The 72,089-nt window shown below is 47.5% G+C and overlaps 1 pseudogene across 1 annotated transcript; it reads right to left on the bottom strand.

Moving 5' to 3' along the window:
• Positions 1-6,580: 6,580 nt before the first annotated feature.
• On the bottom strand, positions 6,581-49,117 carry LOC310824016 (NLR family CARD domain-containing protein 3-like; annotated as a pseudogene). Its single transcript has 7 exons — positions 48,848-49,117; positions 48,690-48,792; positions 21,463-23,219; positions 20,099-20,272; positions 7,936-8,109; positions 6,953-7,126; positions 6,581-6,761 (listed from the first exon to the last, which is right to left on the bottom strand). The product of its transcript is annotated as an NLR family CARD domain-containing protein 3-like (transcript).
• Positions 49,118-72,089: the final 22,972 nt, after the last annotated feature.

The raw sequence follows: 72,089 nt of genomic DNA on the forward strand, positions 1-72,089 counted from the left end.
GGAATCAATTACACACTGTGTAGATTAGGATGTTCCGAAGACACTGTCCATGTTGTACTGACAGAGAAGGAGAGCTGTAATCACATCCACTCCCTGCTATCTTACACACAGCAACGTAATACAGCATCACAACTCAAACACCCAATCTAACCAACTCTTATATACATACACTCTCTCCTGTGTTATTCTCAGAGTTCATCATCAGTCTGATTTGATCATCTAATCATTCATCTGGATTGTTTCACTGTCAGTTGAATTTCAATAAAAAACAAACAAACATATAACCCTGTACAGAAAATTCCAAGCTTCTGTTTTGTCACTCTATTGCAGTCTATTTCACTATCAGTTGCATTTTTAAATTATATTGTGGGGGGACATGCAGCGTTCGGCCTGTAGAGGGAGCTACAGGACCGTGGCCGGGGTTGTGTCGGCGAGACTTTGTTGCACACCTGCTGCAAATGAAGTCTCGTTGGCGAATGTTTAAGATGTGTGTGCTTCTGCCAGTTCAGTAGGCGAGGAGAGCTGGGAATGGCGAGACGAGAGAGAGAGACTTTCTGACGAGGCTGGAAAGCCCAAACAGTGTGACGATTAACTTTATGAATAAATGGGAGAGATTCCCTTACCGTAACGCTGCGTCTGCCTCTGTGTATAAACGGACATTGCTACATTGGCGCCCAACGTGGTGCACAGAGTGAAGGCGGAGAATGGAGACGCTAGCAGCAGCGGTCTCGAGGATATCGCTCATCCACGAGCAGCAGACGATCTTGCAGCAGACCCAGCAGGCTGCGCTGGGAGAGCTGACGGCGGCGAGGACCGCGGACCGTGCCCTCCTCCAGGACCTCACCAGGGTCATCGGGCCGGCGCCGGGGACCGGGTCGGCACCAGGTCCCCCCAAGGTCCAGCTACAGAAGATGGGGGACCTGGACGACCCAGAAGCGTTCCTCGCGGTGTTCGAGGGGACGGCAAGGATCTCGGGGTGGCCGGTCCGAGAGTGGGCCTACCATCTACTGCCCCTCCTGTCAGGGGAGGCGCAGCTCGCGGCCCACAGTTTGCCGGCGGCCGCCCAACGGGATTACACGTCCCTGGCCCGGGCAATTCGGGACCGCCTGGGCCTTACACCGGAGGAACACCGGCGCCGGCTTCGGGCCCTGGCAATGGAGGAGGGGTGCCGGCCCTTCGCCTACGCCCAGCGGCTGCAGGACAGCGCATGGCGGTGGCTGGACCCCGAGAACAACTCGGCGGTGGAGGTCGGGTACCGGGTAGTCATGGAACAGTTTCTCGCGGGGCTCCCGGCCCGTACCGCCGCCTGGGTCCAGTACCACCGCCCCAAGGACCTCAAGACCGCCGTGGGGCTGGCGGAGGACCATCTCTCCCTCCCACCGCGGGGGCCACAACGACCAACCCCGGCCCCGCGGCAGGGCGGGGGGGGGGGGGGGGGCGACGCCCAGGAGGAGCCGAGGGACCAGAAGGAGAGAGGCCGGCGCCCGCCCCAAGGTCGAGATGGCAGGGGCGCACCCATCCAGAGCCGACCCCGGCCCCACAGGTAGCACCTCGAGCGACAGGGGGGGTGTGTTGGCGGTGCGGACGGCCGGGCCACGTGCAGGCCGAGTGCCAGGCGATGGAGGTGGGGCAGGTCGTCCGCATCGGCGACATACCGGGCCCTCCCCCCGGACCAGGAGCGGCGTATCGTGTTCCGGTAAGGAAACAGCATGATACGCACCAGGCATTCTTGGATTCGGGCTGCATGCAGTCCATGATCCAGGAGCGCCTGGTTCGGCCGGGGGCATTGTTGAAGGCATCGAGGGTGCGGGTGAGGTGTGTGCATGGGGACATTCACGAATATCCGGTGGTCGCTATCGAAATTCATTTTGAGGGGAAAAAACATAGTGTACAGGCGGCGGTTAGCCCACGCCTCACGCATCCCCTGATTCTAGGTGTGGATTGGGAGGGGTTTCCTCAAGCGGTAAAGAGGGCGACCGGGATGCGTGCACGACAGCTAGGGAGGGGTGAGGCGTGTAATGTGCTCTGTGCCGAGGCGGCGCCTCGCGACACTGCCGGGGAGCCGGAGCCGGCGGGGGCGCCTCACCCCGAGATTTCCCCGCCGAACTATCCGCTGCTAGGCAACTTCCCCCTCGAGCAGTCTCGTGACGAGACCCTAAGATCAGCCTTTGACCAAGTGATAGCAATTGATGGTACTTTGATACGGCCAGACACAGTGCGCGCCCACCCCTATTTTGCGATTATCAGCGACAGGTTATATATAGAGTAAGTCGTGACTCACATAGTCAGGAGGAAGTAACCCAGTTTTTGGTTCCCCGCAGCCGCCGCGAAATGGTCTTCCAGGCGGCTCATTTCAACCTCATGGCGGGCCATTTAGGGTATGACAAAACACTGAACCGTATAATGGCTCGATTTTATTGGCCGGGGATTCGGGCAGAGGTGCGTAGGTGGTGCGCTTCCTGTCGGGAATGTCAGTTGGTAAATTCCCCGGCCATTCCACGGGCCCCCTTGCGGCCCTTACCATTGGTCGAGAACCCGTTCGACCGCATTGCGATGGATATTATCGGGCCATTTGACCGGAGTACACAGGGTTATCGATTTGTGTTGGTCTTGATAGATTACGCCACCCGATACCCCGAGGCAATACCACTGCGCAATATCTCTGCCAGGAGTGTGGCGCAGGCATTGTTTCAAGTCATCTCCCGCGTGGGAATCCCGAAAGAGATTCTCACCGATCAGGGCACTAATTTTATGTCACGCACCCTCAAGGAACTGTATGGCTTGTTGAACATCAAGGCGATTCGAACCAGTGTTTACCACCCGGCCACTGATGGCCTTTGTGAGCGGTTCAATCGGACCTTGAAGTCAATGATCTGGAAGTTTGTACACGAGGATAGTCGGAATTGGCATAAATGGCTAGATCCCCTGTTGTTTGCGGTGCGGGAAGTTCCCCAAGCTTCCACCGGGTTTTCCCCGTTTGAATTACTCTACGGGCGTAAGCCCCGGGGTGTCCGAGACCTGCTTAAAGAAAATTGGGAGGAAGGGTCTAGCGACAGTAAAAGTGAGATCCAGTACGTCCTCGACTTGCGCACAAAGCTCCACGCCCTAGGGGCTATCTCACGTGAGCATTTGCTGCAAGCCCAGGAGCGTCAGAAACGCCTGTATGACAGGGGGACTACCCTACGAGAGTTTACACCGGGAGACAAGGTGCTCGTACTGTTACCCACCTCCAGCACGAAATTACTCGCAAAGTGGCAAGGGCCGTTTGTGGTCACACGTCGCATGGGGGACGTGGATTATGAGGTTGTACGCTCGGACCGGGGGGATAGCTTGCAGGTGTATCACGTCAATCTCCTAAAAAAATGGTCCCAAAATCGAAAGTTAGCACTCCGGTCGATATTGATAACCATCTCTCTGCTAGCCAGGCCGCGGACGTTGCAGATTTGCAGGTTAAGTTCGCCGACGTGTTTTCTCCCCTGCCCGGTCGGACTACGCTCATCGACCACCATATAGAAACGCAGCCGGGTTTAACGGTGCGCACGCGTCCCTATAGGTTGCCGGTGCACAAACGAGACATTGTGTGCAGGGAGTTGGAAGCCATGCTGGAGCTGGGTGTGGTCGAGGAGTCCCGCAGTGATTGGTGTAGCCCCATCGTGCTTGTCAACAAGCCAGATGGGGCTATCCGGTTCTGTGTGGATTATAGACGGGTTAATGCGGTCTCCAAGTTCGATGCGTATCCGATGCCCCGGGTTGACGAGCTCTTGGACCGGCTTGGTACGGCCAGGTACTTCACGACATTGGATTGCACGAAGGGATACTGGCAGATTCCACTCTCGCCGGTGTCCCGGGAGAAAACGGCATTCTCCACTCCGCTCGGGTTATTCCAGTTCACCGTGCTCCCTTTCGGGTTGTTCGGAGCCCCAGCCACTTTTCAGCGCCTCATGGACCGTATTCTGCGGCCGCACTCTGCCTATGCTGCGGCCTACCTAGATGACATTGTCATTCACAGTGACACCTGGCCGCAGCATGTGCGGAGTGTGGCTGCTGTTCTGCGGTCCCTGAGGCAGGCGGGGCTGACGGCCAACCCGAAAAAGTGCGTGATCGGGCGGAGGGAGATCCGGTATCTGGGGTACCACTTGGGACGGGGGGAGGTGCGACCGCAGATTGAAAAGACTGCGGCCATCGCCGCCTCTCCCCGGCCCAAGACGAAGAAGGAGGTGAGGGCCTTCCTGGGGCTGGCTGGATATTACCGGCAGTTCGTGCCAGGGTTTTCAGAGCTGGCCAGTCCCTTGACGGACCTCACCCGGAAGGGTGCCCCGGATCCGGTCCAATGGTCGGGCCAGTGCCAGGGGTCGTTCGAGGGCCTTAAGGGAGCTCTTTGTGGAGAAACGGTCCTGTATGCGCCTCATTTTAACCTCCCTTTCTCCCTACAGACGGACGCGTCGGATAGAGGGCTGGGAGCAGTGCTGACCCAGCGCGTGGAGGGGGCGATCAAGTGGGCGGTCGGCACCCTCCTCTACTACCTGCTGGGTCGCGCTTTCACCCTCTACTCCAACCATGCCCCCCTCCAGTGGCTCCACCGCATGAAGGATGTGAACGCGAGGATCACCCGGTGGTACCTCGCGTTGCAGCCCTTCAACTTTTCCGTCGTGCACAGACCGGGGGCGCAGATGGTCGTGGCAGACTTCCTCTCCCGTGCAGGGGGGGGGGAGTAGGTCGTCGGCCGTCGGGTCGTCGGCCTGTGTCGGGTGGTGGGGGTATGTGGGGGGACATGCAGCGTTCGGTCTGTAGAGGGAGCTACAGGACCGTGGCCGGGGTTGTGTTGGCGAGACTTTGTTGCACACCTGCTGCAAATGAAGTCTCGTTGGCGAATGTTTAAGATGTGTGTGCTTCTGCCATTTCAGTAGGCGAGGAGAGCTGGGAACGGCGAGACGAGAGAGAGAGACTTTCTGACGAGGCTGGAAAGCCCAAACAGTGTGACGATTAACTTTATGAATAAACGGGAGAGATTCCCTTACCGTAACGCTGCGTCTGCCTCTGTGTATAAACGGACATTGCTACATATATATATTATATATATACACACATACAGTAAAAAATAATATAACTCTGTACTGAAAATGTCAAGCTCCTGCTTTGTCAGTCTATTGCCCTCTAGTGGTCAGAGTGGGACTGATGGAACCAGCAGGGCTCAAACTGGGGACCTCTCCCCTGGACGACCCAAGATTCTACCATTAAACCAAGAGGACATCCTTGTGGTCCGAGGAAGACATTTGGGCTGACAGGTCTCAGGCAGGGCTACTCATCACAAGAGCTACACTGACACTACACACTACACACTACACACTACACCCTAAACACTACACCCTACACACTACACACTGTACCCTACACCCTACACACTATACACTACACCCTACACATTACACACTATACACTGCACACTGGGAGAGGGAACATCTGTACATCCAACATCTCAGTGAAAACACACCACTATCCAACTGCATGTGTGTAGGTTTGACCTGAGTGGAAAAACACAACCTTTTAGTTTGAGTGTATGAAGCTTGATGTGATTGTAAAACTACATCATGACATCATGTTATGATCCATCATCTTTGAGCCTTTGGTGTTCAGTGTGATCTCCCTGAGACTAGTTTACACAGGGTCACTGAACAGCCATTGCCCCAAAGATAAAACCCTGGGTAGAGGGGCTCAGCGAATGTGGAGTGGAATGTGTGCAGGAGGGTCTGTGTGTCAGAGGAGACCCTGTAGAAGGACAGAGTGCCGGCCAGCCAGTCCAGATACACTCCTACTCTGTGGGAGCCAGAGGAGGGGACAGGTATGTCAGTCTTCTTATATTTGTGCCAGGCGAAGTAACTGTTACCAGAGCAGAACAGACTCCAGGACTTGTCATTGTTTCCCAACACACCTTCATAACCCCTCCTTCTCCTGCTGATTCCTTTATATGTCACTCCTATATAAGCCACTCCCCAGCTCCACTCTACCTCCCAGTAACGGCGCCCAGTCCGACCCTCTCTCCACAGCACCTGTGACCAGTCCTCAAATCTCTCTCGGTGATCAGGATACGGATGCTCCTGTCTTCCCAGTGTCACCTTTCTGTTCTCCTTTGACAGAAAGTGGTATCTGTGTGCTGTGTTTGGGTCCAGTGTAAGCTCACGGGCATCTGATTGAGAGGGCAAAAATAATCATCAAATCAATACAATTGAATAACTTGTTATGGTAACATTCTTTTTTTCACAAAATATTACTTATTAACTTAAAATGTTTTACAAGGGATACAACTAATTCACATTTACTAATATTTTAGATTTACATATGAATACAACACTGGTGCTCTGTTTGAACTCTGCTGTACCCTGGTTCTTGAGTAATATCACAGTCCTATTCTCTACAGCGTTGGTGACTTACATTTGATCAGCCCAGGTTTGAGCCTGCACTCTCCAACATGGTCCACACTATATCAACCACAGAAGAACCCACAGTGGTTGAATGACACACTCACAATCATGTGGAAAACAGATACTGTGCATTCATCTCATTGATACGTCCAGCCACATATTCAGCCTTTACCTGAGTGTAGTTTACAGAGTGTATCTTTCTGTACAGCAGAGAGCAGCGCCAGTCCTGACTCTCCTGGGTGATTGTAGCTGAGGTCCAGCTCTCTCAGGTGGGAGGGCTTAGACCTCAGAGCTGAAGCCAGAGAAACACAGCCTTCCTCTGGGACTCGACAGAATGACAACCTGGGGAAATAGTGTCACTCCATCTGATATCAAGAATCTGATTATTCCTCTCTAATGTACATCTACAGCTTTAAATCCTCTTCATTTAGCAGTTGAAAGGCTAGACACATTCTATTTAAGTAAAGAACATTCAAACTAGTGTGTTATAATGTCCCGTGATACTCATGCTTCTGCACCCCAAAAGACCTCACCTCAGTGTCTGTAGTTGACAGTGTGGACTCCCCAGTCCAGCAGAGAGTAGCTTCACCCCCCCGTCACCGAGATCATTATTACTGAGGTCCAGCTCTCTCAGGTGGCAGGAGTCTGAGCTGAGAGTTGAGGCCAACGCTTCACAGCATCTCTCTGTGAGGTGACATCCATTCAGCCTGAATGAGGAATACAAATAAATACATAAATACAGCCAAATAATCACTGTGGTGCATTATGATAAGAATTCAAGATTCAAGCCAATTGCAGGCAGGTTTGTCATCATTGCATTTCCAAGTGTGGTATATTTGCTAGCTATTGGGTTAGTGCAGTATTGTGTGGCCCCCTCAGCTGATCTAAGGCCAGATTGTTCAAGAATTGAGGAGAGTAACGGTATTCAGAGAGTGCCCCCCCCATTGATTCCTTTATGATCAGTATTGTACTCGTTTATGATTTTATGTAGTAATGGTACGAATCAAGACAGCCAGTCAGGTTGACAGTGGTAATATCTTTTCCCTGGGTTATATCTGTTGGGAGGGATGTGCTGAGTCAGTTGAAAGGCCATCCTGACCTAAAGGTCGGCCTCTTGTTATTGAACTGTGCATGTGTTGCTGTCCCTATGAAATGGTTATTCAAAAGCACCTCATCTGAGATAGGTAAGACGGTATCCTTCATCGGTTTTTCTTAAATTATGAAGACCGCTCATATTGTGGAGCTTATACTCATTTATTTATCATTTTGGAGGGGAAAGTAGTCCTAGGTTAAGGGAGCATGCACAGGATGACGGTCTGGGAGCTGACAAAAGACAAAGGTGGAATACAAATAAAGTGGTAGGCCTAGTGTTGTCACAGTGAAGAGTTTAGGAATTGATTGGAAGATCATGTAAATGTTCTGTCTCCGTCATTGAGCTTTGCAGAGCAAGTATCATTGACAATGTAATACACTTAGGAATGATGTGTCTGACAACAAGAATAGTCTCAGACCTCACCTCAGTGTCTGTAGTTGACAGTGTGGACTCCCCAGTCCAGCAGAGAGCAGCTTCACCCCCCCGTCACCTAGATTATTATGACTGAGGTCCAGCTCTCTCAGGTGGCAGGAGTCTGAGCTGAGAGCTGAGGCCGACGCTTCACAGCATCTCTCTATGAGGTGACATCCATTCAGCCTGAATGAGGAATACAAATAAATACATGAAGCCAAACGATCACTGTGGTGCAAGAATTCATGTGTGAGAGTTATAGTTGCTCTCAACAGGGGAGCAATTAACCATGGATACATTTGTAGTCACTCGATTTCTACGTCTGGTATAATGTATTTGCTTGCTATTGGGTTAGTGCAGTATTGTGTAGTCCCATGAGCTGATCTAAGGCCAGGTTGGTCAGGATTTGATGAAAGTAAAGTTATTCAGAGAGTGAAGATAGAGCAGCCCCCCCTGCCACCGCCCACACACACACACACACACACACACACACATACATTATATAGTAATTGATTGGAAGATAATGTACATTGTCTGTCTCAATCATTGAGCCTTTCTGTGCAAGTATCAATGATTCCATCGAATTCAAATGTAACAGACACTTAGGAATGATGCGTCTGGCAACAAGAATAGTCTCACCTCAGACGCTTCACAGCATCTCTCTGTGAGGTGACATCCATTCATCCTGAATGAGGAATACAAATATATACAGTACATGCAGCCAAACGATCACTGTGGTGCATTATGATAAGAATTCATGATTCAAGCCAATCACAGGCAGGTTTGTAGTCAATGTATTTCTAAGTGTGGTATATTTGCTAGCTATTGGGTTAGTGAAGTATTGTGGAGCCCCATCAGCTGATCTAAGGCCAGATTGTTCAGGAATTGAGGAGAGTAACGGTATTCAGAGAGTGCCCCCCCCCCCCCCCCACACACACACACACACACACTCTTTGAAATTCAGCCTTCAATGATAAATAGAGCTGAAGATTATGTGATTAGAAGCTGTACAATAAATTATTGTTGCATTGTGTGCCTTATTCCCATGCTCCCTCCTTGATAGTGTGAGGGGGGACGGATTTCTCATCTGTCATTTATGATTCTTATTATCAATAAAGAAAAACAATAATCTGTTTCCATCAGTATGACCATGTCATGATGATTATATTTTGTTCAGTCATACACTGTTCATTGATTCCTTTACGATCAGTATTATACTTGTTTATAATTTTATGTAGTAACGGTATGAATCAAGACAGCCAGTCAGGTTGACAGCGGTTATATCTGTCCCCTGGGTTATATTAGATTAGATTAGATTAGATTCAACTTTATTGTCATTGTGCAGAGTACAAGTACAGAGACAACGAAATGCAGTTAGCGTCTAACCAGAAGTGCAAAAAAGCAGAAAGTGCAGTGTGAACAGTATATACAGTGTGGCGCCCGGCCCGTGCCTAAGCCCATGCGCGAGTGTGGGACGGTGGTAAATGGAGTATATATCTCGCCTCGCTTTGTCTCTGCTGTTTCTGCTGTCCCTCTCTTGCCCCGTGTTGTCTTTGGCAGGACCATGTATGGAGTTCCTGCGCCCCAAGGGGCCACAGCTGCAACCCGTGGAGATAATCACCGTATGCCCATACATGGAGTTCCTGCCCATCAAGGCACAGGTGAAGGGCATCAGCAGGAGCAGCAGAGACGGTACAAAAGTAGCCCACGGAGCACCCAGTGGGGAGGAGTTGCTACGGCGAACCAAGGAGCAGTTGATGAGAGAGAGAATAAGCCAAGTCACCATTGTCCAGTGTATGACCCCTGACCATAGGAGAGCCCGCTACGTTGCCAACCTTCGCCTGTCTGACTACCCCGCTGCCGCCCCGACCTGGAACGTAAGAGGACCACCCACCGTGTACCGAACCCCCCTGCTATCTTCACGACACGACGCCTTCTCACCCCCACCCTCTCTCTATCATTTCCCTCTCCCCGCTAACCGAATAAATATCTTTGATTATAATTCTGGTGTGGACCTCTCTGCTTACACTGTGTTTGGGTCCGTGACGCGCCCGCACACCCCGGCGGCCGTCACAACAGGTAGTGCAGTATATGAGCAGTATAGTAGTGCAGTATAGTATAAGTAGTGCAGTGTAAGCAGTATCTGAATTAGTAGTAGCATTATAAGCAGAATAAATAGGATGCAGTATGAACAGTGTAAGCAGCATATGAGCTGTATAGGCAATGCAGTCTAGCAGTATATATGTATGTATATATATATGCTCATTGACCAAGATGGCGGCGCGCATGCATCGCGACGCTCAGTGTCTCTCCAGAGTTTGCGAACTAGTCGTTATTTGCTTGTTTATCTTAAGTATTCTCGCTAAAAACAGTTTAGCGTACATATCGTACAGCCGACAAGAACTTCTGGACATCGGTTCCGGCACTCCAGTCATCTTTATCGACGATATACCCGAGATTAGCAAAACAGCGGGTCCAGCTAACTCCGCTACACCGACCGGAAGAGGCCCCAGACCGGCTCGGAAACGAAAACACAGGCGAGGGAGCTGAGGTGGGCTGAGAGCTAGGCTAAAGCTAACTCCACACCGACTCTCATTACCTAGCCTTTTCCTTGCAAATGTTCGTTCCCTGGCAAACAAGATGGATGAACTGCGGCTGCGGATTACCACCCACAAATGGATTAAGGAATGTAACATCATGGTTTTCACTGAAACCTGGCTCAACAGCGAGGTTCCCGACAACGCTATCGAGCTAGCAGGGCGCTGCGTTCTCCGAGCAGACAGAACAGCAGGCGACTCCGGTAAGACCAGAGGTGGAGGTTTGTGCATTTATGTGAATAAGACGTGGTGCACGGACACTACCATCACCGAGAGTCACTGCTCAGCTAACCTGGAGTTTCTCATGGTTAAGTGTAGACCTTTCTATCTGCCCAGAGAGTTCACGTCTACTGTTATCACGGAAGCCTATATCCCCCCGGATGCTAATGCTAAGATTGCTATGAAAGAACTGTATGCTGCCATTAGCAAACAACAGACTCTGCATCCCGAGGCAGCCTTCATTGTCGCGGGTGACTTCAATCACTCCAACTTAAAGACTGTACTGCCCAAATTCCACCGAAATGTCTCTTGCCCCACCAGAGGAGACAGGACATTGGACCAAGTATACACCAGCATGGCTGATGCGTACAAAGCCGTTCCCCTCCCCCACCTTGGTCAATCAGACCACCTCTCATTGTTCCTACTGCCCAAGTACTCAGCACTCATCAAACGAGTGAAACCTACAGTGAGGACAGTCAAGGTCTGGCCAGAGGGAGCTGACTCAGCGCTCCAGCAGCGTTTTGGAAACACTGACTGGGGTGTGTTTGCCACTCAGGCCACCCATGACTCCCACACGGACATTAATTCATATGCCTCATCTGTTTTGGACTACATCAATTCCAACATCAGCAGTGTCACCACACTCAAGCGGATCACCACTTTCCCTAATCAGAAGCCATGGATGAACAGTGAGGTCCGACTCCTGCTGAAGGCACGCGACATTGCCTTCAGATCAGGGGATGCTCGGGCCTATAGCTCATCCAGGGCTAATCTGCAGAGGGGCATCAAAAAGGCCAAGCACAACCACAAGCTGAGGATAGAGGATCACTTCAGAAACAACTCTGACCCCCGACGCATGTGGCAGGGCATCCAGGCCATCACTGACTACAAACCATCTAACACCTCACCCCTCTCCGCTGACGCCTCCCTCCCTGATGAGCTGAACCACTTCTACGGCCGCTTTGACAGGGACAACAAGGAGGTGGCCATCAAGGCTGTGCTCCCTGCGGATCACCAGCCCCTCACTCTATCCCCCACCGACGTGTGTGCGGCACTGAGCAGGACTAACGCACGCAAGGCTGCTGGTCCTGATGGGATCCCCGGACGCGTCCTCAGGGCCTGCGCTGTGCAGCTGACTAAGGTTTGGACTGACATATTCAACCTGTCCCTAGCCCAAGCAACTGTCCCCGCGTGCTTCAAAACCACCTCCATCGTGCCGGTGCCAAAACACTCCACTGCAACGAGCTTAAATGACTTCCGACCAGTGGCACTCACGCCCATCATCATGAAGTGCTTCGAGAGGCTGGTCTTAGCTCAACTCAAGACCTGCCTACCACCCACACTGGACCCCTTTCAATTCGCCTACCGGCAGAACAGGAGTACAGAGGATGCCATTTCAACGGCACTTCACTCCGCCCTGTCCCACCTCGACAAGACTAACTCTTATGTGAGAATGCTGTTTATTGACTTCAGCTCAGCATTCAACACCATCATCCCCTCCAAACTGATCTCCAAACTCAGGCAACTGGGCATCAACCCCTCCCTCTGCAACTGGATTCTAGACTTCCTGACCAACAGGCCGCAGTCTGTTAGGCTTCACAACCACACCTCCTCAACCCTCACCCTGAACACCGGCGTTCCACAAGGCTGTGTGCTGAGCCCCCTCCTTTACTCCCTCTTCACCTACGACTGCACACCTGTACATGGCTCAAACACCATTGTTAAGTTTGCAGACGACACAACGGTGATCGGTCTCATCAGCAACAACGATGAGTCGGCCTACAGGGAGGAGGTCCAGCACCTAACAGTGTGGTGCAACGACAATAACCTGGCTCTCAACACCAAGAAGACCAAAGAACTCATTGTGGACTTCAGGAAGTCTAAAGCTGGCGCACACACCCCCACCCTCATCAACGGGACTGAGGTGGAGCGAGTCACCAGCTTCAAGTTTCTGGGTGTCCACATCTCTGAGGACCTCTCCTGGACCCTCAACACCTCCACCCTGATAAAGAAGGCTCACCAGCGTCTCTTCTTCCTGAGGAGACTAAAGAAGGTCCATCTATCTCCTCAGATCCTGGTGAACTTCTACCGCTGCACCATCGAGAGTATCCTTACCAACTGTGTCACAGTATGGTATGGCAACTGCTCGGCATCGGACCGGAAAGCACTGCAGAGGGTGGTGAAAACTGCCCAACGCATCACCGGTTCCTCACTCCCCCCCATCGAGGCTGTCCAGGGCAAACGATGCTTGCGTAAGGCACGCAGCATCGTCAAGGACATCTCTCACCCCAACCATAGACTTTTCACCCCACTCCCCTCCGGGAGGCGCTACAGGTCTCTCCGCACCCGAACCAGTAGGTTCAGAGGCAGCTTCTTCCCTGCGGCTGTCACCCTGCTGAACTCGAACACTACACCTACCTGACAACCTACTACCCCTGCAACCCCCACCCGGACAATTGCACTATTGCACTATTACTCCCCTCCCCTGCTCTTACTCAATACCACTGCTCTTCTGTACATACCTGTCCATACTGTTCATACTGTTCATAATGCACATAATGCACATATCCTATATTTTCTTTAATACTACTGCACATACTGTACATACTTGTTTATACTGTTTATACGGCATTCCATATTTATATTTATTCTGCATCTACCTCATGTTACTGTTAATACATATATACTGCTAGACTGCATTACACATACAGCTCATATGCTGCTACACTGCTCATACTGTAACTATTTATTCTGCTATAATGCTACTGCTACTCATATACTGCTATACTGCACTGCTATATTATACTGCTTATATTATACTATATTATACTGCACTACCACTGATCATATATTGCACTACCTGTAAATACTGTTCATTGCACTTTCTGCTATTTTGCACTTCTGGTTAGACGCTAACTGCATTTCGTTGTCTCTGTACTTGTACTCTGCACAATGACAAAGTTGAATCTAATCTAATCTAAAATTAACAGTAACATTAGAGTAAATAGCAGAATAAATATGGAATGCCGTATGAACAGTATAAACAGGTATGTACAGTATGTACAGATATGTGCAGTGTATTAACAGTAGTATTAAAAGAAAAATATAAGGATATGTGCATTATGAACAGTATAGACAGATTATGAACAGTATAGACAGTATAGACAGATATGAACAGAAGAGCAGTGGTATGGAGTAAGAGCAGTGTGTACAAGTGAGGATACAGTATGTACAGTTTATAGGAATACTGTAAGAGTAGTGCAATTGTCCGGGGGGGGGGGGGGGGTGCAGGGGTTGGTAGGTTGTCACCTAGGTGCAGAATTGGAGTTCAGTAGGGTGACAGCCGCAGGGAAGAAGCCACCTCTGAACCTGCTGGTTCGGGTGCGGAGAGACCTGTAGCGCCTCCCGGAGGGGAGTGGGGTGAACAGTCTATGATTGGGGTCAGAAATGTCCTTGACGATACTGCGTGCCTTACGCAAGCATCGTTTGCCCTGGACAGCCTCAATGGAGGGGAGTGAGGAACCGGTGATGCGTTGGGCAGTTTTCACCACCCTCTGCAGTGCTTTCCGGTCAGATGCAGAGCAGTTGCCATACCATACTGTGACACAGTTGGTGAGGATGCTCTCGATGGTGCAGCGGTAGAAGTTCACCAGGATCTGAGGAGACAGATGGACCTTCTTTAGTCTCCTCAGGAAGAAGAGACGCTGGTGAGCCTTCTTGATCAGGGTAGAGGTGTTGAGGGTCCAGGAGAGGTCCTCAGAGATGTGGACACCCAGAAACTTGAAGCTGGTGACTCGCTCCACCTCAGTCCCGTTGATGAGGATGGGGGTGTGTGTGCCAGCTTTTGACTTCCTGAAGTCCACAATGAGCTCTTTGGTCTTCCTGGTGTTGAGAGCCAGGTTGTTGTCGTTGCACCACATTGTTAGGTGCTGGACCTCCTCCCTGTAGGCCGACTCATCATTGTTGCTGATGAGACCAATCACCGTTGTGTCGTCTGCAAACTTAATAATGGCGTTTGAGCCATGTACAGGTGTGCAGTCGTAGGTGAAGAGGGAGTAAAGGAGGGGGCTCAGCACACAGCCTTGTGGAACGCCGGTGTTCAGGGTGAGGGTTGAGGAGGTGTGGTTGTGTAGCCTAACAGACTGCGGCCTGTTGGTTAGGAAGTCCAGAATCCAGTTGCAAAGGGAGGAGTTGATGCCGAGTTGACTGAGTTTGGAGATCAGTTTGGAGGGGATGATGGAGTTGAAAGCTGAACTGAAGTCAATGAACAGCATTCTCACATAAGTGCTGTTATGTGAGAATGTTGCTATTGTAGAGGTGGGACAGGGCGGAGTGAAGTGCCGTTGAGATGGCATCCTCTGTACTCCTGTTCTGCCGGTAGGCGAATTGGAAGGGGTCCAGTGTGGGTGGTAAACAGGTCTTGAGTTGAGCTAAGACCAGCCTCTCGAAGCACTTCATGATGATGGGCGTGAGTGCAACTGGGCGGAAATCATTTAGGCTCGTTGCAGTGGAGTGTTTTGGCACCGGCACGATGGAGGTGGTTTTGAAGCACGCGGGGACAGCTGCTTGGGCTAAGGACAGGTTGAATATGTCAGTCCAAACCTCAGTCAGCTGCACAGCACAGGCCCTGAGGACGCGTCCGGGAATGCCATCAGGACCAGCAGCCTTGCGTGCATTAGTCCTGCTCAGTGCCGCACACACGTCGGTGGGAGATAGAGTGAGGGGCTGGTGATTCAAGAGATTCAAGATTCAAGATTCTTTATTTGTCACGTGCATACAAGTATACAGTGAAATGCAAAAGTGACAGTGCCACAGAGTAGTGCAACAATACAATAAGTTTTAAAATAGAATAAAATAAAAATAGAAGTACTAAAAAATATACAGTATGGACAGTATAAACAGTATAAACAATATGAACAGTATAAGCAGTAAGCAATATAAACAGCAGATGGATGATTATGTGTGTGCATATGTATTATGATGTTATGATGCACTGGTGGGGTCATCGTTGATGATTCTGATGGCGTGGGGGAAGAAACTCAGCCTTAGCCTCTCTGTTCTTGCTGCATGACAGCGGAGACGTTTGCCTGACCGCAGCGGCTGGAACAGTCCGTTTTTCGGGTGGTGAGGGTCCTTCATAATCCTGTAGGCTCTGGTCCTACACCTCCTGGTGTACAGGACATGGAGAGGGGGGGTTGGAGCTCCCATGGTCTTTTCTGCCAGGCGTACCACCCTTTGCAGAGCTCGCCTGTCCTGGGCCGTGCTGTTACCGTACCAGACGGTGATGTTGCCAGCCAGGATGCTCTCCACAGCTCCAGAGTAGAAGGACTGAAGGATCCTCCAGGAGACTTTGAATTTCCTCAGCTGCCTGAGATGGAACAGGCGCTGCCTTGCCTTTCCCACCAGAGAACTGATGTGGGTCGTCCAGGTCAGGTCTTCTGAGATGTGGACTCCCAGGTATTTAAAACTGCTCACCCTGTCCACAGCAGTCCCACCGATGTCCAGCGGTGTGTAGGCCCTTAGTTGTGGTGCTCTCCCGAAGTCCACAATCAGCTCTTTTGTCTTGGAGACATTCAGGATGAGGTTATTCTCCTGACACCAGAGTGACAGGTCCGCCACCTCGTCCAGGTAGCCTTTCTCATTGTTGTCTGAGATCAGCCCCACCACGACTGTGTCGTCCGCAAACTTAATGATGGAGTTTTCGCTGGACTTAGCCACACAGTCGTGGGTGTACAGGGAGTAGAGGAGGGGACTAAGGACGCAGCCCTGGGGGGACCCAGGGCTCAGTGTGAGTGAGCTGGAGGTGTGTCTACCCACCCTGACCACCTGTGGATTGGCCGTCAGAAAGTCCAGGATCCAAGCACACGGGGGAATGTTCAGTCCTAAACCAATCATCTTATCAGCCAGTCTGGTGGGGACTATGGTATTGAACGCTGAGCTGTAGTCTATAAACAGCATTCTCACATAGCCCCCCTTCTGACTGTCAAGATGAGAGAGAGTGGTGTGGAGGACCTGGGAAACTGCATCGTCCGTAGATCTGTTTGGTCTATATGCGAACTGCAGTGGGTCCAGGGTCGGAGGGAGGGAGGAGCAGATGTATTCCTTAATCAGCCTCTCAAAGCACTTCATGACCACTGAGGTTAGAGCCACCGGTCTGTCGTCATTTAAGCAGGCTGGGGAGGTGATCTTGGGCACAGGGACGATGGAGGATCTTTTAAAACAGGTGGGAACTACTGAATTTGCCAATGATAAGTTGAATATGGTAGTGAACACAGGAGCTAGCTGGTTAGCACAGGTCTTGAGTACTCTCCCCGGAATGCCATCCGGGCCAGCAGCTTTCCTAGTGTTCACCTTCAGCAGTTCCGGTTGAGGGGGGTGTGTGCCGGTAATCCGTAATAGATCCTAGTCCTCGCCATAGGCCCCTGGTGTCGTTGTTCTCCATCTGCGCCTGCATTCTGTCTGCATATCTCCTCTTGGCGGCTTTCACCGCCCTCCGCAGTTTGTAGGACTCCGCTTTATACTCCTCCATGCTGCCGGATGCCAGCCCGGAGTTGTAAGCGGCGGTGCGAGCCCTCAGAGCGGCATGGATGGAACTGTCAACCCAGGGTTTCTGGTTGGGGTAGATCTTTACCGTTGTAGTAGGTACGATGTTATCGGCTAATGTAGAGATGAAGTCCAAGACAGTCTCTGTAAACTCGCTGACATCGCTGGAACTTGATTGAAACATATCCCAGTCGACGTCGCTCAGCGCGTCTTGTAACGTGGCCTCTGATTGGTCGGACCACCGCTTTCCCTCCCTCTTCACAACCGCTACCTGTTGGATCCTCTGTTTGTAAACAGGCATCAACAGAATGGCGCAGTGGTCTGATTTCCCAAAGGGAGGGTGGGAAACAGCTTTGTACCCATTCTTAAACTGAGTATAACAATGGTCCAAAGTTCTATCTCCCCTGGTGGCACACTTGATGTGTTGACGGAAGTTAGGCATAACTTCTTTAAGGTTAGCCCGATTGAAATCACCTGTTACTGTCATCGCCGCCTCAGGGTGGTTGCTCTGATGCTGGCACAGCGTATCATGTAGGGTCGATAGCGCTGCCTCGGTGTTGGCCTGTGGTGGAATGTAGACGGCTGTGATGATGATTGAGCTGAACTCCCGGGGAAGGTAGAATGGGCGGCATGAGATGGTCCAGATGCTCCAGGTCCACCGAGCAGGTCTGAGAAAGAGTCGTTACGTTGATAGGGTTACACCAGTTGTTGTTGGTCATGAAACAAACTCCACCACCCTTGGATTTGCCGCACTCCTCCGTTCTATCCGCCCGGAAAACAGAGAAGGACTCGGAAGGGCAGATGACTCGGTCCGGTACCAACGAGGTAAGCCATGTCTCTGTTAGACAAAGGATGTTACAGTCTCTTACGTCTCGCTGGAAAGTAATCCTCGCCCTGAGATCATCCATCTTGTTCTCCAGAGAATGGACATTAGCAAGAAGTATGCTAGGCAGAGGTGGACGGTGGGCCTGAGCTCTTAGCCGATTCCGAATGCCTGCCCGCCTTCCCCGTTGTTTCCTCCTCTTTTTTGGCGCGCTCCCATTGTTGTTATCGTGGGGGGTCCTTCTGATCTCCGCCGGCCACGCCGTGTCGATAGAATAATTATCCAAAATACTTGGTCTTAAGTTGTAATTTACATGTAGAAGTGTGTCCTTGTCGTTGGATATCAGTGCCAGTGAGTTTCTCACAATGAGAGAATTTAGAAAACACATAAAAGCTAGAAAAACGCACATCCTCTGCGGAGCTCTCACAACGGCGACCGACATCGGCGGCGCCATTTTCACCATGGTGGTGGTGACGGTGATCTGCAGGGAGCACAGCCTTGATGGCCACCTCCTTGTTGTCCCTGTCAAAGCGGCCATAGAAGTGGTTCAGCTCATCAGGCAAGGAGGCGTCGATGGAGAGGGGTGAGGTGTTAGTGGGTTTGTAGTCAGTGATGGCCTGGATGCCTTGCCACATGCGTCGGGGGTCAGAGTTGTTCTTAAAGTGATCCTCGATCCTCAGCTTGTGGTTGTGCTTGGCCTTTTTGATGCCCCTCTGCAGGTTAGCCCTGGATGAGCTATAGGCCTGAGCATCACCTGATCTGAAGGCAATGTCGCGTGCCTTCAGCAGGAGTCGGACCTCACTGTTCATCCATGGCTTCTGATTAGGGAAAGTGGTCATCCGTTTGAGTGTGGTGACACTATTGATGTTGGAATTGATGTAGTCCAAAACAGAGGAGGCATATGAGTCAATGTCCGTGTGGGAGTCATGGGTGGCCTGTGTGGCAAACACACCCCAGTCAGTGTTTCCAAAACGCTGCTGGAGTGCTGAGTCAGCTCCCTCTGGCCAGACCTTGACTGTCCTCACTGTAGGTTTCACCCGTTTGATGAGTGCTGAGTACTTGGGCAGTAGGAACAATGAGAGGTGATCAGATTGACCTTGGTGGGGGAGGGGAACGGCTTTGTAAGCATCAGCCATGCTGGTATATACATGGTCCAATGTCCTGTCTCCTCTTGTGGGGCATGAGACATTTTGGTGGAATTTGGGCAGTACAGTCTTTAAATTGGAGTGGTTGAAGTCACCCGCGACAATGAAGGCTGCCTCGGGATGCAGAGTCTGTTGTTTGCTAATGGCAGTATGCAGTTCTTTCATGGCAATCTTAGCATTAGCATCCAGGGGGATATAGGCTGCCGTGATAACAGTGGACGTGAACTCTCTGGGCAGATAGAAAGGTCTACACTTAACCATGAGAAACTCCAGGTTAGCTGAGCAGTGACTCTCGGTGATGGTAGTGTCCGTGCACCACGTCTTGTTCACATAGATGCACAAACCTCCACCTCTGGTCTTACCGGAGTCACCCGCTGTTCTGTCTGCTCGGAGAACGTAGCGCCCTGCTAGCTCGATAGCGTTGGTGGGGATGTGCTGAGTCAGCTGCAAGGCCATCCTGACCTAAAGGGCGGCCTCTTGTTATTGAACTGTGCATGTGTTGCTGTCCCTATAAAATGGTTTCTCGAAAACACCTCTAAGATAGGTAAGACGGTATCCTTCATCGCTTTTTTTTTAATTATGAAGGCCGCTCATCAAGGTAAAATAAATAAAGGCTTCCTAAAGGGTGTGCATCCATGGGATGACAGTCTGGGAGCTCACAAAAGAAAAAGGTGGAATACAAATAAAGTGGTAGGCCTAGTGTTGTCACAGCCAAGAGTTTAGGAATTGATTGGAAGATCATGTAAATGTTCTGTCTCCGTCATTGAGATTTGCAGAGCAAGTATCATTGATAATGTAATACACTTAGGAATGATGTGTCTGACAACAAGAATAGTCTCAGACCTCACCTCAGTGTCTGTTGTTGACAGTGTTGACTCCCCAGTCCAGCAGAGAGCAGCTTCACCCCCCCGTCACCTAGATCATTATTACTGAGGTCCAGCTCTCTCAGGTGGCAGGACTCTGAGCTGAGAGCTGAGGCCAACGCTTCACAGCATCTCTCTGTGAGGTCACATCCATTCAGCCTGAATGAGTAATAAATACAAGCATTAAGTCATTTTAACTCAGAGAAAAATGTACATATGTGATGTGTTCTATCATTTCCAGTGGCATGTCGCCGCACCTAATTACCATATAATGACATTTTCGTCCAAAACCCTTACATGGCTGTTTTGGGATTTGAACATACTTCACTAGAACAACATGTTTTGTAATCATTTCACTTAGTTTTGAAGGTGAAATCATCACATATCCATACTTTTCATGCCTTAAATGTTTGATTGAGCTTTCAGTTGGAGATGAGTGGCGAGCTCCTTCCAACTGCACCAACTGTAAACTCACTGGTAGAGAACTGACTCATTCCACTTCCACTAAAATAAAGCTGACAAACTCATTAGCTGAACTATGAACACAACCAGCCATGTTATTATATATGCTACCTATGTTATTTGCTTAATGTCAGACCAAAAGTCTTCAGCCGCGGTGTGAGTATCCGTGGTGTCACGCCTGAGGTTGCTGTCTGGCGACTCTGGCGCCCCCCTCTGGCTATACGGGTTAGTGCCTCCCAATCTACCTTGAATCATATCACCTGTGTGTTCTGTCCCCTGTTTGTATAAATAGCCTGTGTGTTCCCCATGTCTTCGTCCGCGATTCTCCCTGTCTGTTGTGAGTACCCTGTCTACCTGTCCGTATCGTCAGTCCCCGTGATAACCCTGTATCCAGTTTTATTCCACTTGTTAAAGTGTATACCTTTGTTTTGCCGTTTGGTCCCCGTGTTTGTTTGTACCCCATTCCCCTCTTTTGTATTAAACCCCTGTCTCTAGTATTCACACTGTGTCTGAGTATCTCTCCGCACTTGGGTCCCTCGCACCACCTAGCAACCCTAACACCGTGGTACCGCGAGTGGAATGCGATAGTCAGGAGTCAATGTCAGGAGTGGATTTCTCCAAACCAGTGTTCACTACTCCGACTGGAACTGGCTCTTTCTCCCTCATTATTGGGAGTCGAGACACAAAGCGACTGAATATGATGGAGCAAGTCACATATTTGTGTGTCAATAAAACATGAAAGATAAGCATGCAATCAATTAATGAATGACTTTTGGCCATGTGATCAATAACTCAGTTTCTTCCATTTAATCCGTCAATCATAATAAGTGATCACATACTCCATTCATAACCCAAGTTTCAATACAGTGTTTTGTCCATCTACTTACAGTGCCGTCTTAGAGGCTGTGAGCACTGGAAGGAGCCTCAGAAAACCCTCTACTGATCTGGAGTATTTCTTCAGGTCAAACACATCCAGCTCCTCTTCTGAAGTCAGCAACGCAAAGATCAGAGCTGACCACTGTGCAGGTGAGAGTTGGACGAGAGACGTCCTGAGCTCAGGTAGCTTTGGATCTCCTCCACTAGAGAATGGTCATTCATCTCATTCAGACAGTGGAACAGATTGATGCACCTCTCTGGAGAGGGATTCTCCCTGATCTTCTCCTTGATATACTTGACTGTTTTCTCATTGGTCTGTGAGCTGCTTCCTGTCTGTGTCAGAAGGCCTCGTAGGAGATTCTGATTGGACTCCAGTGAGAGGCCCAGGAGGAAGCGGAGGAACAGGTCCAGGTGACCATTGTCACTTTGTAAGGCCTTGTCCACTGCATTCTTGTGTAAGTCGACCAGAGGATTGGGTTCGAGTGATGATCGGTTCCTGAATGAGGATTTCTGTTTGACCAGAGGATTCTTATTGCTGATGTTGAATGTGAGGAACACATATAAAGCAGCTAGAAACTCCTGGATGCTCAGATGCACAAAGCTGAACATTTTGTGCAGCCCACACTCCTCTCTGAAGATCTGAGTGCACACTCCCGAGTACACTGTGGCTTTTGTGACATCAATTCCACACTCAGATTGCCATTTTCCAGCTGATTGATGGCCAGTTTTCCCAGTGACAGAATTAGTTCTTTATCCCAGTGTGGATCTCTGTCATGGTCTCCAAGGTACTTCACATTCCTCTGTTGGGCCTGAAATACCAGGAAGTGTGTGTACATCTGTGTCAGAGTCTTGGGCATCTCTCCTCTATCTGCTTCACCCAACAGTCTCTCTAGTGTAGTGGCTGACAGCCAACAGAACACTGGTATGTGGCACATGATGTGGAGGCTCCTTGATGACTTCATGTGTGTGTTGATTCTGCTGGCCAGGTTCTCATCACTGAATCTCTTGCTGAAGTACTCCTCCTTCTGTGGGTTGTTGAACCCTCGTACCTCTGTCACCTGGTCAACACACTCAGGAGGGATCTGATTGGCTGCTGCAGGTCGGGAGGTTATCCAGAGGAGAGCAGAGGGAAGCAGATTCCCCTTGATGAGGTTTGTCAGCAGCACGTCCACTGAGGTTGACTCTGTGGCATCACAACATGTCTCGTTGTTCTGGAAGTCTAAAGGAAGTCGACACTCATCCAGACCATCAAAGATGAACAAAACTTTATACTTGTCAAAGTTGGAGATTCCTGATTCTTTTATTTCAATGAAGAAATTACCAAGAAGTTCATTCAAACTGCATTTCTTCTCTTTCATTAAATTCAGCTCCCGAAAAGGAAGTGGAAATATGAACTGGACATCCTGATTGGCTTTTCCTTCAGCCCAGTCCGTAATGAACTTCTGAGTTGAGACTGTTTTTCCAATACCAGCGACTCCCTTTGTCAGCACATTTCTCATTGGTTTGTCTTGTCCAGGTAAAGACTTGAAGATGTCGTTGCATTTGATTGGTGTCTCCTGTGTTGCTGGTGTCCTGGATGCTGTCTCAATCTGTCTGTCCTCATGTTCATTATTGACCTCTCCACTTCCACCCTCTGTGATGTAGACCTCTGTGTTGACCTTATCGAGAAGTATTGGGTTGCCATGCTTAGCTATTCCCTCAAACACACACTGAAACTTCTTCTTCAGGGTGGACTTGAGTTCTTGTTGGCACACCACAGCAAGCTCATCTGAATGACAATACAATTAACAAAATATTCCTGGCACACTTTACATTAAGTTGGCCCAATACCTGCAGTAATTGTAAATATATATACAGTGGGGGAAATAATTATTTGATCCCCTGATGATTTTGTTAGTTTGCCCGATTACAAAGAAATGAGCGGTCTATGATTTTTATGGTACTTTTATTTTAACAAATAGAGACAGAATATCAACAAAAAAGTCCAGAAAAAACACATTATATAAAGTTATAAATTCATTTGCATTTGATCGAAGGAAATAAGTATTTGATCCCCAACAAACCAGCAAGAATTCTGGCTCATACAGACCGGTTATATGCCCATGAGGCACACAGATTAGTCCTGTCACTTTAAGAAAAGTACTCCTAATCTCTGCTTGTTATGGGTATAAAAGACACCTGTCAATAGAATCAATCTCTTCCATTCCAACCTCTCCACCACCATGGGCAAGACCAAAGAACATTCAAAGGACATCAGGGTAAGAGTTGTAGACCTGCACAAGGCTGGAATGGGCTACAAGACCATCAGCAAGAAGCTTGGTGAGAAGGAGACAACTGTTGGTGCAATTATTAGAAAATGGAAGAAATACAAAATAACCATCAATCGCCCTCGGCCTGGAGCTCCATGCAAGATCTTGCCTCGTGGGGTAAGGATGATCATGAGAAGGGTGAGGGATCAGCCCAGAACTACACGGGAGGAGCTTGGTAATGATCTCAAGGCAGCTGGGACCACAGTCACCAAGAAAACCATTGGTAACACACTACACCGTAACGGATTGAAATCCTGCAGTGCCCGCAAGGTCCCCCTGCTCAAGAAGGCACATGTACAGGCCCATCTGAAGTTTGCCAATGAACACCTAAATGATTCAGAGAAGGCTTGGGAGAAGGTGATGTGGTCAGATGAGACCAAAATTGAACTCTTTGGCATAAATTCGACTCTTCAAGTTTGGAGGGAGAGAAATGCTGAATGCTACAATCCCAAGAACACCATCCCCACCGTCAAACACGGAGGTGGAAACATTATGCTTTGGGGTTGTTTCTCTGCTAAGGGTACAGGACGACTTCACTGCACTGAGGGGCCAATGGACGGGGCCATGTACCATAAAATCTTGGACGAGAACCTCCTTCCCTCAGCCAGAGCACTGAGGATGGGTCGTGGATGGGTCTTCCAGCATGACAATGACCCAAAACATACAGCCAAGGCAACAAAGGAGTGGCTCAAGAAGAAGCACACTAAGGTCATGGAGTGGCCTAGCTAGTCTCCAGACCTTAATCCTATAGAAAATTTGTGGAGGGAGCTGAAGCTTCGAGTTGCCAAGCAAAAGCCTTGAAACCTTCAGGATTTGGAGAGGATCTGTAAAGAGGAGTGGACCAAAATCCCTCCTGAGATGTGTGCAAACCTGGTGACCAACTATAAGAAACGTCTGACTTCTGTGCTTGCCAGCAAGGGTTTCTCCACCAAGTACTAAGTCATGTTTTGCTTGGGGATCAAATACTTATTTCCTTCGATCAAATGCAAATGAATTTATAACTTTATATAATGTGTTTTTTCTGGACTTCTTTGTTGATATTCTGTCTCTATTTGTTAAAATAAAAGTACCATAAAAATATAGACCGCTCATTTATTTGTAATCGGGCAAACTAACAAAATCAGCAGGGGATCAAATAATTATTTCCCCCACTGTATATGTGTGGGGGGACATGCAGCGTTCGGCCTGTAGAGGGAGCTACAGGACCGTGGCCAGGGTTGTGTCGGCGAGGCTTCGTTGCACACCTGTTGCAAATGAAGTCTCGTTGGCTAGTGCTTTTAACGTGTGTGCCTTTGTCATTTCAGTAGGTGGGCTAGGAGCGAGAGGAGTTATTGCCGAGAGACGACTGGAAAGTCGCGAGGAGTGTGAGACAGGCTGAAAAGCCAAGAACGAATGTGTTTAATAAACGGGACGAAATCCCTCTCTAAAATACTGCGTCTGCCTCTGTGTACAACGGACATTGTTACATTGGCGCCCAACCTGGGACACAGAGATGGAGACGCTAGCAACGGCAATTTCGAGGATATCGCTGATCCTGGAGCAGCAGACCATCCTGCAACAGACCCAGCAGGCCGCGGTGGGAGAGATGACAGCGGCGAGGGCTGAGGACCGTGCCCTCCTCCAGGACCTCGCCAGGGCCATCAGGACAAGGTCCCCCCAAGGTCCAGCTACAGAAAATGGGGGACCTGGACGATCCGGAGGCGTTCCTCGCGGTGTTCGAGGGGACGGCGAGGATCTCGGGGTGGCCGGACGGAGAGTGGGCCTACCATCTGCTGCCCCTCCTGTCAGGGGAGGCGCAGCTCGCGGCCCACAGCCTACCAGCGGCCGCCCAACGGGACTACACGTCCCTGGCCCGGGCAATTCGGGACCGCCTGGGCCTCACACCCGAGGAGCACCGTCGCCGGTTTCGGGCACTGACCATGGAGGAGGGGAGCCGGCCCTTCGCCTACACCCAGTGGCTGCGGGACAGCGCGTGGCGGTGGCCGGACCCAGAGAACAACTCGGCGGAGGAGGTCGGGTACCGGGTAGTCCTGGAACAGTTCCTCACGGGGCTCCCGGCCCGAACCGCCGCCTGGGTCCAGTACCACCGCCCCCAGGATCTCAAGACCGCCGTGGGATTAGCGGAGGACCATCTCTCCCTCCCACCGCGGGGGCTGCAACGCCCAACCCCGGCCCCGCGCCAGGGGGCGGGGGGCCGGCGCCCAGGAGGAGCCGAGGGACCGGAAGGGGAAAGGCCGGCGCCCGCCCCGAGGACGAGATGGCAGGGGTGCACCCGTCCGGAGCCAGCCCTGGCCCCACAGGTAGCACCCCGAGCGACAGGGGGGGTGTGTTGGCGATGCAGACGGCCGGGCCATGTGCAGGCCGAGTGCCCGGCGATGGAGGTGGGGCAGGTCGTCCGCATCGGCGACATACCGGGCCCTCCCCCCGGACCAGGAGCGGCGTATCGTGTTCCGGTAAGGATACAGCATGATATGCACCAGGCGTTCTTGGATTCGGGCTGCATGCAGTCCATGATCCAGGAGCGCCTGGTTCGGCCGGGGGCATTGTTGAAGGCATCGAGGGTGCGGGTGAGATGTGTGCATGGGGACATTCACGAATATCCGGTGGTCGCTATCGAAATTTATTATGAGGGAAAAAAACATAGTGTACAGGCGGCGGTTAGCCCACGCCTCACGCATCCCCTGATTCTAGGTGTAGATTGGGAGGGGTTTCCTCAAGCGGTAAAGAGGGCTACCGGGATGCGTGCACGACAGCGAGGGAGGTGTGAGGCGTGTAATGTGCTCTGTGCTGAGGCGGCGCCTCACGACACTGCCGGGGAGCCGGAGCCGGCGGGGGCGCCTCACCCCGAGATTTCCCCGCCGAACTATCCGCTGCTAGGCGACTTCCCCCTCGAGCAGTCTCGTGACGAGACCCTAAGATCGGCCTTTGACCAAGTGATAGCAATTGATGGTACTTTGATACGGCCAGACACAGTGCGCGCCCACCCCTATTTTGCGATTATCAGCGACAGGTTATATAGAGTAAGTCGTGACTCACATAGTCAGGAGGAAGTAACCCAGTTGTTGGTTCCCCGCAGCCGCCGCGAAATGGTCTTCCAGGCGGGTCATTTCAACCCCATGGCGGGCCATTTAGGGTATGATAAAACACTGAACCGTATAATGGCTCGATTTTATTGGCCGGGAATTCGGGCAGAGGTGCGTAGGTGGTGCGCTTCTTGTCGTGAATGTCAGTTGGTAAATCCCCCGGCCATTCCACGGGCCCCCTTGCGGCCCTTACCATTGGTCGAGAACCCATTCGACCGCATTGCGATGGATATTATCGGGCCATTTGACCGGAGTACACAGGGATTTCGATTTGTGTTGGTCTTGATAGATTACGCCACCCGATACCCCGAGGCAATACCGCTGCGCAATATCTCTGCCAGGAGTGTAGCGCAGGCATTGTTTCAAGTAATCTCCCGCGTGGGAATCCCGAAAGAGATTCTCACCGATCAGGGCACTAATTTTATGTCACGCACCCTCAAGGAACTGTATGGCTTGTTGAACATCAAGGCGATTCGAACCAGTGTTTACCACCCGGCCACTGATGGCCTTTGTGAGCGGTTCAATCGGACCTTGAAGTCAATGATCCGGAAGTTTGTACACGAGGATAGTCGGAATTGGCATAAATGGCTAGATCCCCTGTTGTTTGCGGTACGGGAAGTCCCCCAAGCTTCCACCGGGTTTTCCCCGTTTGAATTACTCTACGGGCGTAAGCCCCGGGGTGTCCTAGACCTTCTTAAAGAAAATTGGGAGGAAGGGTCTAGCGACAGTAAAAGTGAGATCCAATACGTCCTGGACTTGAGCACAAAGCTCCACGCCCTAGGGGTTATCTCACGCGAGCATTTGCTGCAAGCCCAGGAGCGTCAGAAACGCCTATACGACAGGGGAACTACCCTACGAGAATTTACACCGGGAGACAAGGTGCTCGTACTGTTACCCACCTCCAGCATGAAATTACTCGCAAAGTGGCAAGGGCCGTTTGTGGTCACACGTCGCATGGGGGACGTGGATTATGAGGTAGTACGCTCGGACCGGGGGGATAGCTTGCAGGTGTATCACGTCAATCTCCTAAAAAAATGGAACGACGTGGTCACTGTTGCTCTGGCTACAGTAATTCCAGAGAGAGAGGAGTTCGGTCCGGAAGTCCCAAAATCGAAAGTTAGCACTCCGGTCGGTATTGTGTGGTGGAAGTCTAGGATTTACCACTCTGTACTTTAGCTCTTCGGAGGTAAGAATCAAGAAACAAGTCCTGAGTAGCCACAATATCTGAGTCCGGTATTTATTGCTTGCACACAAGAGACAAGAGCGTAACAGCAGCCCAGCGTAGAACCGGGGTTCGTTCAGCACAAGTCTAAAGAGACAATGATCAGGTTCGTCTTTTATACAGTTTAAACATAATACAGGCGCCGCCAAGGCTATCGGCTGATGGGCCTGTGCTTACGTGAGAAAGGGCGGGAGAGAATGAACAATGGGGAGACTTTCTTATTGATTAATCGCCGTTCAACATTTCACACCTATCGACAGGATGCGCCTGTCCCCCCACTATTGCTCTCTCCTATCACTCCCTCAGAGATCACCGCTGTTCATATGGTAAATCATACAGTGCTTCTCAGAACAATGGCTATAGAACTTTAGAGGAGTGGCAAGAGAAAATGTCATCACAGTAGTTACACAAGTTGTATCAGTCATATGAAAGTGTATAACCTGAAAATAGTTCTATGAATGTATTTTCCATAACAATCCCTCCTTTTAACATTTAATTCCTTGAATGTTAACAACACTTCAGCCTAAATATCATATTTCACTGGACAGAGGTTCTCATATCCTCCTCATCAAATAAGTTAAACCCGGGAAAGGGATCCAGGTTAGAAAAGTCATCCCCTGTCTCCATTCGTTCGAGCACCATGTTAGTTGTCATTATATGGGTGGCCGCCCTCCTTATACATGCCTTGCCAACCACCGACATCACTATATAACTATTTTTCATCAAGAAAGCGATAAGTGCACACCTGATTAAGGGCGCCAAATAGCAAGTTCCACCTGCATTTTTAGGTACACAACTGTAAGCTTTTGGACCGCAGACTAAGTACACTTGCTCTGGCAGTGGTTTAGCTACGGTGAGGTCGAATTGGGTTTGGTTTCCTGCGTTATCATGAACAATCACTCTTTCCCAGATAAAATTTGCCTCTTGTCTTATTAGAGAACAGTATGTCACATTATGTAGCTCATATACAGCCACTCCGTAGGCCGCAATCGTCTCGGCGGCTTCATGGTGTTTCAATTATGTTGTAATCAGAGGTTACTAGCACGTGATTTTTGTTGGAGCCCTGCGGTGGCTCAGTGTTGTCCGTGTCTTGGGCCTTGCTGCTTCTCTCCTCCTGGCTGGTCATGCCTGGTCCTGTCGTGTTCTGGTCATGCCTGGTCCTGGCCGCTGATGTCTAGTCTCGCTGGGTCGCTCCTGGTCTGCCCTCTGATGGCTGGTCTCGCTGGGTCACTCCTGGTCTGCCTGCTGACGTCCCCACTGGTCTCTCCAGTGGTGGTGCCTTCTTGCCGTGTGTGGCATGTACCCACGTGCCTCTCTGCAGACTGCGTGACGAGATGTACCTGGAAAGGACCCAACCACCATGGACTGCTCCAGTGTTTTCTCCTGCAGTTCTCGATCAGCACCCACTCCTCTTGCTGGATGTCGTGGAGATGTCCCCCTAGTGGTGTGAGGAGTGCCTCCTTCATGGTTCTGTGGATGCCTCTTAAAACTCTGGTCAAGTTAGCACAGCATGTTAGCATAGAGTAATTCACGTAGCATTGGTCTACCAGTCAGGATCCCATGAGGAGACAGGCCGTTCTTTGCCCTAGGCCTCCCTCGCCTAGCTGTGAGGATCAATGGAAAAGCTTTAACCCAGTTCAGTCCAACTTCTTCACAGAAAATATGCCCACAAAAACTAAACAATATTTCTTTCCCTCGCAGGGGTTCAACTCAACAAAACAACCAAGTTCATCATAACATGATCAAATGGGCCATCAGGGGGAGGATGGCTTGATTGGGGAACCATTTGCCCTCTTTCTACACTATGCCAAATTCTGTGAATAATGCTTATTTACAATATCCGTCATCCCCCCTTTTGACACATGATCTTCTCCATGTGACAACACTTCATAAAAAATAAAATAAACATTTGGTAAACATGGGTTATCATTTTAGGCCAACCCAAAACAAAAACTAAAAAATATATAACAGGTGTTTCTGAGTAATTATCTTAGGTATTTTAGTAAATGTGTCTATTCTGTTTGTACTCTGGCTTTTGCCCTCCCTGGTGAGCTTATGGCCCAAAAACAAATAACAATAACAACAACAACAGCAACACCTTTACAAATAGTATTCTCTGCAGGCTTGCCTTGTGGCTCTGTTCTGCCAAATATGTTAAGGGTGCCTACCCCCTTTCAACACCAAATTCTTACTGAATAGATACTAAAGTTATCTCTTATAGCTGCCCAAATACTGCTGGGTTTTCAACGTAGCCCCTAGGGGCTCTAGACCATGTATCTATCTATAAATCAATCAATCAATCAATCAATCAGCCTACCTATCTATCTATCTATCTATCTATACCTATCTATATATATATATCATATCATATCACTTATCCTTAAAGCGAAATGCGAACCAGAACTGGAATCCTTATGTACAGGAATACTGGAGAACGCATTAGCTAGGTCGACCACTGAGAAATATGTAGCATTACTTCGTATATGTGTAATTAGTATATGGATCCGTAACAATAGGGGCGCGCGCTTGGACTGCTTCATTAACCTTTTTAAGATCCCGAACAAAGCGCCAGGTTTGTGGTTGGCCTTCCTGTTTGGCCTCTTTTACGGGGAACATGAGAGTACGACAAACGGCTGTCAGGACATGGAACAATAATGCCTCTTCCCAATAATGCCTAAAAAACTAGTGTAAATATCTATGGCTTCTCTCTGAACCCAACTTTTCCAACACTCATCCTGAATTTCCGAGACCGTAGCTATACAATGAAAATTATCTTTATCCGTGAACATACTTAATAATTCTAATTCTTAGCTCGGCTTCCGCCAACAATTTCTGTGCAATTGATCTCAGCCGAGAGACGGGCAAGTTCCATTCGTAAAAATAATTTAGTGGTGCATTACCCAACGATATAGTTTGCATTACACGTCTTTCTATTCTAATCCCATCTTCTGAACACCACAGATTTAGTCCTATCCCACACATCAAGTCTCTACCTAGTAAGTTGATTGGGCAGCAGTCAGATAATATGAATGAATGTTTACCATATTGATAACTATCTTCATCATACACTGTGAATCTCTCTTTTACCCCTCTTCCCTCTGCTCCGACTATGGTGATTACCCTTCCACTGAGTTTCGGTGGGGGTTGCCAATCTTCTGGTCTTAGAACAGAGTACCCTGCTCCTGAATCTATTAACAAATGTAACCGATCTGCCAGCCACTTTCAATGTTATTCTAGGTAGTACCTCATATGCACTTTCTTTCCTAATAGCCTGTATGTCTAGTTGTGGTGTACGTGTGCTTGCGTATTGGTTTTATCTCACCGGGTTATGCTGTCGATGGGACCTCTCCCGCCTCCTCTGACCGTCAACCGCCCTCTTTCTCCGTTCCCCTCGGATTGTTGACAGTAATCCCTTGTTTCTCTCTTTCCGCTGGCTCGGGACAGTCTTTTATCCAGTGGTCTTCCGCTAGGCAGCGGAAACACCCATGCCGTTTCTTGTACCTGTAATGATCGTTCTTGTTGCGCCTGCCTCCGAACTTTCCTCGCCCTCGATTGCGTCCGTAAGTCGACGCTGGGTTCGGGCGAGCCAGATCTGCCCGTGGTGCTGTCAAAGGTCTGTAGGGTGGAGGACGGACAGAGGAGCAGTCGAGATCCGCATTAACCTGTTCGGACAAGACTACTATAGGACACTGGTTAGAAAGCCCTGGCCTATCTGACTCAACTTGTGGTTCCTTTCCTGGCTTTACCTTTTCTAATTCGACTTGTTTTACCTTCTTAAACTGTTCAGCCTGTTCTTGTTGTGACTGTCTAACTGCCCCCTCCATTTTCCAAGCCCAAAACGCCTTCCAATCTACTCGGCGTGACCCTTGTTGTAACTTCTTAATTTTATCTGTAGCATAATAATTTAATACTTCAAGCCTGTCTTCTAGCATGTTAATCTGTTGTTGGCTAAAGCTACCGTTCAATGGAAAACCCAAAATCTCCCACATAGGCAATTGTTCGCATGTCCATCGACCATATTTTTCAATCATTATCTTAGCGCATCCCTCCGTGCTCGAAGGCAGCGGGTTTGCTTTACTGGCTGCTTCCCCCATTATCAATTAGTGTAGCAACTTTTTCAGGTAATTTAAAAAGGTTAAGTGTCGTCAACGACAATAGGTGAGTTCCTTACCTTTTATTCACGTGTCTCCACACCGGTCTTTACGCGTTTCATACAAATTCTAACTATTAGGTATACCAAAAAATTATAATAGAAAATATATGTATATATTCATATGTGTGTGCCTTCCACACGTTGAGTGTCCTCGACACCACTTCTCGAAGTGTGAATCAGCCCGTCGGCTCTTAGCAACAAGTTTATCTAGATTAAAAACAAAAACAGAAACACACACAAACAACAAACTGCAGACCTAAATAGAATTCACCCGGACTTTAAACGTGGGACCTAAATAAAATTATACGGACTTTAAACATGGGACCTAAATAGAATTTATACGGACTTTAAACTAATCTTTACACGGACTTTTAAACTAATCTTTACACGGACTTTTAAACGTGTGGGACTACAACCTAATCTTTACACGGACTTTAAACGTGCGGGACTTCAACCCAATAGCTAGCACCTAGGCCACGAGACCTAGGATTTTTTTTTTTTACAAATATTGTGGTCTTACCTCTTCCGAGTTCAATGTCTTTCTGGACTCGCCGTGTCTGAAAACGCCGCCTCTCTCCTTTCAGGCGCCTTTTCTCTCAACCTTTGCGTTCTGAACTTTCAAAGGGAGGATTTCGGCTCCAGGAATATATCCTGACCGTATACGAGTTGACCTTCTTGGCAGAGAGACGACGAAGTCAGAGCAGGCGATCCCGGATCGAGCCCCCAAATTGTGGTGGAAGTCTAGGATTTACCACTCTGTACTTTAGCTCTTCGGAGGTAAGAATCAAGAAACAAGTCCTGAGTAGCCACAATATCTGAGTCCGGTATTTATTGCTTGCAAACAAGAGACAAGAGCGTAGAACCGGGATTCGTTCAGCACAAGTCTAAAGAGACAATGATCAGGTTCGTCTTTTATACAGTTTAAACATAATACAGGCGCCGCCAAGGCTATCGGCTGATGGGCCTGTGCTTACGTGAGAAAGGGCGGGAGAGAATGAACAATGGGGAGACTTTCTTATTGATTAATCGCCGTTCAACATTTCACACCTATCGACAGGATGCGCCTGTCCCCCCACTATTGCTCTCTCCTATCACTCCCTCAGAGATCACCGCTGTTCATATGGTAAATCATACAGTGCTTCTCAGAACAATGGCTATAGAACTTTAGAGGAGTGGCAAGAGAAAATGTCATCACAGTAGTTACACAAGTTGTATCAGTCATATGAAAGTGTATAACCTGAAAATAGTTCTATGAATGTATTTTCCATAACAATTGATAACCATCTCTCTGCTAGCCAGGCCACGGACGTTGCAGATTTGCAGGCTAAGTTCGCCGACGTGTTCTCTCCCCTGCCCGGTCGGACTACGCTCATTGACCACCATATAGAAACGCAGCCGGGTTTAACGGTGCGCACGCGTCCCTATAGTTGCCGGTGCACAAACGAGACATTGTGTGCAGGGAGTTGGAAGCCATGCTGGAGCTGGGTGTGGTCGAGGAGTCCCGCAGTGATTGGTGTAGCCCCATCGTGCTTGTCAACAAGCCAGATGGGGCTATACGGTTCTGTGTGGATTATAGACGGGTTAATGCGGTCTCCAAGTTCGATGCTTATCCGATGCCCCGGGTTGACGAGCTCTTGGACCGGCTTGGTACGGCCAAGTACTTCACGACATTGGATTGCACGAAGGGATACTGGCAGATTCCACTCTCGCCGGTGTCCCGGGAGAAAACGGCATTCTCCACTCCGCTCGGGCTGTTCCAGTTCACAGTGCTCCCTTTCGGGTTGTTCGGAGCCCCAGCCACTTTTCAGCGCCTCATGGACCGTATTCTGCGGCCGCACTCTACCTATGCTGCGGCCTACCTAGATGACATTGTCATTCACAGTGACACCTGGGCGCAGCATGTGCAGAGTGTGGCTGCTGTTCTGCGGTCCCTGAGGCAGGCGGGGCTGACGGCCAACCCGAAAAAGTGAGTGATCGGGCGGAGGGAGATCCGGTATCTGGGGTACCACTTGGGTCGGGGGGAGGTGCGGCCGCAGATTGAAAAGACTGCGGCCATCGCCGCCTCTCCTCGGCCCAAGACGAAGAAGGACGTGAGGGCCTTCCTGGGGCTGGCTGGCTATTACCGGCAGTTCGTGCCGGGGTTTTCAGAGCTGGCCAGTCCCTTGACGGACCTCACCCGGAAGGGTGCCCCGGATCCGGTCCAATGGTCGGGCCAGTGCCAGGGGTCGTTCGAGGCCCTTAAGGGAGCTCTTTGTGGAGAAACGGTCCTGTATGCGCCTGATTTTAACCTCCCTTTCTCCCTACAGACGGACGCGTCGGATAGAGGGCTGGGAGCAGTGCTGACCCAGCGCGTGGAGGGGGCTGACCGGCCGGTGCTGTACCTGAGCCGCAAGCTTTCGGAGAGGGAGGGCCGGTACAGCATGGTGGAGATGGCCAGGCACTCCTTCAAGTGGGCGGTCGGCGCCCTCAGCTACTACCTGCTGGGTCGCGCTTTCACCCTCTACTCCGACCATGCTCCCCTCCAGTGGCTCCACCGCATGAAGGATGTGAACGCGAGGATCACCCGGTGGTACCTCGCGTTGCAGCCCTTCAACTTTTCGGTCGTGCACAGACCGGGGGCGCAGATGGTCGTGGCAGACTTCCTCTCCCGTGCAGGGGGGGGGGAGTAGGTTGTCGGCCGTCGGGTCCCCGGCCTGTGTCGGGCGGTGGGGGTATGTGGGGGGACATGCAGCGTTCGGCCTGTAGAGGGAGCTACAGGACCGTGGCCAGGGTTGTGTCGGCGAGGCTTCGTTGCACACCTGTTGCAAATGAAGTCTCGTTGGCTAGTTCTTTTAACGTGTGTGCCTTTGGGCTAGACCAGGGTTAGGCTATGTAGGCCAGGCGTCCCTAGGGTTATGGTCAGGCCAGGGGTCCTTGGGGTTAAGGTTAGGGTAATGGTCAGGGTTCAGGCCATGTAGGCAAAGCATCCCTAGAGTTAGGGTTAGGGTCAGGGCTTGGGTCAGGGTCAAGGCCCAGGGCCGGGGTTAGGGTCGGGGTTAAGGCCAGGGTTGGGGCTAGGGCCAGGGCTCAGGCCAGGGCCGGGGCCAGGGTCAGGGCCAGCATCAGGGTTAGGGTTAAGCCAGGGGTCGTTAGGGTTAGGGTTAGGGGTTAGGGTTAGGGTCAGGGCCAGGACCAGAGCCAGGGCCAGGGCCAGGCAAGGGGTCATTGGGGTCAAGGTTAGGGTTAGGAACAGGGTCAGGGCCAGGCCCGGGGTTTAGGCCGCATCCATAAACCGGATTAGCAATAAGGGGCCAGGTTGCTAGGGAAAAAGGGGGTCAAAAGTCAACTATACCCAATTGGCTCCGTGTTCCTCGAACTCTTTTGTCCATATATATATTAATAAATATATAAACCATGACAACAAGGACAAAAACCCTTTCCATATGTTTTATACATATTAGCTTAGAGACATTTGTTTTAAAAAAAAGGAGAAGACACCTTTTAAAGGGTTTTAATCCCCCTGACCCCAATCAAAGATGTTTATTATACTTCCATCAGGCAGCCACCAGATGGGGTAATTGTCCCCCCCCCACACATCAACTTTTTTCATTAAGGCCTCTGGGGTCAAACGTCCCCAAAACCCCAATCCATTTCCTCTCTGCTCTCTGTCTCTGTTGTTTTGACCAATCCCCCTTATTTTCTAACCCCATAATCCTCAAATTCTCAACAGCATGTATTTTGAAATGATCGTAAAATACTGTGGCTTTATTACTTTTTCTAATATGGTATAAATGTTGTTTTAATCTGCTCTCGAGTGCATTCCCCGTCTCACCAATATAGATTTTATGGCAGAGGTTGCACTCAACTGCATAAACCACATTAGCCGTTTCCAATTGAATCCTGTCCCAAATGGGTACCCCTTGCTCAGAATATCTATTCGTCAAGAAAGTTTTATGAATGAAATGTATATTCTGTGTACGTTTGACCTTGGACAAGCTCGAATGAACTAGAAGGTCCTAAATATTTTTGTTCCTCCTATAAGCTGCAATAGGTCTGAAGTACCCTAGACCTTCCTCCTTCTCCTGAGCCATTGAAAAGTTTGTTTTGACAATCGAATTTAATTCCATAGACATGCCTGAGTACATTGCAACAAAAGGAATCACGACCCTTGTATCAGGTGGTCCCCTCTGCAGAGACCCTGTGCCGAACATCAGAGTCACTTCAGCTTTAATTTTTCTCAGGAACCTTCTAGAGTATCCTCTAGGCCTAAGAGCCTTAAATAGGATTCCCGTTGCTTCTTCAACATGGATGGCTTCCGTGCACAATCTATGAAAACGAATCAGTTGAGATTTAACTAGGCCCCTAAATGTGTGGCGTGGATGATAACTACTTTTATATAAAAGTGTATGTCTGTCCGTTGGTTTAAAGTATACTTTGGTTGCCAACTGCTTACAGCCATCCTTCCCCGGTTTGAAAAACACCTCAGTGTCCAAGAATTCCACCCTCTCAGGTTGAATATTGTATGTAATCGTAATAGAGGGGTGGTGACCATTCAAAATCTGCAAAAATGATGCCAGTTCTTCCATAGAGTGACTCCAAAGTCCAAATATATCATCTAAATATCTTAAATACAGTCATGGGTGCATTTTGAAAAAGCTGTTTCCTCCCACACGCTCATGTAAATATCTGCGTATGCAGGAGCAAACTTCTTCCCCATAGCCGTCCCATGTATCTGTAGATAATAGTTTGAGTTGAATTCAAAATCATTTCTCTTCAAACTCAATTCTAGGAGAGTCAGTAAGGCCTCATCAGGTCGCTTGGAGTCAGGGTATCTCTTGAAGACCTCTCTGACAGCCTTAAGGCCTAAATCTGTGTCGATGTTTGTATACAGACTGGCTATATCTATGGAGAACATCACTGTATGTTTCGGCACATTGAACGTTTTTAACTTGGAGACAAATGTATACGAATCCTTGACAAAACTGGGGTGCTTTTTAGCTAGGGGGTTTATATAATAGTCTATGAACTCGCAATATGGTACGATTCAGAGCCACAATCCGATACTATAGGTCTGCCACATGGAATCTCAAACGGAACTGTCCAAGTCTCAGGTTTCTTGTGTATCTTTGGTAACAGATAAAATTGTCTAGGCCTTGAAGAATCTGGACCCAAAAGGAAAATCATTTGTTTTGCATTAATTCCCCCATCCCGGTATAGATCTCCAATGATCTGGCGCATCATCCGTTGAGTTTCCATTTGTATGGAGTGAGGCAGAGCTACATAATGTCTACAATTGGTTAGTTGTCTATCAGCTTCAAATAAGTACTGTGCCTTATCCATAATAACTATCTGTGAACCCTTATCGGCTGGTTTCAAAACTAGACTGGTATTCCGACTGAGTTTCTCGAGAGCTTCACGCTGTTCAGCTGACAGGTTATCTTTATGTGTGTTTCTAGGTCTAAAGTTATTAAATGAGGCATTATCTGAGTATATTAGATTCTTTATCGTCTGGGAAGCAGACTGTAGAGTGGGTTCCCAGTGAGATGACATTATAAAAGGTGTTGCTTCGGGTGTATCTGTGCTAAAGCCAAAATGATCTATAAGTTTCAATATCCTATGGTACATATGGAGATCACGTCTCAGTTCCATGCGGTTTACCTTGGTCGGTGTTGGAATGAATGTAAGACCTTTCTCCAACAACTCTTTCTCTGCTTCATTCAACTGGAAGGAGATAGACAGGTTAGTCACATTAGAGAGCCGGGGAGTTACATCCTCACACTTTTCCCCCTTCAATAGTTTAATTGATCCAACCAGTTCGCCAAGATGGTTGAGGCAGTCTGCTTTGTCCAGTGAACAGGATCATTAGGCTCTGCATGAAATCGGAGTGAATTGATCTCTGCCAAACTATCACAATTCTTCTCAATAAAAACATTCAACTTCTCAATGAGATTTTGTTGATGAATTGGCAGTCTATCACAAAAGTGGATGATAGGCACAAGGATCTCTGCATTGGGGAACACTCCCCGAGTCACACATAGCAACTGCTGTAGTTGTTTAACTGAAGTCTGTGGCTTTTGTTCTTTCAGGCAGTTGTTGAGGCCTAGGGATAGAATGACTTTCTGGGTTCTAAGCTGGGGGTCTAGTTTCTGCAGAACACCAGTTATGTGAAAAAAGGAAGCACCTGAAAAGCTGTCTATTTGGATCAGGGGGTCATTAAATTGTGTGATCTCTCTATCTCTCCATCTCTTTCTCTCCCTCTCTCTCTCTCTCTGTCTCTCTCTATCTCTCCATCTCTCTCTCTCCCTCTCTCTATCTCTCTCTCTCTTTCTATATCTCTCTGTCTCTCTTTCTCTCTCTCTGTCTGTCTCTTTGTCTATCTTTCTATCTGTCTCTCTCTCTTTCTTTCTCTCTCTCTCTCTCTAGGTGCCTGTCTGATACACGTTTGTACATCTACAACTACAGTATTGTTTGTGTTGTAAAGTGTCGGGCGTCTCCTTTCCTTGACTTTATATACAGTATGGAGGGCTGGGACCTTCGTTTATGGCCATACCACCCTGAACACGCCCTTAGTGCTAAGGAGTCAGGGAAGCCTGAAGCGAGCAGAAGTTTTGGATTTTGTTTGGAGAGTGTTTGTTTTGTTTTTTGTTTTTGCGTGTTATGTGTTTGTTCGTTGGAGTGGAAGTTAGTGAGTTTCGTTTTTTGTGTATTGAGCCGGAGGAATATGGTAGGGCAAGGAAGGAGGAAGAAGAAAAAATGACATTTGAAGTGTTTTGTTTAAATTTGTATCTTCTTCTATTGACAATGATTTCACTTGTGGCTGTAAATGCAAATGGTCTAAGGAGTAGTGGTAAATTAGACCTGGTGCTGACAGCATGCACAGAGGACATTGTCTGTCTACAAGAGACTCATTGGACTGAGGAAGTTTTGGTGAAGGGAGGGGTAATGTTTTTGTGAGCAATGGAACTGTGCGGGAATGTGGGGTGGCTATTTTGGTAAGGGATGGGGTGGTGGAAAATGTAAGACTATTGATGACTGATTTTCAAGGTAGGGTGGGGGGAGTGGGTTTTGAGCATCAGGGTATTGATTATGCACTTTATTCTATATATGCACCAAATGTGGAGGGGGGCAGGAAGGGTTCTTTTTAATTATTGAGTCAAAATTGTGTTGGGAATTGTATAATGGTGGGGGATTATAATGTGAAGATGGACAGGATGGATGTGTCAAGGAGTGGGAATTTTAGATCAGATACATCGAGGAATGCATTGTTGGAATTGATGAGAACTGAAGGAATGGTGGATGTGTGGAGGGAAGAGAATCCTAATGCTCAAGTGTTTTCAAGAAGGCAGATGGTGATGGGGGTGTTGAAACAATCTAGGATTGATTTATGTTTGGTGAAAAGGGAGGTGATGCACCTAGTTAGAGGGGCTGAGTATCGGTTGGTGGTCTTCAGTGATCATGATGCTCAGTCCTTCCGGCTGGGTGCAGAACAGGTAGGGGGAAGAGGAGGGTTATGGTGCTTCAATGCAAGTCTACTGAAGGAGGAAGGGTTTGGGGAGGTGGTGAGAGAGTGTGTGAGGATGGCTATGTTGGATCAGTTGTATGAGAGGGATGTCTGTGTGTGGTGGGAGGGTTTAAAATCTAAATTGAAATCGGTTATTAGATTAGATTAGATGAGATTCAACTTTATTGTCATTGTGCAGAGTACAAGTACAGAGACAACGAAATGCAGTTAGCGTCTGACCAGAAGTGCAAAAAAGCAGAAAAGTGCAGTGTGAACAGTATATACAGGTAGTGCAGTATATGCGCAGTATAGTAGTGCAGGATAGTATAAGTAGTGCAGTGTAAGCAGTATATGAATTAGCAGTAGCATTATAAGCAGAATAAATAGAATGCAGTATCAAAGTCAAAGTCAAAGTGGCTTTATTGTCAATTCTTCACATGTCAAGACATACAAAGGAATCGAGAGGACGTTTCTCACTCTCCCACGGTGAGACAGATAAAGTGCCCAGGCACAACAGATAACACATACTAAAAGTAAAACATTCAATAAAAATAATTTAAACAGTGCAAAAAGAGCAGTCAGTAAAGACAGTAAATAGCAGCCAAATACTGTGTATTCTGTGTACAAATAATAGTGCAATAGTAGATTGTAGCAATAGAATAGTGGATTGTCCAGAGTCCAGGGTTGGGAGGGGGGGGGTGGTTTCAGCTTCCTGACAGCTTGGAGGATGTGGCTGGGGGAAGTGAGGGGAGATAATTTAGCTTCCTGACAGCTTGGGGTATGAAGCTTTTCGTGAGTCTGGTGGTGTGGGCACGGAGGCTCCTATACCTTCTTCCAGAAGGCAGGAGGCTGAACAGACTGTGTGCGGGGTGGCTTGCGTCGCTCACAATCGAGGTAGCTTTGCGGGTGAGGCGGGTGGAGTAAGTCTCTTGCAGGGAAGGGAGTGGGGCACCAATGATCTTAGCAGCTGTGTTCACAATGCGTTGCAGTGCTTTCCTGCTGTGTTCGGTGCAGCTACCGCCCCACACAGTGATGCAGCTGGACAGGATGCTTTCAATGGTGCCTCGGTAGAATGTTGTCAGGATAGGTGTGGGAGCTTTCGCTCGCTTCAGCTTGCGGAGGAAGTAGAGGCGCCGCTGGGCTGTCTTCGCCAGTGATGCAGTGTTGGTGGTCCAGGAGAGGTCCTCACTGATGTGCACCCCCAGGAATTTGGTGCTGCTCACTCTCTCCACAGCAGCACCATCGATGGTCAGTGGTGGGTGTTCGGTGTGCCCTCTCCGGAAGTCGACCACAATCTCCTTTGTTTTGCTGACATTCAGCAGGAGGTTGTTGTCTCTGCACCACGTGGTCAGAAGGTTGACCTCCTTCCTGTAGTGGGTCTCGTCGTTCTTGGAGATGAGACCCACCAGAGTTGTGTCGTCCGCAAACTTCACCATGTGATTGGTGCTGTAGGTTGGTGTGCAGTCGTGAGTCAGCAGGGTGAAGAGCAGGGGACTGAGCACACAGCCTTGGGGGGCCCCTGTGCTGAGTGTGATGCTGCTCGAGGTGTTGTTGCCGACTCGTACTGCTTGTGGTCTCTCACTGAGGAAGTCCAGCAGCCAGTTGCAGAGGGAGGTGTTGAGCCCCAGCTGGTCCAGTTTACAGATCAGTTGTTGCGGGATTATGGTGTTAAATGCTGAGCTAAAGTCTATGAAAAGCATTCTCACATATGAGTCTGCTTTTTCCAGGTGGGTGAGGGCTGGGTGGAGAGCAGAGCAGATTGCGTCCTCTGTGGAACGTTTTGCTCGGTATGCAAACTGAAAGGGGTCCAGGGTGGGGGGGAGGATGGACTTAATGTGAGACATGACTAGCCGTTCAAAGCACTTCATGATGATGGGGGTCAGTGCTACAGGGCGATAGTCATTGAAGCAGGATGGAACGGATTTCTTTGGCACAGGTATGATGATGGAGGTCTTGAAATGTGATGGGACAGCAGCTTGACGCAAAGAAGTGTTAAAGATGTCCGTGAAGACATCCTTAAGCTCCTCTGCGCAGTCCCTCAGCACACGGCCTGGGATGTTGTCTGGGCCTGTTGCTTTGCGGGGGTTGATGGTAGAGAGTGTCCTCTTCACACAGCAGACAGGCACAGGACCTGATCGTGGGGGGGGGTGGAGTTTTCTGTGGGCTTGTAGTGTTTGTTGCTTCAAACTGTGCAAAGAAGCTGTTGAGGTTGTTGAGCAGAGAGATGCTGTTGTCGCAGGTCTGTGGCGCGGGCTTGTAGTCCGTTATGAACAGTGTAAGCAGCATATGAGCTGTATAGGCAATGCAGTATAAGCAGTATATATGTATTAATAGTAACATTAGAGTAAATAGCAGAATAAATATGAAATGCCGTATGAACAGTATAAACAGGTATGTACAGTATGTACAGATATGTGCAGTGTTTTAACAGTAGTATTAAAAGAAAATATAAGGATATGTGCATTATGAACAGTATAGACAGATTATGAACAGTTTTGACAGATATGTACAGAAGAGCAGTGGTATGTAGTAAGAGCAGTGTGTACAAGTGAGGATACAGTATGTACAGTTATAGGAATACTGTAGGGTAGAGTAGTGCAATCGTCCTGGGGGGGGGGGGGGGGGGTGCAGGGGTTGGTAGGTTGTCACCTAGGTGCAGAGTTGGAGTTCAGTAGGGTGACAGCCGCAGGGAAGAAGCTTCCTCTGAATCTGCTGGTTCGGGTGCGGAGAGACCTGTAGCGCCTCCCGGAGGGGAGTGGGGTGAACAGTCTATGGTTGGGGTGAGAAGTGTCCTTGACGATGCTGTGTGCCTTATGCAAGCATCGTTTGCCCTGGACAGCCTCAATGGAGGGGAGTGAGGAACCGGTGATGCGTTGGGCAGTTTTCACCACCCTCTGCAGTGCTTTCCGGTCAGATGCAGAGCAGTTGCCATACCATACTGCCATACCATACGACACAGTTGGTGAGGATGCTCTCGATGGTGCAGTGGTAGAAGTTCACCAGGATCGGAGGAGACAGATGGACCTTCTTTAGTCTCCTCAGAAAGAAGAGACGCTGGTGAGCCTTCTTAATCAGGGTAGAGGTGTTGAGGGTCCAGGAGAGATCCTCAGAGATGTGGACACCCAGAAACTTGAAGCTGGTGACTCGCTCCACCTCAGTCCCGTTGATGAGGATGGGGGTGTGTGTGCCAGCTTCATATCATATGCAAAGCGGATAGGGAGAGAGAGGGTGAGGGAGCAGAGGGAGTTAAAGAGGAGATTAGTGATGGAACAGGAAAGAGTGGATAACATACCAGGGTATGACATTACAGAGTATTTGAGGGTAAGGGAGGAGTTAAGGGATTTAGACAAGAGAAAGTGTGAAGGGGCTGCAGTGAGGAGTAGAGCTCGGTATGTTATAGAGAGGGAAAGGAGTACAACATATTTTCTGGGGTTAGAAAAGAGAAGGCAGGAGAAGGGGAGAATTGTGGAATTGATAAATGATGAAGGGGAAACTGTGACTGATTTGGTGGGGATATTGGAAATTGTAGAATCATTTTATAAGGATTTGTATGCATCAGAGGGTGTGGATGGGGAATGTATGGAACAGGTGTTGGGTGTGTTGGAAGCCAGGGTGTCAGCAGAAGTTGTGGAAATGTGGGACTCAGAACTGAGGGTGGAGGAGGTAAAGGCAGCCATAATGGGGTTGAATATAAATAAGAGTCCTGGTTCGGACGGGCTGATGAGTTATACAGGTCTTTTGTTGACATCCTGGCGCCAATATTGTGTAAAGTTTATGTGCGTATGTAACGATGTCCGGTGGTACACAGAGGCAGACGCAGTATAATGATAAGGGAATTTCTCCCGTTTATTCTCAAAGGGGTCCGCTGGCACGGTTTGGCTTTCCAGCCTCGTTCAAAGTCTCTCTTTTGGTGCTCGGCTCGGCTCTGCTCTGCTCTCGCCGCCTGCTTCTCCAGCTTAGCTCCCTTACTGAAATGGCAGAAGCACACCCATCTTAAACATTCGCCGGCGAGACTTAATTCGCAGCAGGTGTGCAACAAAAGTCTCACCGACACAACCCCGGCCACGGTCCTGTAGCTCCCTCTACAGGCCGAACGCTGCATGTCCCCCCACAGCGTATGGAGAGCAGGAGGGTGGTGCCGGACTCTATGGGCCTGGGGGTGCTTACACTATTATATAAAGGGAAAGGAGAGAAGAACAGATTGCAGAATTACAGGGCTTTGTCTATGATGAATAATGATTACAAGATCTTGGCTAAAGTATTGGCAAACAGATTAAATAGGGTAATGGCAAGTGTCATTGCACCTACCCAGGCCCATGGAGTCCCGGGGAGAGATGTGGCAGACACATTGTGTACATTGAGGGATATGAGTGAGGGGGGAGGAGTGGTATTATGTTTAGATTTTAATAAGGCTTTTGATAGAGTGGAACATTCTTTTTTGTTGAGCACAATGGAGCGGTTTGGGATTGGGGAAGGGATGAGGAATTGGATTAGCTTATTATATGGAAATGCTAAGAGTAGGGTGAAATGTGAGGGTGTGCTGACTGACTCCTTCCCTCTTGGCAGATCTATAAGGCAGGGATGTCCTTTGTCAGCATTGTTATATAGCATATCGGTGGAACCTTTGGCAGTGTATATACAGGTACAGAAGGACATCAGGGGAATTGATTTGCCAGGGGGAGGAGTCAGTGTGATTAATCAATTTGCTGATGATACCACTTGTACGGGAAATGGGGAGTGTAAATAAAGTAATGGAGTGTGTGAATGTATTTGGGAGGGCCTCAGGGGCCAGGGTAAATGTGAGTAAATCTGAAATGTTGGTGATGGGTCGGGTGGATGTTGAATATTGTGATTTTGCTTAGAATAATGTGAAGGATAGGTTGAAGGTTTTGGGGGTTTATTTTGGGAAGGATGAGCGGGAGGCGGGTGATGTTACATGGACTGGGGTGTTAAATAAAGTTAAAACTACTTTGAACTTTTGGAAAACAAGAGATTTGAAATTGAGGGGGAAAGTGGTGGTTGTGAATGCATTATTAATGTCAAAGTTTGTGTATGTGTTGAGTGTTTTGTTTGTGCCTGATTGGGTGTTAAAGGAATGTAGGAGGTTGGTGTCTGAATTTTTGTGTGGGGGGAAGGGTGTGAAAATTGCATATGATGTATTGATAGCTGATTATGAGAGAGGAGGGTTGAGGTTGGTAGATCTGGAGGTGAAGATGAGGGCATTTAGGGTAAGGACAGTTAAAAGATTTGGGGAGGAAGGGCATGGATGGAAAGAGTATTTCAGGGAGTGGGTGAATAGGTGTGGGGAGTGTGGGGATTTTGGGTTATTTATGTGTATGAAGGCAGGTATGTATGAGGGAGTGCCAGATTTTTATAGGGAGGTGTTTTGGGCATGGGGGGAGTTTTTGACAAAGGTGAGGTATGAGTGTGTGAGGAGTAGTGAAATGTTAAACATTCCGGGTTTTTTTAAACCCGTTATTGAGAAGCGAAGGAAAGATGTTGGATATGAGAAGTTTCAGGAGGGCTGGGCTGATAAAAGTAAAGGATTATAGATATGAGGTGGTGCCTGGTTTTTTGCCAGAGCAGGCAATTATTGATACGGTTGGGGAGATGTCACGCCTGAGGTTGCTGTCTGGTGACTCTGGCGCCCCCCTCTGGCTATACGGGTCAGTGGCCTCCCAATCTACCCTGAGTCGTCACACCTGTGTGTTCTGTCCCCTGTTATATCTAGCCTGTGTGTTCCCCATGTCTTTGTCCGAGATTCTCCCCGTCTGTTTAGTTAGTCCCAGCGATATTCCCATTCTCCGTATTATTCCACTTGTTAAGTGTGTACCTTATTTAATGGAGCTTGTTTTCTCCACCCTTGTTTTGCTAAGTGTAATAACATAGAGTGTTCACATTTTGATTTCATGCTCAGGCACAATAGGGTGTTTACAAAGATAGTGTTGCACCAGGTGGACAGGTCAGTGTCAAGGGTGTGTGATGTGTGTGGTATGAGTGATGAGAATTTGATGCATTTGTTATTTGATTGTATTGAGGTGAGGGGTTTTCATGATAGGTTGAGGGGATTGGTGGAGGAACACTGGGGGGTGGAGTTGGTGGGGAGGCAGGAGTGGAGGAGGTTTTTGTTATTTGGTTTATGGGGAAGGGAGAGGGGAGTGAATGTGGGGTGTTTGAATTTTGTGTTGTCTAATGCAAGGTATGCTATTTATATGAAGAGGAATATGGCGAGGTTTGAGGGGAAGAGGGTTAAAGTATGTAAGGTTTTTGAGAGGTTGATTAGGAGGAATGTGGGATTGATGTTTAGAACAGGGCAGGCGGATTTTGAGAAGATGTTCCAGAGGGATTGTGGTTTTATAAGAATGGGGAGGAATGGAGAGTTGGAGTTTGGTTTTTGAAGGTTTCATGTCTGTGTTTTTCTTTTTCATTTGATGTTTTTTTTGGTTTAAGGGGGGGCAGTGCCTACCCGGTTTTGTGTTTTTTGATAAGACTTTGTGTTGTTTAAGAGATGGTATGGTGGTTTTGTTTTTCTGGTTGGTTTGGGTTTTAAGGTTTTGATTGGGATTTGATTTGTAAATAAGTTTTGTGGTGTATTCTGAATGTTTTATGTCTGATTGTAAAGATGTTTTTTTTGGTAATAAAAGAGAAAAAAAAACACGCCTGATCTCGTCCGATCTTGGAAGCTAAGCAGGGTCGGGCAGGGTTAGTACTTGGATGGGAGACCGCCTGGACCTGGCTCATGACCCCCCCCAAGTCCCTATTGCTCAACCTGGGATCGGATGAAAATTGATCAGAAAGAAGGACGCCCCCTGGTGTTCACTGGCCTCAAGTTTTATTTACAGAAATGTCATGTATAAGAATTGATTGAAATCCACTTGGCTGCTGAATGTTGTTTGCATTATTTGCATAGTTTGAGTTGATGTAGATTGATGAGATTTATATATTTAGGTGGAAAAGTGTACAATTATTACATTTTTGGCCTGAACTATAAAGGGTGTAAGAATGTATTTAATGCACTCTCACTTTGTCTGGAAGACATCTGAGCCATTCACACGACTCATTGTAATGACCACCCAGGGGGTGCAGCCAGCACAATCTAATTAGCAATGCACATTGACACCTCTGAGTCTGGGAGAAGACACAAAGACAACTTCTCTGTTTTATCTGGTTTTAACCTATGTAACTTGATTTCTTTCATTTGGTTTACTTGGTTACATTTAAGGTTATTGATAACTGTTAAATAAACCACCATTCATATCTCTTTCCTCCGTAGCCCTTCTTAGCCTTACTCATGTGTTATTAGTTGATAAACTACATTCGAGGTCAACCTACTAATCTTATTGGAGTCAGATTAAATTGTAGTCTATAATACTTGATCACCATTGATGCATTGCTTTGACCAAAAAATACCATAGTGTATTTCCCCTTTATAAGGGGAAACTGATCATACAAACCATACCATTTATGAATGCTTGCACCTTGTGTTATGATGTGTGACATTAGATATGCCCCACCATCCTACTTACCATGCAGCCCATAATTAATAAACTGGGTGTTGGTAAAAGTATTTTCTTAGAGCTTATACCCAAGCATACAGCGACTCCAAAATACTTGAAATACTTTTATAATACTTTTATTTATATTACTTAAAAATGTTATTCACAAATTACCAAATAGTATTACAGTTTTATTCTTTAACTAGAATGTGTTTCGTCCCAACGAACTGCGAGAGTGTGGTTGCTAAAATGCCGCAGATGGTCACCAACAGTTACTGAATAAGACATGAACAGTGCATTTTGTGAAACGAAAATGCATTCAAAATTTACAAAGAACCCAATGTAAAGGTTTCAACATGCACATTTTTCCATTTACTACATATGCACTCAGATTCCATGTATGGGGCACAGATATATTATTTTTATGACACACAAACACAAGTAGGCAGACCTGTTTAGTTGAAAGCCCACTCACCACGTCAAGGTACAGGCCATGAGTGAGATGACGAGAGACAAACATTTAGTTAAACATGGAGCTGACATACAAACATCACAAGGACATGCACACAAAAAAACGGCACGAGGACACGCATGACAAAAACACAGATTAATTGAACATAAACTAACAATAAAGGGTATGTAAATGAATTGTGTTAGATTGAAACAGAGGTTAGATTGGACCGGATATTGGACATAGACCAGAACATGTTTGTATAAAAAAGATACTACAAAGTGCATTTTTAACTACAATATAAATAATAAAAAAAGACAAGAACATTCTTTAATTAAACTACAAAGTGCATTTTTAACTACAATATAATTAAATAGGCTGACTGTATTGCTCTACTTGCTAAAACACTTTGAAACACTTTGACTCAAACAAACAAACAAACAAACAAAAACAAGCTTTTTTTCTCTTTAAGATGGCACAGGAGAAGTGGCATCACACAGGTAAGTCACAGGTATTTTTTAATAGTTTTTCCTCTTTTCTAACTCAGCAGTGTTCAAAACTATCGTACACAACATCTTCAAAACCAGAGGTAGTGGATTTCCTAGTTGCCGGGCAATAGGAGAAGATTTTCTGGATGCTTCCAGCTGCTTTGTCTTTGTAGGGTGTGTACCTCTTACGCTGCCCACCACACTGAGGCACTTGGCAAGCCCCACATGGCCGCAAGGACTTATTAGGCATGTATGGCTTGGTTGTTGGTGCAGGGGGCTGTGCCACAAGTACAAAGCTCTGACTGCATGATGGCCCACGAAATATGATGGAGGGTGCTACCGACACAGCGGGTGGTATGTAGGTGGACGCGGCAGGCTTTGGCTGAATGGACCGGTTCACAGGGGTCGGTTCTGGCTCTGGCTCTTCAACACATAACCTGGAAATATAAAACACACGTGATGATGAGTATTGATATGACGTGTGTGCTATTTGCTTTCCACAGCTTACACAAGTAGTCTTTCCAACAGGTGAAATGAAGTGCTTATTACAACTTACCTCCGCTTCTCACCACGCCTTTTCCCAGCCTCGTGATGAAGGTGCTGGTACTGCACTTGAGGTCGATCTGGTGGTGGTAGGGATGTCGGCAGCGCAGGAGCTTCTGGAAACGGTGTCTCCGACAGCACTTTCAGGTGGGGTGTTACTTTTGGCATTACTGTTGCCCTGTAGTTGGCCTTTTTCTCCTCCTTTGCAGTAAAGATCGAGATGGACTTGGCATTCAAATTGGGCAGAGGAATGGCGAGACCGCCGAGGATGGGATCGTCTCGGAGTCGGTCTGCAATCCTTTTATACTGCCCCTTTAAAGAAGCCGTGACCTTGCTGGGGGAGGACAGCTGATTGGCAGGCGCTCGGTTTTTGAGCATTTTGATGAGGAGGTAGAGCAGACGACTGTCCTCCGTCACCTGTGCCGCCTGAGGATACCTCATCCAGCCAAACTTGGTCTTCTGGGCTGCTCTGGTCTCGGGTGAGTCAGCCCCAAGGCACCGACCAAACAAGGTGTAGCCCCACCTGGACTCGTACTGTTTGACGAATCGGGCGGCGGTCTTGTCGTGCTCGTGAAGAGAGCTGGCGGCGGTGGCGATCTTCTGCCTGAGGTCGGCTGGCACTAGGTGGAGGTCGCTGTTGTCTGCCAGTTCTAGAAGCAGCAAGGCCTCCTCTATTCCTGGCAGATGCAGATGTCTCTGGCTCATGAGCACATCTTGCAGAGCAGGACTATCCCCCTCCTCCACCTGTTCTGCCTGGGTTAGGATGGCATGCTTCCTACAGACGCTGTCGATAGGATCCTCCTCTGACTCTGCAGACATGCCAAGACCCTCGTCTGCCATCTCCTCATCTTCACCTTGTTCCTGTTCAACCGACTCCGACTCTGACTCCTCACGAGACTGCTCTTCCTCAACTGCAAATATGTAATTGTACTAATCACAAATGTGTCTGCGTAGTTACAACAACCACTTGTGGATTCATTCAATAATATGCACGGTTTCTTTGCTTCTTTGCTTTTAAAACTTAACTTTATACCATGTTCGTCGTCATTGCTAGAATATGCATGAAAAACTATGGATAACTAAGGATAACCTTGCGTAAGTGTGTGATTAAGTACTGTACCTTTCTGGACATAGTAGTCCCTAGCAGTGAAGCTGGTGGACTGGCACATGGCATACTCCACGCCAAGGAGCTCCTCCTCGTCTGGGTGCTCGTACGCATCAGGGACGGGCATTGGAGCAGCAAAGTTGGGCTCCAGGACATGATCCTTGCCGAAGAGAACCTCGGCCTGCTGATTGATGTGCTGGATCTGTCGCACGTCCATGCACGACGTCTGCCGACCCTGACCACCAGCAACCCGGAGTGATGCCATGCGGTTGTTCCACTGCACAGCAAAGGCCATCAGGTATACCTGAAACACATGACCATTTTGACTGTTATTGTATATGCTTAGAAGTGATGACTAAAGCTGTGAAATAAAATGCATCATTGAAACTACGCTATATCGAAGTGTTTTTTTTTTTTAATTACTCACTTGGAATGGCATAATCCCACATCTCTGTGAAGGAATGGCATTGTACAGGTGTGCGTGCAACCCCTCCAAAGAGTTACTGCCTCGCCGGCACCTGTGCTTGTTCAGCCGAACGCCATTCAGCACCACCACCTTCACAGAAACATACAGCTGTATGCCAGGGGGATCCTGTAAAGCACAACGAATTGCAAGTTCCTTATTTATTCTGGTGTCCTTTGAAATTTTGCCATACAAGTTTGAATGGTTTTATAATGACACACGATGACTGCAAAGACATTAACCCACCTGCATGCAACTGAGATGCTTGCTTGCAGTTGCCCAGTGAGCATCAACTGCCTCTGTCGACTTGAACAGGTGGATTCCGTCAATGTCAAGGCCTGCTGGTCCCCTGAACTCGGCAATGACTCAATCACCAAAGCGGTCTCCTGTAACATATATATTCTCAGCTTTGAGTGTTGTCACAACTAGAATGAGTGTAACACAACTGATGGACGGAGTAGGTTTTACCAATAACAAAACTGGCTTTATTTTCCCATATGGTGCAATTATCAAACAAACAAATGCGCAAAACGTCTGCACCAAATCCAAATGACAAAGACAAAAGATAGCAAAGGCAAAACAAAGGAAACAGCATGACACAGGTAGAGTCTGCACACCTGGAACACTCACAGAAACAACGAGAACAAACAGAGGGTTAAATATGGTGAAGGGAAAGGCACAGGCCAGCAGGCCGTCACAGTGTTAAATCAGTCGTTACTCCTAATGATCTTACATTTATTTTCAAAACTAGATCTGAGTGACACCTTAGTCCAGTACAGTTGAATCCATATTGACAAATAAGCAAGTATGTCTGCTTCTTATTCATGAAATTCATACATGGATCAATATCACACTTACCACAACCCCACGGGTAATGCGCCTGACAGACGACCTGATCTGGTGAGGCTTGAGGAAGGCCATCATCTCCTCGTCCGAATACCTGGCGTACAGCTCTTGGTTGCCACTCCTGACCGCCTGGACTAGGAGCATCATGTCCGCCTTGTTGTAGGCGAGCACCGCACCTGCCAAGGCACTCATGAACACCCCGTACTTGGCGTGGCTCTGTTTGATGACAACAGCATCCCAGCGGTGCAGCCAGTGTCGGATGTCCAGTCTGACCACAGTACCCCTCTGCACCCAGTCACCAAACAGATTCTCCAGGAAGGATGAACCGCTGTCACTGAAATTATATCAACATTTTGTGTACGTGTGTTACATGTTTTTATAACTGTGTTATCCATGTGTGTCTTGCAAAAAAAATGTATGAAGTTAACTGATATGTACTGATATCACTTGGATTATCAATTTCATCATAGGTTTCAATGGAATTGTTATTAAACTTACCGACAGCAGTTGTTGTCTGCATATAAGACTTTTGGCGCAGGAGCATTGGCACGTCGAAACCGGGCAATGAGACCTCTCGCCATGCGCGCGTAGCACCCCTCAGACTCAGCTGCCACCACCACTGTCGTCAAGAACTGGCCCCACTCGTTCAGCACACTGGTGGCGGGGAGGGGGGCGGATGACACGGCTTGGGGGGGCGGATGAACCATGACAGAAAACTTTGTTGATAGCCCCCAACTCAAAATAATTGCAACGTATTATGGATTATTCCTTTAAGAAAGCGTTGTTCTAAGTGTGTGGGTACACTTTTTATGGGATGTTTGTTCGTTCTCAACTCCGTGTCACCAGACCCGTTAGCTGCTAGCGCTAGCCAGCTAGCCTACTGACAGGTTGTCAATACGTTGTCATTACACATTAACAAGCCAAATCCCGCATATGTCAACGATGGTATGGTCAGTTGCTGATTTCCAGACAATCTTTTATCTTATGACAAAATCGGCACAGCTTTATACATGCCTAACAAATGTCTAACTAGCGAAGGATTAGATTCAACTTTATTGTCATTGTGCAGAGTACAAGTACAGAGACAACGAAATGCAGTTAGCGTCTAACCAGAAGTGCAAAATAGCAGAAAGTGCAATGAACAGTATTTACAGGTAGTGCAATATATGATCAGTAGTAGTGCAGTATAATATAGCAGTGCAGTATAGCAGTATATGAGTAACAGTAGCATTATAGCAGAATAAATAAATAGTTACAGTATGAACAGTGTAGCAGCATATGAGCTGTATGGGTAATGCAGTCTAGCAGTATATATGTATTAACAGTAGCATGAGGTAGATAGCAGAATAAATATAAATATGGAATGCCGTATAAACAGTATAAACAGGTATGTACAGTATGTGCAGTAGTATTAAAGAAAATATAAGGATATGTGCATTATGTGCAGTATGAACAGTATGGACAGGTATGTACAGAAGAGCAGTGGTATGAGTAAGAGCAGGGGAGGGGAGTGGAGTAATAGTGCAATAGTGCAATTGTCCGGGGGGGGGGGGGGGGTGGGGGTTGCAGGGGTAGGTTGTCAGGTCGGTGCAGTGTTCAAGTTCAGTAGGGTGACAGCCGCAGGGAAGAAGCTGCCTCTGAACCTACTGGTTCGGGTGCGGAGAGACCTGTAGCGCCTCCCGGAGGGGAGTGGGGTGAAAAGTCTATGGTTGGGGTGAGAAATGTCCTTGACGATGCTGCGTGCCTTACGCAAGCATCGTTTGCCCTGGACAGCCTCGATGGAGGGGAGTGAGGAACCGGTGATGCGTTGGGCAGTTTTCACCACCCTCTGCAGTGCTTTCCGGTCCGATGCCGAGCAGTTGCCATACCATACTGTGACACAGTTGGTAAGGATACTCTCGATGGTGCAGCGGTAGAAATTCACCAGGATCTGAGGAGACAGATGGACCTTCTTTAGTCTCCTCAGGAAGAAGAGACGCTGGTGAGCCTTCTTTATCAGGGTGGAGGTGTTGAGGGTCCAGGAGAGGTCCTCAGAGATGTGGACACCCAGAAACTTGAAGCTGGTGACTCGCTCCACCTCAGTCTCGTTGATGAGGATGGGGGTGTGTGCGCCAGCTTTAGACTTCCTGAAGTCCACAATGAGTTCTTTGGTCTTCTTGGTGTTGAGAGCCAGGTTATTGTCGTTGCACCACACTGTTAGGTGCTGGACCTCCTCCCTGTAGGCCGACTCATCGTTGTTGCTGATGAGACCGAAGGATGAAGAGGATAAAACTTACCTGAGCAACAGGGACGTCGTACATGAGATTCACCGATAGTGACCGCCGGAGCCGTATAAATTAGATGACGTTTGAAATTCCTCGCTTAATGATTGGTGGGTTAGCGATCATCTTTACTCAACGGCGCTCTACCATTGCGATCAACTTTACTCAACGGCGCTCTACCATTGGTCGGTTGAGGATCGGATAGGGACTTGGAGGAGCATTTGCCTGGACCTGGTGCCGTACGCTTTTCCTTATTTCGACCAGTAGGGCAGTGTTTTTCAACCTTTTTTGAGCCACGGCACATTTTTTACATTGGAAGAATCTTGCGGCACACCACCAACCAAAAATGTTACTAAATGACACTCTGTAGCCTGATACAGTATATATAATTACAATATTATATACATTTCCTCTCCTGTTGTTTTTTTTGGCAGTGCCTTGCAAAATAGGAAGTTTTCTCTAATGGCATCTCCATCCACAAAACGCACATTGGCCAAGAGCTGAGAATGTCCACTAATATCCGTAGACTCATCAAGTTGCAACGCAAATTTCCTACTGATGCGTATCTTTCCCAAAACATGACTTTCGATGTCTGTAGACATGTCATCAATACGCCTGGCAATTGTGTTATCTGAGAGCTGGACTTTAGCTATGTCTTTAACCGCGTCAGGGCCGAGCATCTCGTTGACAATGGCTTTGCAGGCAGGTAGTATTAATGTCTCTGCCACAGAGTGGGACTTTTTTGATTTAGCTACGAGTTCAGCAACTAGGTAACTAGCTTTGAGGGCTTTCTCATTTACCTTTGCCTGTTTCTCTGTGTTTTCACGCAGGCGAACAAAATAGTCCATCGGCTTGTTTTGAAGCGACGGGTGTTTCGTTTGGAGATGGCGTTTAAGCTTGCTTGGCACCATGGCGCTGTTGGAAGATAACTTTCGCTGTATTGCCTCGAGCTCACCGTCTTTGCTTTCTTTTTACCACCACTCATACTAGGGCCTTCACCTGGGTCAGAATCTTGTCCAGGGCCCAGTTCGGAGTTTACATTTTTCCTTTTTAAAAACTTCTCCATCACTGTCACCACAACCTGTCGCATGCGTCACTAATTCTCTTGTCTCTAAGAAGGAACGAGGCAATTAGGTACCTGCTGCCTCCCGGACGAATATTACATTACTCTGCTAGTCACTATATTACAGCACAGACACTCGACAATGGCATTTTATTTGCAGATAATAATTAATAAATGTTAATTTAAAAAAAAGTGAAATTGGATAATTTCTCACGGCACACCCAACGATCTCTCACGGCACACTAGTGTGCCGCGGCACAGCGGTTGGGAAACGCTGCAGTAGGGTGTACTATTCTATCACCACTGTCGTTATAACAGTGCTGTAGTGTGAACAGCTCCAGTTTCATATTGCTGTTTTGAACAGTTTATACAATTTGCTCCAAAACCACCTGCTAATAATTCCAAATAAGAATTAGTGACTCACTCAGCCTTCTCTTGATCTAGATTCTAGACTGACAACTACAAAGTATGAGCTGTAGAGTGGTAAAGCAATGTTAATTGCAGTTTTGGTGTTTTCCGAGATAACTCCCTCCCTTCTGCGTGTCAACTACAGTATTGTTTGTGTTGTAAAGTGGCGGGCGTCTCCTTTCCTTGACTTTATATACAGTACAGAGGGCTGCGTTTTTCGTTTACGGCCATACCACCCTGAACACGCCCTTAGTGCAAAGGAATCTGGGAAGCCTGCAGCGAGCGGAAGCATTGGAGTTTGTTTGGAGAGTGTTTGTTTTGTTTTTTGTTTTTGCGTATTATGTGTTTGTTTGTTTGAGTGAAAGTTAGCGAGTTCAGTTTTTTGTGAATTCCCCCAACAGCTTGTGCTGTTTGGGGGGGTATTTATCTACGGTTTTGTTTCACGGACGGATGACATGGTTTTTGAACACGGAACGGCTGACGATAAGGCATGGAAAATAGAAAATGGTCAATTGAAGGAGGGTGTGCGTTTGGAGGGGAGAGCGGAGAAAATGAGAGCGGAAAATAAGCAGATTGAGAAAACAGTGAATGCGGAGGAAGACGGGAGAGGTGGAGAGAAGGAGACAGCGACGGAGGGGCCGAGCTACAGCAAAGACTTGACGGTGTCAGTCGAGCTCGTGGGAGAGGACAGGATTACAATGATGGAATTACTGAAAACGACTGAAGATATCTGTGGACTGGTCTTGGGATGTCGATTTACCGGAGTTAATAAATATGAACTGACGATGAGTCACCCCAACGGGAAAAAGAGACTGATGGACGGTTTCAAAATAAAGAACACAAGGATTATGGCGAAGGATTTAACGAATAATGAGATGGTGGTTTCGTTCTTGGGACTGCCGGTTTATATCACGGACTGGGAAATTCTTTAAAAACTTTTGGACTGGGGAGTTAAGGCAATTTCGCCTATTAAGATGAGGATGTGGCCAGGGACGAGGATCTGTGAAGGCACTTGTTTTGTCAAGGTAAAGTTCACGGAAACTGTTAAGTCCTTACCATATTCAACGAGATTTGAAACAGAGAAGGGTGCAGAATATTTTCGGGTTATACATGACAGACAAATAAAAGTGTGTCGCATGTGTTTACAGCCGGGACACATTGTCCGTGAGTGTCTGGATTTTCTATGTCGGAAATGTGGGAAGCAGGGCCATTATGCAAGGGAGTGTGTGACGAGTGGAGACAAGTGTAAAGAGTGTGGGAATAGGGAAACAAATTGTGGAAAGGGAGAGGGAGAAGAGGAAAGGAGCGTCCTCTTCATTGATATGGGTGAGGAAAGGGGATCAGAAAATGGAGAGAGTGAAGGGGAGGAGGGAGAAAAGGGAGGCAATGTGGAGGAGGAGCAGGAGATTAATAAAACAATACCTGACACGCAGATGTCGAGAGGAAGGTGGGGGGGAGATATGGAGTCTAGCCTAGATGAGGAAATGGCTGCGCTAAACGACCCGGCAACAGGGCGGGAAGGGGGCGTACAGATAAACAGAGGGAGAGGGTCTCAACAGGAGCCTTTGCCTCCGAGAGCTGTGCGCCCTAAAGCGGAGAGATTTGCAGCCATGGAGTCTGGGGAAATGACTGGTTTAACTGCAGACAGTGTGTCTAGCATGCAGGGCGATGTACCTGCTAGTCCCCCCCCCCCACAACGTCTGATATTGCGATAATGGAAAGCGAAAGAGAAAGTGATGAGTTGGAGGAGGAGTTTTTGACGGTAGCTGGAGGTAGGAAGAGGACGCTCCATGTAAAATCCAGCAGAATGGCTGTTGTTAAAAAGCTAAATGAAAGGAAGTGACAAAAAAATGATTTTAACCCTCCTATTATGTTAGGGGTCAATTTGACCCAATTCAATGTTTACTGTCTCTAAAAACATGGTTAACATACTTTTTTCAGCTAGATTTTTTATGACTTTTCCTAACTTTATGGGGTAAACAAGGCAAACATGAAATTAACCAAAAAAAAATAAAAACATGTCCTGTACACATTTTGTACGCATCGGTCGTGTTAGGGTCATTTTGACCCCTAGCACTATTGTTCTATAAAACCCTGATTTCTATCTCGTTTTTGTTGTGTTGGATGATACTGAGGGCACCTACACGTTCATTTGTGTGTGTGTGTGTGTGTGTGTGTGTGTGTGTGTGTGTGTGTGTGTCTGTGTGTGTGTCCTTCCTTGTGTGTGTGTGTGTGTGTCTGTCTGTGTGCGTGTCCATCCGTGTGTGTGTGTGTGTGTGTGTGTCTGTGAGGAGAAAACAGTTCCCACGAGATCTCTGATCATTCAAGAAGTAATGAGAGAGGGAAGACAAATTTCCCGCGAGAAATCTGACAGGACTCATAACAACTATGACAGTTCTCATAACAACTCTGATCATTCTCGCAGCATGGGGGGTGGGGCAAACATATAACCGCGGGAACTCTGATAATTCTCGCAGTATGTGGGGTGGGGCAAACATTGTTCCCACAACAACACTGATAATTCTCGCAGTATATAGGATGGGGCAAACATAGTTCCCGCGAGAAGTTTGATAATTCATGCAACATGGGGACAACCTTATAATAAGGGCTGCACACACAGGGCTGCACACACAGCCCTCTAAACCATTTCTCTTTGCATTTGTGCCTCAACTAAACATTTTGAAAATGACCACCAGACAGAGGAAAAGATTTGCTGCAACTGAGGTTCTGTCACAGATCTTTCAGGATGGAAGTGATATAGATGAGGATGTGTCTGAGACAGAGGATAATGTTGAGGAGGACCCTGATTATGCGGCATCCTCCTCTGATGAGAATGAAGCCAGTGAGATAGGACATTCTGACCCTCCTGTAGTTTCTCAAACACAAATAAACCCCCTTGTCATATCTCAACCACCAAGAACTAACATGACATCCAAAAATGGAAAGCTCCTATGGTCTGGATCCCCAGTTACAAGACAGGGTAGACTGACTGCAGCTAATGTCATCAAAATGGTTCCAGGCCCCACCAGATATGCTAGCAGTCATATACAAGACATACAATCTGCATTTGAACTCTTTAATGAGCATTTAATATCAACATAAAGCCCTGCAAACATCAAAACATAATTTGTTTTTCATTTTAGGTCAATGAATGAGATAGTACAGTGATTTGCATATTTCGTAATAGTCATATACAATCAATACTTGATGTATAAGGGGAGGTTGGGGGCAGTCATGTATTATTTACTGGGCTATAAAGATGGTCAGTAGGAAGGCCTAAAGTTGCTGAGATAGAAACTTGGTTAAGACTTTCAGTTAAAATCATTTTCTGCATGTTTACATTGCTCGGGTCAAATTGACCCGAAACATCAAAGTTGTAACTTTATTTGAACATAATAGGAGGGTTAACAGTTATATACACTCTTTTTTACTTGGTTTCAATGGTCACACTCACCTCAATTAACATCAACGAATAATATGACAAAGTTGGAGGAAGTGTTGGTCAATTTTACAACAGACATTTTAGTCATTCAAGAGACATACTGGACACAGGCTAAAATACCAGAAATCAAGGAGAAATGGAGGGGGCTGTTATTTGTTAATTGTGGAACTGAAAAATCATGTGGTGCAGCTATACTTATAAAAGAAAATGTGGTAAAAAATGTGAAAGAAATGTTTAATGATGGGGAAGGGGGGGTGATAGGGATAGATTTTGATGTAAATAATGTCACGTTTAGATTAATTAATGTATATGCACCTAATAGGGAAATAGAAAAGAGGGAGTTTTTTGTTTCACTAGGTTTGCACTGCACAGGGAATTGTATTTTGGTGGGAGATTTTAGTGTGTTTTGTACAAAGTTAGATGTGTATAGGGTGGATAGTTTTAAACAAGATTCAGCACAGAGGGGGTTGTTAAAAATGATGGAGGAGAAGAACTTGATTGATGTATGGCGGGTGGGTAATGCAAGTAAAAGGGAATTTTCAAGGAGACAGATAGTAAATGGGGTTTTGAAACAAAGTAGGATTGATTTAGTTTTAGCACTTCAAGATATCACAAAAGAAATAACTAATATACAGTATACATTTACCAGTTATAGCGATCATGCAGCAATTACATTTCAATTAGGAGACAGGCAAAAAGGGAAAGGGGGGGGAGTGTGGTGTTTGAATGCGAATGTTTTAGCAGAAAATGAGTATAAAGAGATGGTGAAAAAGTGTGTTTTGGAGCAAATTATGTGTGAAAAGTATGAGGAGGATGTGTGTGAATGGTGGGAATGTGTAGGGCACAATATGCGGTGGAGGGGGAAAAATGCACGTCTTTTTTTGGGGGGTTAGAGAAACAGACACAGTGTAGAACTTATATAGAAGAAATAGAGAATGAGAAAGGGGAGGTAGTGAATGATTATGTAGCGATCTTGGAAACGGTACTGGGGTTTTATAGCAATTTATTTAAGAAAGGTAGTGTAGATAAAGATAGTGTAGATGAGGTATTAGGGACAGTTGAGCATAGGTTATCAGATAGTGATAGGGAAGTGTGTGAGAGCGAGTTGTCAGAGTTTGAAGTGAATGCGGCCATCAGAAGTCTATCTAACAACAAAAGCCCTGGCTCTGATGGCCTGTCAGGTGAGTTTTATAAATGTTTTAGTGAGTTATTGAGTCCAATTTTGTTAAAGGTATATAGGGAAATGGAAAGGATAGAGAAGGTTAGTGAAACAATGTCAACAGGTTTAATTACAGTATTATTTAAGAATAAGGGTAGCAAGTTGCAGTTAGGGAATTACAGAGGGATTAGCTTATTAAATACGGATTACAAAATATTAGCAAAAGTATTAGCAAATAGAATTAAGTCGTAGTAGGGTCCATAGTCCATCAACACAAGCATACAGTATTCCAGGGAGAGATATAGCAGACACGATAGGGTCAGTCAGGGATGTAGTGAGGCATATGAAGGAAGAGGGAGGTATAGTTTTGAGTGTAGACTTCAACAAGGCATTTGAGTAGAACATGAGTTTATGTTTAGGACATTAGAGAGATTTGGGTTTGGAGATAGGTTAGTGAATTGGATTAGATTATTGTATAGTAGCGCAAAGAGTAGGGTGAAGTGTAATGGCGTAGTAACAGATAGTTTTAGTTTAGAGAGATCATTTTTTTGTTGAATGTCCAATGTTGTTTGTTTTGTTTGAGAAGGTGAAGGATTTGTTACGTGTTCACTGTGGGATCAAAATTAATAAGGAGGAGAGGGTGAGAAAGGGGGAGAGAGAGAGAGAGGCGTTGTTTTGATGTGTTTTGACGTTGAGGGGCGAGAGAGAGAGGGAAGGAGGGAGGGAGAGAAGGAGGAGAGGGAGAGGGGGGGAGGAAAGGAGGAGACAGGGGGGAGGGAGGCAGGGGGAAGAGAGAGGGGGAGGAGAGGAGGGAAGGAGGGAGGGGAGGAGAAAGAGAGAGACAGAGAGAGAGAGAGAGAGAGACGTTGTCAAGATCGGCAAGAACGAGGTGGGTGAGGCAAGGGGGGAGGGAAATAGGAGTAGAGGGTGAGAAAAGGGGGGAGGAAAGGAGGGGGGGAGGGAGAAAGAGAGAGAGAGAAGGAGGGAGAGACACGTTGTTGTTTTGATGTTTGAGGGGCTAGAGAGAGACAGAAGGAGGGAGGAGAGGGAGAGGGGGAGGGAGGGAGTCCAGACCAACGGCGCCTCCACTTGGAGATCCACAAGAACGAGGTGGGGGAGAAAGGGGGGAGGAGAGGGGGAGGGAAGGAGAGGAAGGGAGGGGGGGAGAAAGAGGGAGGGAGGGAGGGGGAGGAAAGGACGGGGATAGAGAGGGGGAGGGAGGGAGAAGGAGGGAGAGAGAGAGAGAGAAGGAGAGGGGGAGAAAAAGAGGGGAGGAGGGGGGGGGAGCGTTCTTTTGTCTTTAACTGTGTGTGTGTGTGTGTGTGTGTGTGTGTGTGTGTGTGTAGAGCTGGCTCTCGGAGGTGGAAGGGAAGCACCGTTCCCGTGGCGACAGGTGACCCAGCGACGCCCCGCCCCCTGCGGGGCGAGAGAGGTACTACACACACACACACACACACACACATACACACAGACACACACACACACAGAGACATAAATACAAACATACATACAAATTACTACATACATACATACATATATATATATACATACATACATACTGTAAAGAGATCCGTTGTACACAGAGGCAGACGCAGTGCTTGCGATAGGGAATATCCCGTTTATTTATTTTGATCGTTCGTGGGGTCGACTTTTCAGTCGTCCTCGTCTCTCTCTTCTTTTAGCTTTTCAGCGTTTATCTCCGTCACCGACGTTCCCAGCCCACCTACTGAAAGCAGAGGCACACACATCTTAACCATTTCGTTAACGAGGCTTCATTCGCACCAGGTGCGCAACAAAGCCTCGCTTCCGTAACCCTGGCCACGGTCCTGTAGCTCCCTCTACAGGCCGAACGCTGCATGTCCCCCCACACATACATACATACAAATTACTACATACATACATATATATATACAGCGGGTGAAATAAGTATTGAACACGCCACCATTTTTCTCAGTAAATATATTTCCAAAGGTACTTTTGACATGACATTTTCACCAGATGTTGGTAACAACCCAAGTAATCCATACATACAAAGAAACCAAAACAAATAAGTTCAGAAATTAAGTTATGTGTAATAATGTGAAATGACACAGTGAAAAAGTATTGAACACGCTTACTGATATTTATTTAATACTTTGTACAAAAGCCTTTGTTGGTAATGACAGCTTCAAGACGCCTCCTGTATGGAGAAACTAGTCGCATGCATTGCTCTGGTGTGATTTTGGCCCATTCTTCCACACAAACAGTCTTCAAATCTTGAAGGTTCCATGGGCCTCTTCTATGAATCTTGATCTTCAGTTCTTTCCATAGATTTTCAATGGGATTTAAGTCAGGTGATTGGCTGGGCCATTCTAGCAGCTTTATTTTCTTTCTTTGAAACCAATTGAGAGTTTCCTTGGCTGTGTGTTTGGGATCATTGTCTTGCTGAAATGTCCACCCTCGTTTCATCTTCATCATCCTGGTAGATGGCAGCAGATTTTGGTCAAGAATGTCTCGGTAAATTTGCCCATTCATCCTTCCTTCAATTATGTGAAGTTTGCCAGTACCATTTGCTGAAAAGCAGCCCCACACCATGATGTTCCCACCTCCAAACTTCACTGTTGGTATAGTGTTTTAGGGTGATGTGCAGTGCCATTTCTCCTCCAAACATGGTGTGTATTATGGCATCCAAACAGTTCAATTTTGCTCTCATCTGACCACACTATATTCTCCCAGTATTTCACTGGCTTTTCCAAATGTTGTGCAGCAAACTTAGAACGAGCTTCAACATGCTTTTTTTTCAGCAATGGAGTCTTGCGTGGTGAGCGTGCATACAGGCCATGGCGGTGGAGTGCATTACTTACTGTTTTCTTTGAGACAACAGTACCTGCTAATTCCAGGTCTTTTTGAAGCTCTCCACAAGTGGTCCTTGGCTCTTGGACAACTCTTCTGATTATTCTTTTCACTCCTCTGTCAGAAATTTTGCGAGGAGCACCTGATCGAGGCACATTTATGGTGAAATGATTGTCTTTCCGCTTCCGTATTATGGCCCCAACAGTGCTCACTGGAACATTCAGAAGCTTAGAAATGCGCCTGTAACCAATGCCATCGTTATGTCTTACAACAATTAGGTTGCGAAGGTCTTGAGACAGCTCTTTGCTTTTACCCATCATGAGATGTGTCTTGTGTGATACCTTGGCAATGACACCTTTTTGTAGGCCATCAGTTGGGACTGAACCAGCTGATATTAATTTGCACTGACAAGGGGCTGGATTGCTTTTAAATTACTGATAGATTTCAATTGTTGTCTTGGCTTTCCATGCCTTTTTGCACCTCCCTTTCTTCATGTGTTCAATGCTTTTTCCCTGTGTCATTTCACATTATTACACATAACTTAATTTCTGTATTATTTTATTTTTTTAATTTGAGGGGGGAAGTCGCAGCTTGTAGGAGACCGGATTCACCCACCTAATGACCTGAAAGGGACCCACGAAGCGGGGGGACAGCTTCCGGGACTCAACCCGGAGGGGAAGGTCCCGGGTCGAGAGCCACACCTTCTGGCCCGGGCGGAAGACCGGGGCCGGGCGACGCTTGCGGTTGGCCTAGAGCTGGGACTTGGCCGAAGCCCTCTTGAGCGCCGCCCGCACCCGTCTCCAGGTCCTGCGACACCGACTGACTTGGGCCTGGACCGAAGGCACCTCTGCTTCCTCCTCTTGCTCAGGGAACAGGGGGGGTTGGTAGCCATACTGGCACTGGAAGGGGGACAGACCAGTGGAGGAGCAGAGGAGGGTGTTGTGGGCTTACTCGGGCCCAGGCCAGTCGCCGGCTCCAGGTCGCAGGGTTCCCGGAGACGTAGCACCTCAGCACGCCCTCCAGGTCCTGGTTGACGCGCTCCGTCTGCCCGTTGGACTGAGGATGGAATCCGGACGAGAGGCTGACGGAGGCGCCGAGGCTGGTGGCAAACGCCTTCCAGAACCTGGAGGCAAACTGGGGACCCTGATCCGACACCACATCCTGGGGGAGACCGTGGATCCTGAAGACGTGCTGCACCATCAGGTCCGCGGTCTCCTGGGCCGAGGGCAGCTTGGGAAGGGGGATGAAGTGGGCCGCCTTGGAGAACCGGTCCACCACCACCAGGATAGTGGTGAACCCGTCGGAGGGGGGAAGGCCCGATATAAAATCCAAAGAAATGTGGGACCAGGGGCGCTGAGGAATGGGAAGGGGCCGGAGGAGACCCGCTGAGGCCAGATGGGGGCTCTTGCTGCGTGCGCACACCGCACACACTGCCACGAAGGCGCGCGTATCCCCCTCTGCCGTGGGCCACCAGAACCTCCTCCGGATGAATTCCAAGGTCCTGGCGGCCCCTGGGTGACCCGTGAGGGAAGATGCGTGCGCAGCCTTGGGGACGTAGAGTCTCCCCGGCAGACCCCCCCCCGGGGTCGGGCTCCCGCCCCAGGGCCGTCCTGACCACCCGCTCTATGTCCCAGGACACAGGGGCGAGGATGAGAGCCTCCGGAATGATGGGTCCCCACCAGGTCCACCGGGTCGAACTGACGGGAGAGGGCGTCAGGTTTGGTGTTCTTCGCCCCTGGACGATAGGAGATGGTGAAGGTGAACCTGGTGAAGAACAGCGCCCACCTCGCCTGACGGGAGTTCAACCGCTTGGCCCCCCGGATGTACTTCAGATTCTTATGGTCCGTCCACATTTCAAACGGCTGGACGGCGCCCTCCAGCCAGTGCCTCCACTCCTCCAACGCCAGCTTAACCGCCAGCAGCTCACGGTTGCCCACGTCGTAGTTCCGCTCTGCTGGGGACAGCCGACGGGAGAAGAAGGCACAGGGGTGGACCTTCCCGTCCTTAAGGCACCGCTGGGAGAGCACCGCCCCCACTGCAATGTCGGAGGCATCCACCTCCACCACGAAGGGCCGGGCAGGATCAGGATGCCCAAGGACCGGGGCGGAGGTGAAGCGCCGCTTGAGTGTGGCAAAGGCGTTCTCCGCCTCGGGGGACCAAGCGAATTGAGGGCGGCTGGACTGGGTGAGGACGGTCAAGGGAGCGGCCAGGGCACTAAACCCCCGGATGAACTACCTATAAAAATTGGCGAAACCCAGGAAACGTTGTAGCTGTTTCAGGGAGGAGGGCTGGGGCCAGTCCAACACTGCCTTGACCTTGGCAGGGTCCACACGCAACTCCCCCCTGGAAACGATAAATCCCAGGAAGGAGACGGTCTCCTGGTGAAAAACGCACTTCTCCGCCTTCACATAAAGCTGGTGGCGGAGAAGGCGTTGTAGAACCTGGCGAACGTGCAGTCTATGTTAGGCCAGGGGCCGGTGTGTTGAATGCCGTCTTCCACTCATCCCCCTCCCGGATCCTCACCAGGTTAGATTGGGAGGCCACTGGCACCGTACCACCAGAGGAGGGCGCCAGAGTCACCAGACAGCAACCTCAGGCGTGACATGTATGTATGTATGTAGATATGGATTTACTGGATTTATATATATATTTATGTATGTATGTATGTATGTATGTAGAAATATACATATATACATACATACATACATACATACAAATTACTACATACATACATACTAACATATATGCATACTTACATACATACATACATATTCAGGTCAAAAGGTTGTGGGGTGGGGGGGGATTAGCCAGGGAGGCTGGGGGGAGGAGCCAGGGAGGTTGGGGAGGGAGGAGCCAGGAAGGTTGGGGGGAGGGGCCATTCAGGCTAGGGGAGGAGCCAGGGATGCTGGGGGCGGGGTTATTGGTTAAGGGGCGGGGTTAGGGCATGTGGTTCACGCATGAGTCTGGTTAAAAACCGTCAACCACAAACCACACTGCAAACCACACTGCAAACCAGTTAAAAACTATTAATTAATAACAATTTAATAACTTAATAACTATTTTAAAACTGGTTTAATAACTGGTTTAATAACTGGTTAATAACTATTTAATAGCTGGTTAATAAATATTTAAAACCTGGTTTAATAACTAGTTTAATGACTGGTTAATGACTATTTAAAAACTGGTTAATAACTATTTAAAAACTGGTTTAATAACTGGTTTATAACTGGTTTATGACTGATTTAATAACTGGTTTAATAACTGCTAGTCACCTGCTAGCTAGGTTAGTTCGGCGCTGTTAGCATGTTAAACTCCCCAATGCCCCCCTCATTTTCCTCATCCCTCTTTTCTCCTCCCCTCCTCCTCTCCTCCCCTCCTTCTCTCCTCCTCTCCTCCTCTCATCCTCCCCTCCTGTCCTCCCCTCCTCTCCTCCTCTTGTCCTCCTCCTCTCCTCTCCTCCTCTCCTCAGTGTGATTGAATGTAGCTAGTTCATACAGTAGCAGTGTGATTGACCGTAGCTAGTTCATACAGTAGCAGTGTGATTGACTGTCGCGAGTTCATACAGTAGCAGTGTGATTGACTAGCTAGTTTACACAGTAGTCATGTGATTGTAGCTAGTTCTAGCAACAGTCAGTCACGCTGCTACTGTATGAACTAGCTACAGTCGCTAGTTAATATAGTGTATCATTGGGACTGTAGCTAGTTCATACAGTAGCTGTGTGATTGACTGTAGCTAGTTCATACAGTAGCAGTGTGATTGACTGTAGCAAGTTGATACAGTAGCAATGTGATTGACTGTAGCTAGTTCATACAGTAGCAGTGTGATTGACCGTAGCTAGTTCATACAGTAGCAGTGTGATTGACTGTTGCTAGTTTATACAGTAGCATTGGGACTGTAGCTAGTTGATACAGTAGCAGTGTGATTGACTGTAGCAAGTTGATACAGTAGCAGTGTGATTGACTGTAGCTAGTTCATATAATGTAGCATTGGGACTGTAGCTAGTTCATACAGTAGCAGTGTGATTGACTGTAGCTAGTTCATACAGTAGCAGTGTGATTGACTGGAGCTAGTTCATATATTGTAGCATTGGGACTGTAGCTAGTTCATACAGTAGCAGTGTGATTGACTGTAGCTAGTTCATATCGTGTAGCATTAGGACTGTAGCAAGTTGATACAGTAGCAGTGTGATTGACTGTAGCTAGTTGATACAGTAGCAGTGTGATTGACTGTATCTAGTTGATACAGTAGCAGTGTGATTGACTGTCGCTAGTTCATATAGTGTATCATTGGGACTGTAGCTAGTTGATACAGTAGCAGTGTGGTTGACTGTAGCTAGTTCATACAGTAGCAGTGTGATTGACTTTAGCTAGTTCATACAGTAGCAGTGTGATTGACTGTAGCTAGTTCATATAGTGTATCATTGGAACTGTAGATAGTTCATACAGTAGCAGTGTGATTGACTGTAGCTAGTTCATACAGTAGCAGTGTGATTGACTGTAGTGAGTTCAAATTGTGGAGCATTGGGACTGTAGCTAGTTCATACAGTAGCAGTGTGATTGACTGTGGCGAGTTCATATCGTGTAGCATTGGGACTGTAGCTAATTCATACAGTAGCAGTGTGATTGACTGTAGCTAGTTCATATCGTGTATCATTGGGACTGTAGATAGTTCATACAGTAGCAGTGTGATTGACTGTAGCTAGTCCATACAGTAGCAGTGTGATTGACTGTAGCTAGTTCATACAGTAGCAGTGTGATTGACTGTAGCTAGTTCACACAGTAGCAGTGTGATTGACTGTAGCTAGTTCATATAGTGTATCATTGGGACTGTAGCTAGTTCATACAGTAGCAGTGTGATTGGCTGTAGCTAGTTCGTATAGTGTATCATTGGGACTATAGCTAGTTCATACAGTAGCAGTGTGATTGACTGTAGCTAGTTCATATCGTGTAGCATTGGGACTGTAGCTAGTTCAAACAGTAGCAGTGTGATTGACTGTAGCTAGTTCATATAGTGTATCATTGGGACTGTAGCTAGTTCATACAGTAGCAGTGTGAATGACTGTAGCTAGTTCATACAGTAGCATTGGGACTGTAACTAGTTGATACAGTAGCAGTGTGATTGACTGTAGCTAGTTCATATCGTGTAGCATTAGGACTGTAGCTAGTTGATACAGTAGCAGTGTGATTGACTGTAGCTAGTTCATATCGTGTAGCATTAGGACTGTAGCTAGTTCATACAGTAGCATTGGGACTGTAGCTAGTTCATACAGTAGCAGTGTGATTGACTGTAGCTAGTTGATACAGTAGCAGTGTGATTGACTGTAGTGAGTTCATATTGTGTAGCATTGGGACTGTAGCTAGTTCATACAGTAGCATTGGGACTGTAACTAGTTGATACAGTAGCAGTGTGATTGACTGTAGCTAGTTCATATCGTGTAGCATTAGGACTGTAGCTAGTTGATACAGTAGCAGTGTGATTGACTGTAGCTAGTTGATACAGTAGCAGTGTGATTGACTGTAGCTAGTTCATACAGTAGCAGTGTGATTGACTGTAGCTAGTTCATATAGTGTATCATTTGGACTGTAGATAGTTCATACAGTAGCAGTGTGATTGACTGTAGCTAGTTCATACAGTAGCAGTGTGATTGACTGTAGCTAGTTCATATAGTGTATCATTTGGACTGTAGATAGTTCATACAGTAGCAGTGTGATTGACTTTAGCTAGTCGATACAGTAGCAGTGTGATTGACTGTAGCTAGTTCATACAGTAGCAGTGTGATTGACTGCAGCTAGTTCATATCGTGTAGCATTAGGACTGTAACTAGTTGATACAGTAGCAGTGTGATTGACTGCAGCTAGTTCATATCGTGTAGCATTAGGACTGTAACTAGTTGATACAGTAGCAGTGTGATTGACTATAGCTAGTTCATATCGTGTAGCATTGGGACTGTAGCTAGTTCATACAGTAGCAGTGTGATTGACTGTAGCTAGTTCATACAGTAGCAGTGTGATTGACTGTGGCTAGTTCATATAGTGTATCATTTGGACTGTAGATAGTTCATACAGTAGCAGTGTGATTGACTGTAGCTAGTTCATACAGTAGCAGTGTGATTGACTGTGGCTAGTTCATATCGTGTAGCATTGGGACTGTAGCTAGTTCATACAGTAGCAGTGTGATTGACTGTAGCTAGTTCATATAATGTAGCATTGGGACTGTAGCTAGTTCATACAATAGCATTGGGACTGTAACTAGTTGATACAGTAGCAGTGTGATTGACTGTAGCTAGTTCATATCGTGTAGCATTAGGACTGTAGCTAGTTGATACAGTAGCAGTGTGATTGACTGTAGCTAGTTCATATCGTGTAGCATTAGGACTGTAGCTAGTTGATACAGTAGCAGTGTGATTGACTGTAGCTAGTTGATACAGTAGCAGTGTGATTGACTGTAGCTGGTTCATACAGTAGCATTGGGACTGTAACTAGTTGATACAGTAGCAGTGTGATTGACTGTAGCTAGTTCATATCGTGTAGCATTAGGACTGTAGCTAGTTGATACAGTAGCAGTGTGATTGACTGTAGCTAGTTCATACAGTAGCAGTGTGATTGACTGTAGGTAGTTCATATCGTGTAGCATTGCGACTGTAGCTAGTTGATACAGTAGCAGTGTGATTGACTGGAGCTAGTTCATAAAATGTAGCATTGGGACTGTAGCTAGTTAATACAGTAGCAGTGTGATTGACTGTAGCTAGTTCATATAGTGTATCATTGGGACTGTAGCTAGTTGATACAGTAGCAGTGTGGTTGACTGTAGCTAGTTCATACAGTAGCAGTGTGATTGACTTTAGCTAGTTCATACAGTAGCAGTGTGATTGACTGTAGCTAGTTCATATAGTGTATCATTGGGACTGTAGATAGTTCATACAGTAGCAGTGTGATTGACTGTAGCTAGTTCATACAGTAGCAGTGTGATTGACTGTGGCGAGTTCATATCGTGTAGCATTGGGACTGTAGCAAGTTCATACAGTAGCAGTGTGATTGACTGTAGCTAGTTCATATCGTGTAGCATTAGGACTGTAGCTAGTTGATACAGTAGCAGTGTGATTGACTGTAGCTAGTTGATACAGTAGCAGTGTGGTTGACTGTAGCTAGTTCATACAGTAGCAGTGTGATTGACTGTAGCTAGTTCATATAGTGTATCATTGGGACTGTAGCTAGTTCATACAGTAGCAGTGTGATTGACTGTAGCTAGTTCATATCGTGTAGCATTAGGACTGTAGCTAGTTCATACAGTAGCATTGGGACTGTAGCTAGTTCATACAGTAGCAGTGTGATTGACTGTAGCTAGTTCATACAGTAGCAGTGTGATTGACTGTAGCTAGTTCATATCGTGTAGCATTAGGACTGTAGCTAGTTGATACAGTAGCAGTGTGATTGACTGTAGCTAGTTGATACAGTAGCAGTGTGATTGACTGTCGCTAGTTCATATAGTGTATCATTGGGACTGTAGCTAGTTGATACAGTAGCAGTGTGGTTGACTGTAGCTAGTTCATACAGTAGCAGTGTGATTGACTGTAGTGAGTTCATATTGTGTAGTATTGGGACTGTAGCTAGTTCATACAGTAGCATTGGGACTGTAACTAGTTGATACAGTAGCAGTGTGATTGACTGTAGCTAGTTCATATCGTGTAGCATTAGGACTGTAGCTAGTTGATGCAGTAGCAGTGTCATTGACTGTAGCTAGTTGATACAGTAGCAGTGTGGTTGACTGTAGCTAGTTCATACAGTAGCATTGGGACTGTAACTAGTTGATACAGTAGCAGTGTGATTGACTGTAGCTAGTTCATATAGTGTATCATTGGGACTGTAGCTAGTTCATACAGTAGCAGTGTGAATGACTGTAGCTAGTTCATACAGTAGCATTGGGACTGTAACTAGTTGATACAGTAGCAGTGTGATTGACTGTAGCTAGTTCATATCGTGTAGCATTAGGACTGTAGCTAGTTGATACAGTAGCAGTGTGATTGACTGTAGCTAGTTCATATCGTGTAGCATTAGGACTGTAGCTAGTTCATACAGTAGCATTGGGACTGTAGCTAGTTCATACAGTAGCAGTGTGATTGACTGTAGCTAGTTGATACAGTAGCAGTGTGATTGACTGTAGCTAGTTGATACAGTAGCAGTGTGATTGACTGTAGTGAGTTCATATTGTGTAGCATTGGGACTGTAGCTAGTTCATACAGTAGCATTGGGACTGTAACTAGTTGATACAGTAGCAGTGTGATTGACTGTAGCTAGTTCATATCGTGTAGCATTAGGACTGTAGCTAGTTGATACAGTAGCAGTGTGATTGACTGTAGCTAGTTGATACAGTAGCAGTGTGGTTGACTGTAGCTAGTTCATACAGTAGCAGTGTGATTGACTGTAGCTAGTTCATACAGTAGCAGTGTGATTGACTTTAGCTAGTCGATACAGTAGCAGGGTGATTGACTGTAGCTAGTTCATACAGTAGCAGTGTGATTGACTGTGGCTAGTTCATACAGTAGCAGTGTGATTGACTGTAGGTAGTTCATATAGTGTATCATTGGGACTGTAGCTCGTTCATACAGTAGCAGTGTGATTGACTGTAGCTAGTTCATACAGTAGCAGTGTGATTGACTGTAGCTAGTTCATATCGTGTTGCATTGGGACTGTAGCTAGTTCATACAGTAGCAGTGTGATTGACTGTAGCTAGTTCATACAGTAGCAGTGTGATTGACTGTAGCTGGTTCATACAGTAGCAGTGTGATTTACTGTAGCTAGTTTATACAGTAGCATTGGGACTGTAGCTAGTTCATACAGTAGCAGTGTGATTGACTGTAGCTAGTTCATACAGTAGCATTGGGACTGTAACTAGTTGATACAGTAGCAGTGTGATTGACTGTAGCTAGTTCATATCGTGTAGCATTAGGACTGTATCTAGTTCATACAGTAGCAGTGTGATTGACTGTGGCGAGTTCATATCGTGTAGCATTGGGACTGTAGCTAATTCATACAGTAGCAGTGTGATTGACTGTAGCTAGTTCATACAGTAGCAGTGTGATTGACTGTAGTGAGTTCATATTGTGTAGCATTGAGACTGTAGCTAGTTCATACAGTAGCAGTGTGATTGACTGTGGCGAGTTCATATCGTGTAGCATTGGGACTGTAGCTAATTCATACAGTAGCAGTGTGATTGACTGCAGCTAGTTCATATCGTGTAGCATTAGGACTGTAACTAGTTGATACAGTAGCAGTGTGATTGACTGCAGCTAGTTCATATCGTGTAGCATTAGGACTGTAACTAGTTGATACAGTAGCAGTGTGATTGACTGTAGCTAGTTCATACAGTAGCAGTGTGATTGACTGTGGCTAGTTCATATAGTGTATCATTTGGACTGTAGATAGTTCATACAGTAGCAGTGTGATTGACTGTAGCTAGTTCATACAGTAGCAGTGTGATTGACTGTGGCTAGTTCATATCGTGTAGCATTGGGACTGTAGCTAGTTCATACAGTAGCAGTGTGATTGACTGTAGCTAGTTCATATAATGTAGCATTGGGACTGTAGCTAGTTCATACAGTAGCATTGGGACTGTAACTAGTTGATACAGTAGCAGTGTGATTGACTGTAGCTAGTTCATATCGTGTAGCATTAGGACTGTAGCTAGTTCATACAGTAGCAGTGTGATTGACTGTAGCTAGTTCATATCGTGTAGCATTAGGACTGTAGATAGTTCATACAGTAGCAGTGTGGTTGACTATAGCTAGTTGATACAGTAGCAGTGTGATTGACTGTAGCTTGTTCATATTGTGTAGC

Source organism: Argentina silus (assembly GCF_951799395.1).
Source record: "Argentina silus genome assembly, chromosome: Y".
Taxonomy (NCBI): Eukaryota; Metazoa; Chordata; class Actinopteri; order Argentiniformes; family Argentinidae; genus Argentina; species Argentina silus.